Source organism: Impatiens glandulifera, chromosome 5 (genome assembly GCF_907164915.1).
Source record: "Impatiens glandulifera chromosome 5, dImpGla2.1, whole genome shotgun sequence".
Taxonomy (NCBI): domain Eukaryota; kingdom Viridiplantae; phylum Streptophyta; class Magnoliopsida; order Ericales; family Balsaminaceae; genus Impatiens; species Impatiens glandulifera.
The window spans coordinates 3,723,221-3,795,309 of record NC_061866.1 but is presented as its reverse complement, the minus strand read 5'-3'; the positions used below and the strand labels follow the sequence as shown (position 1 = coordinate 3,795,309).

Below are 72,089 nucleotides of genomic sequence, written 5' to 3'. Positions count from 1 at the left end.
TTTCAAGATTATGATCAGAAAACAAATGATCAGTTGATCTATGGAAATGAGAACAGTCAAATGGATTACAGCAGTCTGGAGGAGATTAAGCAGCTTATTAGCACAAATTCATGTAACAATAACATGAATTTCTTTGTTGATGAAATCAAGGCAGAGGAAAAATTCATGTACTAATAATTATTCAAATTCCGACAATCTATCATCTGTTTTCTATTTTCTTGTTGTTCTTTTATTATTTGGACAGTAGTATTTCGTAAATAAATGACTTTCCCTATTTAGTGCATTTCCTTTTGGAAAGTTGTGTTATAGTTTCAAGCTGCATCATTCAGAAATAAATGCCAACAAATATACAATAATAATTAGTCATCTTCTTTCAAGCCAAATACATGCACCAATTATTTCTTTATCTTTCATATTATTAAAATTTTACAATAATAAAACATTTTTTTTATTATTTCTTCTTAGTCAACTCAAATATCATATTAGGCCATGTGGGATAACCAATTCAAGTTATGCTAAAATTGAATAGATAGGTTCGGACATAAAGAAGTGTGTGCTTAAATTAGGTTTGGTTTTGAGGTATACTAGTAGGGTTATATAATGATTTTAAGAAAAATAATAGTGAAGATTTTAGTATTTTTTATTTATGTTTTGAATGATATGTTTGATGAGGGTATGTTTTATTTTTAAAAAAATGGATTTTTTTTTTATTAATCTCTTAACCCTAAAAGATCACTTTAGGTTTCATGGAGCTCAATGAGTGATGCCTAAGTTTTCGGTACTTGTTGAAAAATTTGGATTGAAACAATAGATATGACGGACATGGATCGTTGAGTACTATCTCTATTTTTTGGTGAATAATCTAGATGAAAATAAATCATCGTACTTTCAGATAATGACTATATTTGTCTGATGCGTATCATTCATAACGTCATTATTATAACGTTTTCTGATTCGTTCGGAAAAGTTCGTGAATTTGTAGAATTGGTTATAAAAATCATCATTATTTGTGCACGTTAATTTTGGGGGCAGATCTGCTGTCTCACAAGTCGTGTCAATGTATGTACTACACTTCAAAATTGTGAAAAATTACCTAAATTTTGAAGTGTAATACATATAATGTCACTGCTTGTGGGACAGGAGATCGACTCCGGTTAATCTTTTGATATATATGACATACCATATTTATTTTACTTCTTTGATTGTTTTTTATGATTAATTAAATTATTTAAAAAAAAACCAATGTAAACCAGTTAGTTGTGACATAACTTGTCACAAATTTAACATATCAAATGAAGTAATAAAAAAAAACATAACAAAATGAATGAATATTAAATTAAAACCAAACAAGGTCCTAATACTTGAAATTTGATATTTCTAGGGTTTCTCAAATGATTAAAATAGTGACTAAAGTCAAGCCCGGCCAAAGTGGGAGAATCTTGGATTTTTGTGGGTCTGCCAAAGATTTGAATGTTAAATCTTAAATCTCATGAGTCTCATTAAACAAATGAAATGATTCTGAAATTTTAGTGTATTATTTTATTTCATATTTATTTATATGGGTTAACTAAGGAATCAACATCTTAAATAGATCATCAATTAATAAAAAAGATATTGTTGGCATACAATTGGAGGATTTACAATAATATAATCCTTCTGTCATTGTCATGTTGGCTCTAATTGATATTGACACGCAAATTAAAGAGAACATAACATTATTGATTGAAACTTATACTATTTTTTTAATCATGCATTTGTCTGTAGTTCTTAGTCAAATACAGTATTAATTGTTTTTTTTTGACACCTTGTATTAAAATTTGTACATTGAATCAAATAATAATATATGAATAATAAAGGACATAAAAAAAAAAGTCTTAAGACCCGAAAATAAATGGCAAGTAAGGATTCAAATAAATAATAGACTCAATAATGATATGATTATACATCTCTACCTACGTAGGTTGATGAGAAGCTCACTTGAAACCAACAATAAATAATAAATTTAACCGGTAGTTTAAGTGGTAGTTTAAGTGGTAGTTTAAGTGACAAGAGTGACGTTTAAGAAATCAAATATCACGAAATTGATTCTCACTTAAAATCTCTTAAGTTGAATTGGGATAATGACTATATATATATATATATATATAGATCACGCTAGCCCGAGAGATAATTGGTAATAAGTTATATATATTTTTTCTTAAAAACTATTAAAATCTCATAAAAAGAATATCTTATTTGAATTAATAATTAATACTCCTTTGTTCAATACCAATGGACTTGTAATTTTAATGGAAAAAAGTTTCATTAAAAATTCAAAAGGATGGCAATAAGAATGAATAAACATAGTCCCAAATGTAGTAAACAATCAATACTAGAGTGACACGACCGAATTCATTCATCTATAATATCGAAAGATCAACAAGATCGCAAAGGATACAAAGCTATACACTATAGTAATTTTGAAATCATTTGTAATACAAATAGACCTGGATCGATTCCTTACTGCTCATGTGATAGTTTTTAGTAAAATTCACCAATTGTCATCCTTGGTGAGATTTATCCCATCGCTCTATGTTGCATGTTGATCCTATTTCGATAAGCGATTAGACAAGAAACGTCAATTTAGCCCTCTTGAATTTTTTTTTTAAATAGCATTGTTTATCTAACTTTGGTTCATTATCATTTATCAAGAAAAAAAATATTAGATAAGAAAACCCCACTAGGGGAGTACAAAGATTTGAAAAGAAGTGCACATGTTTTCATTACATAAGAAAGCAAAGTGACAGAGAATCCTAGTGGCATGGGGAAGTTGTCCAATGTATTATTAATTATAACTATATCATATTATATAATCCGATTGATGTGTTATTTTCCATAGCTATTATTATCGACAAATTATTTATAAATAGTATATACATTTCAAACTCCTTGTATATGGATGACCCACTTTTCCCACCAAAAACAAACATGGCCGGCATGATATTTAGATGTTTTTTTTTGTAGACTCATTGCATCACATTGAAATACAAATAAACTTATATAGAAAATTCATATATATTGCAAGTTGGGAAAAAGAAACCGGGACAAAAACATGGACCCAAACAATGACACGAAGTATCTCATTTGGTGAAGCTTCTAATTGGGTTTTTGCGATCTTTACAAATTACTTGCATCAATCGCGATCAATCTCGGGAATTTATTCCATCTTAAATAATTTGGCGAGAGAGTTCAAACAAGGAACGGACATGAGACGACATGACCAATTGAGATGAAGATAGGTCTAGTGCAATTGAGGTTTTAACATATGGTTTGGCTGGATTCATAATAATATGATTATAATAGACTAATGTTGTTGTCTTGCCAGCTATATCTCTATAAACAAACAAAGAAAAGTATTTGAATTTTATGTTAAAATAAATAAAAAGTATTGAAAGTGTTGAAAAAAAGTTAACCCTCAACAAACAAAAATTCTGATTTAAATTTGATTAAAAAATTAATATATATAATAAATTCAAAAGTTTAATCTAAATATAATAGACTAATTAAATATTTATTTGTGCGCGATTCAACAATGATCTAAACAAATATCTCTCAATGTCTAATTAACAGGCATTACTATATTAATTATTTTCAAATACTTATATAATTAAATTTAATATTAAGATAAAATAATGATTCATCCTTAATAATATATAGTTAATTACATTATTATAATTGAACAATTTGAAATTAAAATGTTCAAATAAATAATAAATAAAATATAATAACCAACTCATATATATGCTCATGGTCATGGGTTCATAGGTTAAAGTCTTCATCCATATCATTTACAAAATCAAAATCTAATAACAAAAAAATATTAATAATATATTATTTATAAAAAAAATATATAGAGAGAGCTAATTAGGTTATTCTAAGAATGCCTAACATATGGTTATTCAGCCCCAATTCATTCTTATCAATTTTGACCAAAGAATCTCATACTCTGCTAGCGCTAACAAGAGGTAGCCTCAGTCTTAGATTTAAGTCTGGGGACGGTAAATTTTACACTGATTAAGTGTGTTTGCGACTTATATGTTTAACCCACAGAGATTAGTCGCACTTCAAAAGTGAAGCGGAATCCAGCGTTCTAAAAAAATCGTTAACAAAACTATATATTTTTTTAACATAAATGAAGTATTATTAAAATAAATTAAATGAAATAAAATATTATATTATATTATATACTTACATAAAGATAAAAGCAAAAATGTCCTTAATTTTTCTTATTTAAAAGTTGTGGAAAGCTTACCATCTTTTCCTCTATATAACTAACAAAGAAAACAAGTAAAATAAAATGTCTTACCATATTCTTGTATGCCAACTATTGAAAACATGTATTTTTGTCATATTTTTATTTTATTAATATATATTGTTTAAATAGTATTAGTTCCAAGTCTAATCTATAACATAAAAATAAGAGATAATAATATTAACCTGAAAACTTTTACTTGAAATAGTAGTCTTACTAGACATTTCCAATCACACTTGATCCATTTCTAAAGTGAACACCTTTTAATTTAAACTTCCTCAAGTGATATATCATGTGATCGATTTTACATACTTTTTTATGTTAATCTCATTTACAACATTTTCAAGGCACATACATGTATCCACCCCCAAAGTGTTTGTTCATGAAATTTCCTTATTTCATCATTCTAAAATTTGTCTCGAAAAATGAAATATTTTAATAAGAAAATATTTGATATAAATGCATTAAGTCCACATCACAATAAACCAAGTCTTAAGTCTAATTTTGCACATTCTATCAATGTCTTTTCTTTGAATAATTCAAAGTAGACATAAATGTGTATCAATTAATGTCTATCAATTTAAGATTGAGATATAAAATTTTGATAATTTAATAAATAAATAAAAAATAAATTGAACTGAACTGAACTTAAACCTAGCTAATAAACCTTATACTTATATAGATCATTATCGGACTAGAGTTGCTAATCATCATGATAAATGAATTGAATGAATTATTTAAATAGTTTTATCCGTACAAAAACTAAGCCAAGATTTTTAATTTAATTTTACATAGAAAGTCAAGCCGCCTATTAATTGTTTGGTGGTGTTCAAAGAAAAAAGGAGATGTGTGGATAAGGTCATAATCTCTCTCTATTAATCTTCTTATTTTGGATAAAATTACCATATTTGAAAATTATATATAATATTATATATTTTTCCAGTTGTCAAACAAATAATTTTCAACCTAGTGCTGGACTTTTTTAACCTTCTAAAAGGTATAAAGTCTAATTCATATTTGTTAACATGACCACTAGCATTTTTGAATTGTAGTGTTGTATGATGTAATTTTTTTAAAAAAAAATTACATTATTTTGTATTGATTCATATTATAGTAAAGATCAAATATATTAGAAAAAAAATATATAAATTAATATTTATATAAAAATATATCTAAAAAGATTACGGAAACTGAACATACAGTTTTGTGATATAAAGATTATAGCAAAAAAAAAAACAAATTTGTTAGAGAATTTTGAAAATAGTCAAATCAAATCAATAAAAATGATCGTTAGTTAGTGATATGAATTATGATGAAAGAAATGATACAAGATTGAACACTATCATGAAACCCAAAAAAGAATTTGAAGAATTAAGTTGACTAGTTATTTTGTGAATCTCAATTTAAAACATTGAACATGAATAAATTAAGTTGTTTCTATTTTTTTTATTGGTCCTTTAGTTTAATTTTTCATATTAACTTATGACACATTTTATCAATAACTTATACATAAAATATTCTGATTTGATTTGAAAGCATAAATATATATAAAGTATTTTAAATAACAAGAGTAGTTCTTATATTAGAAGCTAAATGTTACGGGTTATCACCTAGAACTAGAATTAGAACGTTTAAATGAAAGTAAAAGTTAAAACTGTTTTCGCATATATATATATATATATATATATATATAACTTTTATAAATCATAAAATATATATATATATAACTTTTATAAATCATAAAATAAAAAATAATTATTTATTTTCTTCTTCATAAATTTGTAAGTTTTAACTCATATATCTTTGTGGACTTAAAAAGCCCAATAAGATTCTGCACTTTGATGCCCACTATGCTGCTGGGCATTCATTATATCCACAGTCCATGTAACTGAATTGTATTGAATTTGCTTTGATTAATAAAAACAAAGTTATAATTTTGCAAATAGATGAAAGTTGTGTATGAAAATTTTGATTAATTTGTTTTCGTATCATTTATAATGTTATTATTGTGTTGTTTTTTTTAAATTCATTCAAAAAAATGAATGAATTCATTTATAAAGATTATAGCAACAAAAAAAACAAATTTGTTAGAGAATTTTGAAAATAGTCAAATAAATAAAAATAATCGTTAGTGATACGAATTATGATGAAAGAAATGATACAAGATTGAACACGATCATGAAACTCAAAAAAGAATTTGAAGAATCAAGTTGCCTTTAGTTGTTTTGAAAATTTCAATTTAAAACATGGAGCATGAATAACTTAAGTTGTTTCTATTTTTTTTTATTGTTCCTTTTAATTTTTCATATTAACTTATGACACATTTTATCAATAACTCATACTTAAAATATTGTGATTTGATTTGAATGTTTCAACAAGCAAAATATATATAAAGTATTTTAAATAACAAGAGTAGTTCTTATATTAGAAACTAAATGTTACGGTTATCACCTAGAACTAGAACTAGAACTTTTGAATGAAAGTGAAAGTTAGAACTATTTTCGCACCTATAACTTTTATAAATCATAAAAAAAAAAAAAAAAAAAAAAAAAAACCACTTTAGTCAATATAAAGAGAGGTAGTAGTACAACAACAACAAAAAATTATTTATTTTCTTCTTCATATATTTGTAAGTTTGAACTCATATATCTTTGTGTGACTTGAAAAGCCCAATAAGATTAAGATTCTGCACTTTGATGCCCACTATGCTGCTGGGCATTCATTATATCCACAGTCCATGTAACTGAATTGTATTTAATTTGCTTTGATTAATAAAACCAAAGTTATAATTTTGCAAATAGATGAAAGCTGTGTATGAAAAATGGATTAATTTCTTATAAAAGCTGTGTACGAAAAAATTGATTAATCTCTTATATTTGTATGATTTATAATGTTATTATTGTATTGTTTTTGTAAATTTATTCAAAAAATAGATGAATTCAGTCGGAGAGTTAAATCACCCAATTAGATAATATGTTGAGAGTAATATGATTTTGTTTTTTTTCTTATTTCCATTTGTGTGATTTTTATTTTTTATGTTTTCTCATATTATTATTGTATTGTTGTCAACTACTCTAGTCATTTCCCTTATATATTAATCATATTTAAAAAAACAAAATCATAATGATTAGATACAAAAACTTCCATCTATCAAGGTTTTGCAAACATATGCTTAAATGACAATCTATCCACAACTGGTATATAAATTTAATCATTTTTTCACAATTATATATACATTTTTTAAGATGGCTTGGGTCATGAGTTTGGCACTCTTCCAAATAATTAACTTTATCAAATGACTTCTATATTCAGGAAAAAAATATATAATAATCACAACTTCCTGGGAGCCTGATGTTCAGGATAACAAAGAAAACTTAATATTTAACAAAAAAAAACCTAGAAAGTTTAAGCTTTTATATAGATTATTATATCACAATATTTAAACACATTTCAATTGGAAATTTTTAAAAATTGTGACGTTATGATTTATACTACATATACTTAATTTGCTTAAATATGTCTTTTATTTAATATAACTTCACATTACTAAAATCTATAAAATTTTATTTTCATCACATATTTAATATCATAAGATAAATATGTTGTTTGTTTAAGGAATTATAATATATATAACAATTCACTATAACACATTTCCATCACATATTTACAAACCACATTGATTTTCATCTTATTTTAATTCACAAGAAAATGTGTTTTTCAGTTTATTTATACTACATAGAGTTAATGTGTCAAACAATTTGTCTATCTCAAGAAAATTATATGAAAAGAAACCTTGAAAATATTGAAATCAAAATTGACAAAGCTTATGGTTAACGTAGCTATATGCACTTAGAAGTAATTTGTCGAGGATTATTTGAAAACTTTTACTCAAATTTCATTATATTTATTTGATTATCAAATATTTTTTTAATTCATCAACTAAAATATTAAAAGAGATTATAGTAATTCAACCAAATTAAAACTCAAATAACTTAATAAGAAATAATGATCAATTTTATGGTTATCATATAAAATACTTTCAATTATTGTACTATTTAAGATTTATTCGACAATGGGTATTCGGGAGACATTGACATTACAAAAGTAGTATCCCTTTCTTGAATGAATGATGATAGAATGTCCTCATTCTCTTGTATACATATTGCATGTGAGTGAAAGAATAGAATGAATTATTTTAGTTTAGTTTGTAAATTTCTTGATATTAAAATTTTTGGATTAGATTATAACGTAAACTTCGTATGTTAAAGTGGTATCGCACTAAATTAAAAAAAGGTATTATTTGAAATTTCTGTCGCAATCAATTTCACATGAAAACAAGAGGATCATGATGAATAGCAATGCGTGCAGGCCTTGGTGACCCCATTAGAGCCCTTAGTGCCCTTATGTCTCTCCTTTTGAATTTATCTGATCATGATCACTTATGAACTTATTCCCTTTTTTATTTAATCAAAATATTTTTCAAACAAATATTAAAATTAGATTATTTCAAAATAACCTTGTCCACATCAAACAATCCCTTTTATTTGTGGTGTGATAAACATATTGGTGTTTGTTTTGTTCAATAATTCAGGTGTATGCCCATCATAATTCATATATTATTATTACTATTACTATTTCACTTCAAATATTTTATATATGCATAATATATAAGAACTATAAAAAAAACAAGATAAAACCTTTTTTTTTTTTTGAAGAAAGTAAGGATAATAAGAATGGATTGCAATTTTAAAAGCCGCCCCAACAATAACAGGGATCCAACTTATTTGCCTGATAATTATTTAATATTCTATATATGTATAACATATAATATTTATTTATTTTATTTTTATATGATTAAAATTTATTTTCGGGATAGACTATCTTGATCTCGTTGTCATTATTCTCTATTTATATCGGAACTAAAAAAAATATATTTAGTGAAAAAAATAATCAATGTTATTTTCCATCACGCTATTAGTATGTCATGTCATCTTCGGTGAAAGCAATCAGAAAACTCATTAACTTTTTTGAAAAATTTTGAGCTCGGTAATTCAAAGAGAAAGAGAGGTTACAAGCGAATAAAGCAGCATCATTGTGGAATAGTTGATATTAAATTTGATGTTATGTTTGTTCTGATAAACATTATTTTATAATTTTTTTTAATATTGTTCCCAATTAATCTCGTTTTGTTTTCCATGTTTTTTAATAATTTAAATACTATTATTTTTGTAATGTCTTTGTTTCGAAAATCTTAGAATTAGTCAAATATGTCAGAAGATTTATCTTGGATATCAGAATAATAAATACAAATAAGAAATTTTTTATTTATTTATTTTTCCTTCTTGTAAGTCAAATTATTGTTTCAGCAAAAAAGAGGGTCAAATTATTGTTAGGTAAAGTAGGCCATGGTTAAGGCACATGCATGCATATAGGCCCACCAGGCTTGTCTTTTCTTTTATTTTGTTCTTTTTAAATTGTTTTTATTCATGAGTAGATTTGATGTCATCTTGCTCTAGTTTGATAATGATTTTTTTCTTTTTACTTTTTAATAATAAATTTATCACTTAATTTATTAATTAAAATAATTTATATACTTTTATTTTAATTTTATAAAAAATATATTATAATAATTTAACCAATTAAATATCCAATAACATATTTTTTCATCAAAACATTTTTTTTTATTTTAAAAATCCAATAAAAATATCAAATAACTCAACATCAAATAAGCTTTAAATTCCTTTTTTTTAATTACCAAACATTCTTTCATGAAGATTCGACTAGAGTATATTTGAGGGAGTTGGAGACTTAATCATGATAAAAATAAATATTAGGGAGTATTAACTTAATATAAGAAAAAATTATAAAGGTTTATTTTAAAAACCACTATACTAAGTACTAATATAATATATGTTTTAAAAGATTAGGATATATAAAGTTTTAATAGGTAATATGCATATTTTTACTAGGTTGAAGTCTTGTACAACTCTACATAAATTTGCTTCTAATTGAGACCTATATAACTTTTATTTTTTATGAAAAATTTAACACATTTGTAATTTAGTTTAATTAGTTACTTATCTTTTTTTTTATAAGCTTAACCATATGTATAGATGAATGAAACTTGAAATAAACATAATTTTTGTAAGTTGTCCTATAATTGTCCCAATTTTTAAGCTTTTTATTATTTTTTGATAGGAATAAAGTAGCTTGGAAGTTCAAAATATTTGAAAAAAAATTAACTCTTTATATTTATATTGGATGGTTTTGTGTTTTAGAATCAGTACCTTATTGACTTTATTGTATTGACTTTATTGCTTCTCAGTAGACATTGACTGTATTTGTAGAAATTGACTGTATTCGTGAAGTTGTTTCTAGATCTCTACTTTATAAAAACAATATGATTTTAGGTGTCATTATTCTTACTTCAGCATGAATACGTTTGCACTTGTACTCGATATGGGAAGCGAAATCAGTTGATGAAGGGTTATACAATGGTGGTCCTTATGAACTAATTGTTCTACATTTCTTACTTGGTTTATCTTGTTACATGGGTCGTGAGAACTTATTTTCCCTTTTGGGTATGCGACCTTTGATTGTTTATGCAAGCGTTATCCAAAATGATTTGAGCGTTATCCAAAATGATTTGAGTATAAAGTGTCTGTAAGTGGCTTTTTAAGTCTCCCGTCAAATCCGCTCAACCTTGACAAACGGTGGAAACTACTAAGTTGGAGTACGGTAGGTGTAGAGGAAATTTTTGGTGGAGTGGTAAAATGCTTAAAGATCGAAAAGAATATCAACTACGAAAGCACTCTGTTAGAAGCCAACACTAACCTCGAGAGGCTAAAGTTAGGAGAGCGAACGAGAATAGATACCTAAGTGACTAATAACTTAGTGTTAGAGGACAAAAAATCATGTCATCAAGGTTGTGAATTCAATGAACCAATTAAAAAATATAAGAAAAATGAAAAAAGAAAAGAAAAAAAGAAAAGGGCATGGACCCAAAAGGAGAAAATTAGGGTTCAGGGGAATGGGTAGCAAAATGATCACAAATGGAGACCGATTCCCCACTATGGTCATGGAAGAAAAATAATCATAATGCCAAAATGATATCACGAACCAACCAACATATAGACCATCAATTACAAGTGCATACTTATTTGGGGACATAATGCCCCTTTTTGTCATTTTGCTTCTATCAAGGTCATCCATCATCACCCAAACAAACTTTTTTTCTTTTCCTTTTTATGTTTACCACCGATTTTTTAAAGTATTTGTTTATTTCTCCATAATTGATATGAAAAGTATTTTTTTTTTTTTTTATAAATAACTCTACATATAAATTAAGTTACACTTATAATTATCACAAGTTAAATTAGATATATCATTAAAAAATAAACAAGAAGCTTTCAAGCATTCAAAAATAACTAAAAATATTGAGATCAAAACCATGAAAGCTATAATGAAGAAGAAGAGTTTTTTTTTTTTTTTTTTAAATCTAACTCAATATAAATAGTAGTTTTTTTAGACATTTTGTTTTGCTGTAATGGTAAACTCTTACTTTATTTAGAGAGGTTTTTTTTAATGGAAATTGGACAATATTTGTTTTCACTAATTTTGAACTATTATATGGGTTATGCACTACAAATTATTATTTTGTTTAGTTTATGATTCAAATAACTATATAAGTTCGATTGTGTAAAAATTAAACAAGATACCATCAAATTTACATAAAACAATTACAAAAACTTTGTGAAATAAAAGTTATATAAGAAATAACTCAATGGAAATACAAAGTATCTCCTAAATTACCCTTAAAATTCAGATGAGCATGAAAAATCGGGTATACACGACTTACATAACTTTTACGATAATTCCTAATATAGTGGGAACCTGACAAATCAATAATGTTTCGAATAATCATTAGTTTAAACTTTGAAGCATAAAAAGAAACTAGAAACACAGAGACATCGATCAACATATTATAAAAAAGATTGAGATTGAAAAATCTACTCTATGACTTTCAATGTAAATTTCTTGAGTCAATTTTAACCCTTCTATCTTGCTCCTATAATTTATTCACCTACATTCGGTGGTCAAACATTCTTTTGACCTTGTCACTCCATAACAAAATTACATAATTGATTTATGTTACATATGCCTATTGGTCAATTGCTATTATTTTATTTTATTTGTTCTTTTGCTAAGAATTATTTTATATAGTCGTGTAGCAAATACATGCAGATTCATTGATCTTATTTAATTGTCCAATCCTTTTCTTTTGTTTTTCTTTTTCTCACCGTCAACATAAGGGAGAGAGGAGTTAATTAATTTTATGTGAAGAGATTGATATTTTGACTTGTATACAAATTTTCTTATTAAAAACCAGTCTTACTCGATAATATCATTTGAAAATTGAGAAATTTTCATTCATTATTCCACAAATACCCAAAAAAAAAAAGGAATTATAGAAGGAAAGACTTGAAATTAATTAGTCCAAAGAGTTGAGCTTTACATTATGTTGGGACTTCTATACAAATGGAATAATTGTTGTTATTTCCTCTTTGTTCATAATTAAATAATCAATAGAAGTAAACTAAATAATAATAAATAAATAAAAGCACACGGAGACACATCAATTTTAACTTAGAAAATTTAACAAAGATATAAAAAATCAAGAGACCTATAGGCCTCTCAAAAAAATTCACTATTGTGAGTTACACAAATTCACTAATATAAAGTCTTCACCTTTAATGGTGAATTACAAGAACAATGACAAGAAAAGATCTATATGAAATGGAATACTCAAACGAGTATATAAGAGAAGTCCAAACAAATATTTAGACTAGTTAGATCGTAAAGAACTCTATGAGGATTCACCACATGTGATTGAGTTGAAACTAATACCGTTCGATTGCTCGATCATCTCGTCGAAACTCTGAATATTTAACCATTACTTTTGTTTATTTCTCTCTATGTGTGGTTTCTTGTATCTAACTATAAACTATTGGTGCATATTATATAGTATATAATAACATATTATAAATTATTAATCCAAGCACAATGAGTCGGTCACCCCATAACCCATCACATGAGCTTGATGCAACAAACTCCCCTTCCAGATCATTTGGTGGGCTCTAACAAGCCCGCTCTTCGCCGCAAACTTCAAGCCTCTCTTTTGACAAAGGTTTGGTCATCATATCGAATTTATTCTCACTAGAATGAAATTTTTCTAAATTCAATTGTTTCGTCTTGAGCACATTTCAAATCTAGTGCTACCCCACTTCAATATGCTTGGATCTCAAATGGAATATGGAGTTTTTGTAGAGATGAATAACGTTTTGACTATCACTATACATATGTACATTTTTTGTTGCAGACCCAAATCTTCTAAGAATTTTCTCATCCACAACGCTTCCTTACAACCCTCACTGATTGTGATATACGTTGCTTTTATAGTAGATATATCAACACACTTCTGCAACTTAGACTACTAAGAGACAACTCCTCCTACGAAGGTCATCAGAAATTCTGAAACGAACTTTCTAGAATCAATGTCACCACTCATATTCGAGTTTGTGTATCCAACTATAATAGACTCATCACTACCAAAATATAATCACACTTTGAAGTGCCTTTCAAAGACCTTGGTATCCACTTGATTGCTTCCTAGTTCTCTTTTCCCGGATTTAAGAGAATCTACTTACAACGTCAACTGCATGAGTGATGTCCGAACTGGTGCAGACCATAGCATACATCAAGCTCCCAACTACAGATGCGTATGTAACTTTGCTCATCCTCTCTTCTTCTTTTTCACTTGTCGGACATTTTTTTATAGAATGTTTGAAGTAACCCGCAAGTGGAGAGTTGACTATTTTCTCTTTACTTATATTTAATCGTTCAAGAACATTCTCGATGTAGCTTTCTTGAGATATCTACAACTGTCACGCGAGATATTCATTCCAATAATCTTCTTCGCAAACCCTAAGTCTTTCATTGCAAAAGACTTTCTCAACTTTGTTTTTAGTTTGTCAATCTTGACAACATCACGACCAATGATCAACACGTTATCGACATAGAACAATAGAATGATGAAGACGTTATCGAAGTACTTTTTAATAAACACACAATGATATGATGTAGTCTTACTATATTCGTGACTAATCATGTACGAGTCAAATTTCTTGTACCACTGCCTCAAAGCTTGCTTGAGTCCGTACAAGATCTTTTTCAATTTGCACACAAGTTGTTTTATGTCTCTTATTTTGAATCCCTCGGTTGTTTCATATAAATCTATTCTTCTAATTTACCATGAAGAAAAGCAGTTATCACGTTAAGTTGTACGTGTGGTTATCATGTAAGGATTTTATCTCTTCTTGCATGATTTTCAACCATTTGTTATTGTCATTAGCTCTGACTACTTTTTGTTAAGTTTATGACTCTCCTCCATCTATGAGCAATAAATACTCATTGGAAGGATATCTATCAGAGGATTAATTATCCATATTAGATCTTCTTAAAGGTTATTTAACTGGCGTTAGTGTAGTTTCTTCCTAAATGTGTTTAACTAGCTCGTCGTCGTTAACATCATCATTGTCGCCTTCCTAAGTGTCTCCACCATGATCAAAACTCAAGGTAGGTGGTGTTGCATCCAAACTAACAAGAATTTCTCTAGATAAACTAGCTTCTTCAACATAGTCACTATCACATGTAACTTGGTTTTCAAAAACACATCTCTTCTTCTCACGATATTCTTTGTCAACATGAAGACACATGGTTTTTCATTACCGTTAAACTTCAATCATTCATCTTTTGGGATATGAACGAACCCCTACAACCAAAGACTCTCAAAATTTGCAAAATACATGTTTTCCTGTCCAAACTCTATTCGAAACGTAATTGTTCATTGTTGTTGTAGGAAAATGTATTATCAAGTCAACTACGGTTCTCTCTATCTTCCCAGGCTTGGGTAACTTCGAATGAGACAACATACACCACACTCTTTCTTTAATCGTTCAGTTCATTCTTTAAACCACAACATTGCATTGAACTGTCTTAAAGGTGTTTCCTCTAATATGATCGTGATCTCTATAATATCGTTCAAATGGACTCTTGTATTCACCTACTTTGTCTAACTTCACGCGTCACAATTTCCTGCTTATATCTCTCTCAACTTTAACATATAAATCTTTAAAGATCGTTAGCACATGATCTTTAGTTTTCAGAACATAAAACTAAACTTTTCTAGAGCGATCATCAATAAATGTTACAAATTCATATGCTCCACCAAAAATAATTCTTGCATATAACAAACATCAGTATGAATCAAATCAAGAATATTTGATTTTATATACAGGAGGAGTGTATGAAATCGCAGAAATCCAACAAAATAAACATCACATATTTTAAGAGATGTACCTTATAAATCGGGAATAAATTGTTTTCTAGCGAGAGCTTGAAGTCCCTTCTCACTGACGTAGCTGAGTCTCTTGTGTCACAAATCAATATTCACATCTTTTTAGATTAAATTAATCTCTCCCTTGTAAAATTTGGCTTGCATTACATACAACGTGTTCATCTTTGTTCCTCTAGTCATCACAAGAGAATAAATCTTTGGTGAGCTTCCACTTAACTTCACCAAAATAATTACGGAAACCCACATCGTCGAGTTTTCCTGTAGAAATTAAGTTGAGGCGAATGTCTAGAACGTGCCTCACATCTCTGAGTATCAATATATAACCGACGATAGTCTCTAACAAATATCATTGATACCCATTATCTTTGATGATTTGTCGTTACCCATTCGAAAATTGTTAAATCTCCTCTCGGATATGTAGAAAAAAATCATCATGAGAAGTAACGTGAAAAGAAGCACCGTAATCAATTACCTAGTCACTATCTTGACTTATGAGATTAATGGAACTATCCTCGCACACGATGGTGGTGTTGCCCTTCACTCATTTGTCATTCATTTTGCTCTCGTTTCCATATTCGACATTCTCTCTTCATGTGATTTGATCTTCCTTTGTTCGATCCATTCATTTCCTTTATGTCATGTGGAGATCTGTTTTTGCTCATTCCACACGACTCTGAATTTTCACCTATTATGGCTTTTGATGCTGATTCACATTTATCTCTTCTTCTAGCCTCTTCGTTGAAAAAAATATCTTTAACCATGTTCATGGTTAGAATACCATTTGTCGTTGAATTGCTCAATGAAATCACCAACTTTTTCCAGTTGTCCGGTAACGAGTTGAGAAGTAGTAGAGCTTGTAGTTCATCATCAAAAGCCATATCCATCAATGTCATATGATTCACCAAGCCAATAAACTTGCTAGTGTGCTCTATCGTACTCACAATGTGTTTGTATTTTAAGTTCATGAGTCATCGAATTATCATCACCTTGTTCCTAGAATAACCCTTCTCGAACATCGATTCTAACTTCTTCGAAATAGCATGTGCATCATTTTCTTTTACAATGTGGTAGAAAATATTTTGGTCAACTCAATGCATGATCGTAGCAGTTGCTTTCCACTTCAAAAATTTACAATCTTCATCACTCATCGTGTTTGTCTTTTTCATGCTTTGTAAATGCCTACATAAATCTCTACAAATTAGCAAGTCAAGCATTTTGCGTTTCCAGACCGAAAAAGTTGTTCGAGGTTAGTTTAATCATCCCGATCGAATTTTGCTCCTCCATTGGGTACACAAGAAATTTGGTTTGCCCAACCAAATGCTTTGATATCATTTGTTGGGGAAAATATCTTCTATAACAACTACGAAATATTGTTACTTTCCTCTTTGTATGCCACAATGAGATAATCAAGAACTCAATCAAATAGCAAAAAATAAAATCAAGCACACAAAGACACATCAATTTTAATGTAGAAAATTTAACAAAGATAAAAATCACGGGATCCATATAGAGTTCTTAAAAACATTCACTATATTGTAGTAATGTATACTAAGTCTTCTATAGCACTTAGAGGTTCACTAATACAAAGTATTCACCCTTAATGATGGATTACAAGAACAATGACAAGAAAATATCTCACCGAAATGGAATACTCAAATAAATATCTGAGAGAAGTCCAAATAAAGATCTATACTAGTTATATTGTAAAGAATTATGCGAGGATTCACCATCTGTGATTCGAGCCAAAACTCACATTGTTTGAATGTTCGATCGTCTCACCGATACTCTGAATATATAACCCTTATTTTTATTTATTTCTCTTTATGTGTGGTTTCTTGTATCTGACTAAAAACTATTATTGCTTGGTCATCCCAACAATCATCACATGAGGTGAACCCAACACTTTTTAGTACATGCATCTCTATAATCTATTTATCATTTTTTCTCTATAGAGTTTATCTAATTCTTTTAAACTTTAATTTTGTTTTATGGTTAAATTGTTTCGGTTTGGTTTTAGTTATGCTGTTTGTATGTGATTGAAATATTTATCTGTTTCAATGATTTTATTTGTTTGAGGATCTTGCACAACACAATCATTACTGGAAAAAGTTATGTTAAAACTTAGATCACACAGTTGTCCAACAAAAAAAAGATTTAACGACAGTTTTGGAACAAACAATGTATCAGGTAAGGACAATATAGAACTTCGAGCGATATTAATAGTTTGAACATTCAAAGTAGTATTATCAACAATATGAACAACCTACAGAATAATAGGCTTTCTAGTGGATGTGAGAAAAGAGGATTTAGAAGTCATATGATTATAACATTTTGAATCAAAAAATCATGAGGTAGAAGTATCTGGTGTGGTAGATAACATTGGAGAAGATAAGATTGGAGAAAATGTAGTACCATGATTTGATTGAAGTTTTTGTAAAAGTGATTGAAAGTTTTTAAGAAAATTTGGGGAAATTGTTCTCTAATGAAGTACATGTGACAGCCGCAACGGTATATAATGCAAATTTGGAAATAAAGTTGAATCAATGTGAACATCAATATTCAGAAATAAATACACAAACCCTAAACGGCCATAAAACCTAGAATACCATGTTAGAAAAAAAAAAGTGAATAATATTGTGTATCTATATTTAATATAATAGAGGTATTTATATTTGAACTACATTAACAGTATAAAAGAAAATATAATAAATATATTACAAAATTTAATATAATAATATATTAATACATTAACCATTCTAACAAAAATGGTTTCTTATATAAACTTGAATTCAGATCTAGGAAGTGTTTCTAATTAAATATACAGGGTGGTTTTCATTTCATTTTTATGTGCTTTTTTTGTTTTTTGTAAGGTAAAGTCATTTCATAAAGTATGCCATCGCAAAAACCGCTAGGGGATATGTTAAGATAAATGTGGACAAAACAATTTGTAAAATTGAACATTGGTCAGTTGTTGGTTTGGTGGTTAGAGATCATGATATTGTATCGATAAGATATCATTGTTCTATCATGTTGATTGTTGATCCTATTGTGTGTGGGGTGGGAAACAAAAGGCATTTTATGGGCTATGATGCAATCAATCGAATTGTGGGTGGTCTTTTGAGTTAAATTGTGAAGATTTTGTTTTATGACTCCTACAAATGAAAATACTGTGAAAATTTCAAAAGATTTGTCATTATATGCAAAAGAATATAAATATGTTTGTTTTGATAAAATAAATTAACACTCTTGCATTACCAAATTTATTTTTTTAAATCATTTACAACTTTTCACTCGACAATAGGTATCACAAAAAGAGATCATGTTAAATTGTGAGTAGATATCACATGTGTCGAAAAATGGATGAGACATCTAAACACATTTTCCTTCATTAATTGCACTTATGTTAACCTATTTTGAGTATAATGGAGTATTTTGGGCATTGAAAGTGACAAATATTGATTTTGAATAATTTGTTATGTTGTTTACTTGAAAATAAAAAATAAATAAAGCCAATAAGAGTTGACCAAATAAAAATCATCAAAATTCACTCTCGTAGAGGTTTAAATTGACAACATTGTTACATCAATTGAGTGAATCGTGGATTTGTTAGATGAGATTATACGAAATAACGTATTTGATTATTATTCAATCTTCTATTTCAATCAAATTGTTCCTATTTTGCATGAAAGTCTTATGTCATCAGTTGGGGAGTATTTCACCCTATTTTTTCTTTGATGTTATTTTATTATAAATAATCTTATTCAAGTTTGTGGCATCATTTTCTTCTCTAACATGGATATGTATGTTTATGTTAAGAAGTTTTAATAATAAATAACATGCATAGACAACTTATCGCCGTCAATCCTATAATCATGCAACCTACGATTGTAAACATGGTATCGACTTTGTGTCTTCTATCATACAAATATCGAAGAATATTCATCAAGACAAGCCGAAATATACCATATTTCCCATAAGAATATCCAGTTGTCCATCTGCCACCATATTTGAATCAAGAATTATTGCTTACTTACTTTGCTTTAAAGATGAGCTGTCACCACCACTTTGGTGCGCAAAGGAATATATACCCACTAAAGAAGCATGCATGCATACATGCACTATCTACTATCTTATGATTCAATCAATCATATTGGCATGTTTCTTCAATAATTCAAGTTTACATTAATGTAGTGTTGTTTTAAATCAATTTTTTTAAAGAGGAAAAACTTCATCTTAAAAGTTTAAGGCTATATTCAATATTCAAAGATATATCAATCATGATTGTATATCATTTATCAAAGTTAATTATAGATTTGAGATTTTCATAACCACTTAAATCAATAACAAATCCAAAACATGTAAAACTGAAATCCACAACAACAAAAAAATCAAAATTTGATCCATTTATGATTCAACTAACATATCTTCAAATCTCGAATAAATCAAACAAAATAACATAAATAATGTTTGTGACAGAGTAATACAAGATATATAAATAATAGTCTGATGATAAACTCAATTGATTTTCTTGGTGGGCAACAAGTCTTCCGAAATTAGAAAATTGGCCATGACCGACTAAGTCGCCCAAGTAAATATAGCCATTCACAAGGTTTACAACCTACAATTTCATATGGCGAAAAACGAATTTACTCTAAACTTCGATCATGCTTCATGAAATCAATCATTTCAATGACTTGAACCACTAAGCGATATAAAATGAAATTATAGAAACAAAAATGACGAATTTCTTGGAACCTACAAAGGTTATTATAAATTGTGAAAGATGATTAAAAATATCATAATCAATATAGTATCTCTCTTAAACAATCAAAAAGTTAAACACAATAAAATAATTAGATAAATTTCCCACTAAAACTGCCTTAATCAGTTTCTAGAACAACAAAACAATATTATATTTAATTAAGTTGCCGCAATGCTCTCATAATGGAATTTAATAGACAAAATGAAGATTACCCAAATGAGATGGAATGTTTATTAATTATAATAACATTTGTTTTATGTTAAAAAAAATTGTGAGATTGGGGATGTTGTCTAATATTATTAGCCATGTTGAAGTAGATGAGTTCGGATGAAGACGTGTCATTATAACTAACTATGTTCATTTTAACCTCTAAAATTAATATCTTTTTGCATGAAAGATTAGTTTGATTTATTTTATTAGTTATGCTCAACATTGTGATCATTTTTTTTTAAAATTTATTTACTCAAAAATATCAAGTTTTAAATAAATTTCATTTAATTAAAAAAAATTAATTTAAATATAACAAACAAAATACTTAAAATCAAAAAGGAAATCAAACAAAATTAAAGATCGCTCAAATTCAAGTGCAAAAATTAAGATAAAAAACCATGACAACCATGAATTTAATTCAAGAAGCCATATTTTGAGATAACCCGAGTTAAATATTCTTAGTGTTTATAATTAATAACCCTACGACTTTTCCACTTAATAACTTAATTGGAAATAGAAAACATTGAGGCTTTAATTATAAAAACTAGCTTTACTTTCATAGGTTATAAAGGGAGGAGGGATCATAGTGTTAGTGGTGATAGGGACATGTTATTATTCATGTGATTTAATAGGTTTAGAAGGGAAATTAGAATATTAATAAATTTAACTAATGACTCTAAATGTAAATTCCATGATGAAGCTAGTAAACCTAATTAATCAAGACAAATAGAAAGTTTTGTAGCCAACCGACCCAGCAAAAAGGGCACATATATTGATGTTATGTGCCCTCAAACCATAACCCTAAAGTTCCCATCTATATTAGAGATTTATTGCATTATCCTAGATAGCATCAATAATCAATTCAATGCAATCAAGTACCACTTCTTGATCACTATACATATTATTCAAAATATAATTACTATTTTATTTTCATAGTTCCAATATAACATATATCACTTCATTTTTCTTTTCTTTTTGTTTGTAGTGTTAAGAGTCAAATTTCATTCAAAAACAAATCAATGAAAGTAGGGTTCATTACCAAGCATTCAATACTAATTAGATCAATCCACAAAATAAAAGGATCTAAACACCAACAATCAAAAGTATACAAATCTGAACCGAATGCCCATGCTATCATGTAAAGGCATTGGGATAACTCCAAGATGAAATATGTAGGTTCACGAAGAAAAAGAAGTTTTTGAGACAAAAACATCATATCGTTTTGGAAGAAAAATTCCAAAATTCTTTGTAGCAAAAAATTTACCTCTAGATTTGTCAACCGATAATGGGGATGATCTTGCAAAGGAAAACTGAATCTACAATAGTGTTGATAAATGGGAAAATCCAATGTGAAACATGAGAGTTACTTGTAGCTAGGAGTATCTCTGGTTGGCAACCAAACTTAAATAACTTAAATTGTTAAAGAATAATCAACTGATCTAGATATTTGATATTTACACCTCATATAAAGAAATTATTGCGCCCAAGAGGATTAATCCAAATCCATTTAAAGACAAAATCATACTCTGACCATGAAGTTATAAAGTATCGTTGAGATAGAAGGATGAGTATGGAGAAATAAGTTGAGTAATAACAGGTTAAAAGGTTAAATATATATCTAAGCATGTTTCACGTTCATGTTAAATAAGTTTGCATTTTAGTGAGACATTTGAATTCTATAATTATTCGATGTGATATTATGATCTTAATATGTTTCATTAGAGTTATCCCACCTAATATAGATTTGATATGATGTTATGATCTTAATTTGTATAAGATCAGTATTTATTGAGCTCATAATTCTTCAAGAAAAACGATTAAATCTCTGATCGACACCATTGACTTTCCGTAACGAATATCAGAAAGTGTTATAATATTAATATGTTGGAATTATTTTCAATATTTGGGTACATATATTATTTAATAATTGTATATTAGTTGTTATCATAATAAAGATTAAAGCCCAAATAAAGTGATCTATTAAAGTATAAAGGTTATGGGTTTATTTAGACATCTATAATAAATATGGGGACATATTTGTGTAGAAGCAGAAATATCATTCATTATTTCGTTGATGGGCCGAATAATAAATGGGTATATTAGGGCTAGGTCCCCAACCCATATAGATAGCCTACCAATTTGTTTCTCTCATCGAACAATAAGGTTTATGTTCATTTCTCAAGAACACTAAAGAAGAAGGCTATCGATATAGGGTTGGAAGACTTAAACCCCACCCACATCTGACATTTCGATCCAGGTCCAGATCCAGAACAAGAAGATCCACATTCAGATTCAGGTCCAGATTCAAGATCAAGAAAAAGAGAATAACGAAGAACGACTTAATGAACCGTTCTGCATTCAAGATCCAGGTACGTTTCCGCAATTACAGTTTATCTCGATTTATCGACATAGAGTATACAGATTATAGACTTAAGGATTAAAGATTTAGACTAAAGATTCTAACATAATAACCTTATGAATGATACGCATCAGACGAATACGATCATCGACGATTTCTCTTCAACAAGATATAGTCCATTAGAAAATAATGGGGATGGTAACCCAATTATGAAGGTTTGTTATATAAATCGTCTCAATCAAAACTTTCTAGTAACTATTTAAAGGCTTATGTATCATCTATTAAATCTTAGTAATACTCCACAAAAGACTTTAGATACTAGTCATTTGTCGAAAATATAAAAGTAAGTGAGTTGTCGATTTCACCTCCTCGTAACACATACGACAACGATTACCACAATACAACATATTTTATGCACATATATCCGGTAAGAATGTCAAAGTGAATAACGTTTCATCCAAATAACGAGATTTTTGGATGAAATCTTTCTCTCAAAACTTCTCCCAACAAAAAAAATATATGAATGTTCTTAGCAAATAAATTGTAACAATGTCCCCACTTGAATACTATCCATGTTTTGTCAACGCATAACATTTTTTTCAGACGGGGACACTTGATTGTATCCTACCAAAAGTAAACTCTATTATGTGAATAACTCTCTTTAATATTTAATTTGCTTGTATATTTAATTTGGCTAGCGAAACCACTAGATCAAAGATCAAATATGTCATCGACTGTGACATTTTTACATATAGCAATGAAAGAAAACTCAAGATACGTCGTAGCTAGGCTTTTGGCACTACACCAAGTGTCATCCCATAAACTGATCGAAAGTTCGTCCTCGCAATGAATTGGACTACTCGAAGTATTCTTTCACATAGAATAAATTTTGTTCGAATGTTATATCCCACTTAAGACATTTTGATGAATCAACTAAAACAATATAATATTAATTTTTGTACCATATTTTGTGTAGATAATATAAATCTTAACATAGATGTTATAAAAATTAAAAATAATTAATAAATGAAGATTCCAATATTTGAAAATAAACACAATGTGGGTGAGATTAGTTAGTTAAAGTATGAATATAATAATCTAAGAGCAACTTTAATCACAAGAAAGACAATGGGATGGCATAATGAGGCTCCACTTCCACTCCACTATTAATGGATTTTTTAACTTTTAAAAAGCGCTTGATATGCATTTGAGTGTTTGTCATACTAATCCCTGTACTATTAATATTTGTTTAATCAAACCCTCCCTTTTACGTTGGAAGTCAGAAATGGGAATGAAATTATATGACTAGACACACCCTTTAATAACAACCATGATTACCTCACATAACATTAAATAATAGGTCTAAAATGATAATTTAAATAATAGTAATAATAATAATGTAAAACTACATTATTCCATTCAGACTTTATCAAACTCTCTTTTAATTTTATTCTAATAATTATTAGACTCTAAGTTCATTGACAACTTATTACTGATATTTTTGACTAACTTAAATTATAATAATTTTAAACTATTATGATAATTCGTAGTAATTTAGGTAATTTATGTCCTTTTTAAGAAATTAAATAACACGAATTTGTTTCACTAGCAAAATATCGTAAATTTAAAAGAGGGTCATGAAAGTTGAAAGGGGATTTGCCTCCTTAAATTAAAAAAAAAAAAAATTATCTTGTTTTATGTCACATTTTTGTACTTTAATTATTATTTTTATTCTTGAGACTTTATTAATTCACCTCATCTTTTATTTTATATTGAACAATTTGTTGTTTTATTTTAAATGTATTGATTTTTTTTCATATAAAAAAAACTTGAGATTCATTAGGTAAGGGTAGACCACCAACTCCCTTGATATATTTCTACCAAATATATATATATATATATATATATATATATATATATATATATATATATATATATGATAAATAATACTTTGTATCCCAAATGTAGATGACCCTATTATATATTGGACAATTTTACTAATCAGTATATTTTACAACTTTTATTTTTTGAGTGTTGATCGGAATTTGATATTATTATTACTACCTATATCATTAACATATTCTCTTCTCTATCTAGCTAGTATCATTCACTAATTTTAGATGTTGATACATTTATAATTATTTTAATATTAGAATTATAATAAAGGTAATAAGTTAATTGAACATTTAGTTTATATGGATTAGTTTAGGTGGAGTATTATTCAACAAAAAAATCATATTAAACAAATTTTAATAAAATACAACTCTAGAGAAATATAGTTACCATGGGATGTTTCTAAATTACTATTTTTGTTAATGATTATTTTGGTTGATGGTGTTTGTTTTGGTCTTCTTCTTTTTCACAAGAACTCTAGGGTTTTGATTTTTATTAAAATATTTTTATTAGTGTGTTTAAATTTTGCATAATAATATATAAACAAGTGAATTAAAGGCTAATAATGTAATGTCACAAACGCGTTTACAATATTCATAGTATATCCTTGTATATAAGTAAACTACTATTGTAACATTATTATCAATCCCATTGGAACCAACCAAGAAGAAAATAGTGGTCGGGTCATCGAACACTCGTTTAGCTAAACCGTTTAGCTAAACCATAGAGTAAAAAGTTATGTTTGTAAGCTCATAAGTATTCATGTAAAAAAATGTGGGTCAAGGCTTTTCTTAAACTAAACATCTTTCTTTGACAATTGGATCTTATAGATATAAACTGATCTGAAGTTATTTTTTAAAATTGTCCATTCAAAGTTTGTGTTTGCATTTATTTTCCCAAAAAAACTCATAATCGATAGTGTGCTAATCAAGTTGTTTCACAATTTATGGCATATAATTAATATGTAGCTGTTTAATTTTGACTTATATTTAGGTCAGCAGCAAACTTATATTAAATTTAGAGTTTTGACTTAATTGCTCATATGTTTACAACTTGGTAGAATTATTTAACATGCAATCTTCACCTCTTTTATAAAAGTCAATACATGACACATTATTATTTTAACCAAATTATATTTATAATAAATTATTATTATTATTTAAACAATAAACAGAGAAAGAACCCAACTACTATGGACAACACTACTATGCATAACACGAGAATAAAAAGAAAGAAAAAAACAAAGAACCCAAACTTGAAAGTAGCAAAACAAAACAAAAATAGTGAATTATCGAGCCAGTGTTTCTCCAATAAAGCAATTAGATTCCGGTGAGTCCACCGCATCTCTTGTGAATATCGGCCAAAGTCATGATAATGTTATTATGAATGATTCTCAGTTAAATATAATTTTTAAATTTCTTTAACTCATTTTCAACCAAATAAGAGAGATGATAATAATAGTGAGTAACCCAATGTTTTAGATTTGTCAATTTAGACACCGAACAAGTTAAAGAGATGTTTCACATGCAAAATGAATGTTGAACTCCGAAAACCTTTTAAGTTGTATTTAATAAATTAAAGTTAAAACGTTTTAAGTTAAAGTAAAAATTTATAAGAATTATTTAGTTTTCACCTACAATAAATAATTGTATTATAATTGAAATTGGAAGAAATAATCTTAATTTTATTGTGTTTAAGTATTTAAACGTGGAATTAAAATTAAAATTTAGATGGAAGACATAAGTATTTTTATATGTTTGATTTCTGACAAAATTAGTTCTTAAATATTTTCGGTTAGTTATAAATTTATAATATCTTTTATAATAAATGAATTTTAACTAGAAATAAGAAAAGAGTTATAATATCTTCAATACATCCAGTGGCATGAGCCGTAAATAATTAGAACTTGGAGTGCACACTTTCATTATTTTTGCTGTTTTCTATACACATTTTGAAAATCAATTCAATCAATCAACTATTTAGTCAAGTTTTTCCACTAACATCAAAAAAAATAGTGAAAAGTGAGGTAATATATAATACTATATTTATATATTATTGTAAAATATTAATTAAGTAACAAATAAGCTTAATTAAGTGTTTTCTAGGTGAATTGAAATAAACTAAAATAAAAGAAAGAAATAACTTTATAGAAAATGAAGATTACTTTCTCTTTAAGCTAAAAACAAATGCTATGTCTCCCTTTTTCTTTCTTTACTAGCTCCGAACCTTGTGCACAACTTAACCAGAAAAAGAAAAAAATTAATTAAAATAAAATAAACACTTGGGTTCAATTAATTAAGATTAATTTAATAAAAGTATGCGCAATATAGAGACATTAACGGCCTACACAAAATTAATCTTCCACCCAATTCAAGACTTATTTCAACTTAATTTCCCTTTTTCTTTTAGAGCTTGTTTGATCTAGCTTATTTTTAGGGTTTTTAACTAGATTTTATCAAAAAGAAATTATGTTTAAAAAAATTAGGGTTTTTAACTAGCTTATTTGAAGGTTTTGAATGATGAGATATGAGGGTTTTGGATCAAAAACCCTAATTAACCTTAATCAAATGAGCTCTAAATAGGAAGTCATTATTATTATGTTTTGATTAAAATATATGTAATATATTAAGCCCACTATCTTTAAATAATAATTAGTAGCAGATAATAATGATTTGAGCGGTTATAACTTACTGTAAAGATTCAAGTTTTATAATTAAACACAGTACTTTATTTATTAGAAGAATAATTTAGAAAAAATAAATAAATTATTTATTTGAAATCGCATGTGCTTGTGCAGACTTCAGCTTGCTATAGTATAAACTGTGGAGAAGTTTTCCACTTCGGATCTGTTTTATATCATGTTTGGTTTGGATTATTTAAATTTTTTGATAAAAAATCTTAGGCTGGTTAAACATAATTTCACGCACTCTACTCTTATAGAGACGGATCTAAGATTTAGAGTTAGAGTGAGCTTAAAAAAAATTAAGTTAAACTTTAAAAAAATTAACGATTTTTTTTATATAAAACTAATAAATAAAAGTAAGTTTTATCATTTTTCTGATAATTAAATAAACAAATAATGAATTATATTGAAAATTTTAAGAAATTAAGGAATTATGTTACATTTTTACTATAATATTTTTTTATTTTTTCATGATAGATTTTATGCTCTTTCCTTTATCACTTAATTCATTAATTAAAATACTAAAATACTTTATAAACTTAAGTTTATTTAAATAAACATTTACCTAACAAACTCTTAGACCTAATTCGATATAAATTATTTAAATAACTTAAACATCATATTAATCTCTTTTTTTATCATTCAATACATTATCAAAAATACTAAAATATTTTAAATTATTAATTTTATTTTTTTATTATATATTAAAACTCTCTAAATCTTTTATTAAAAATATATTTATCTTAAAATCATCTCAAATTATTTAAATGACCGAGTTATTTAAATAACTCGAATCTGAACAAGGCCTTAAAGGATATTAATATGTATTTTTTTATCGAAAATATTTTAGTTAATAAATTGAGTAGGTAATTGACAATAAAATGAATGAAATGATAATTTTTTAGAGAAAAACTTAACCAAACAAGACCTAAGGCCTCTCTCAAGTCAAAAACCCAATCTCAAGTTTTCTCACCTTGTCGGACAGAACACCCTTAAAACTCTCTCTTCTTCATCTGTCATTTTCATTGTTCTTGCGTGCTTTCCACAGACAAACAAAGAATCACACTGTCTACTAAAGAAGATCAATTGGGTCTGTTTGGTAATTTCGCATGAACTGAGAAAAGCTATGCCACAAGATTCTCAGGAGAAGATAAACACAGTTGAGCAATGGAAATGGTCTGAAATCCAAGGCCTTGAGCTTCTTTCAAAACCCAATAATAATAATAATATTAGTTCCCCTGCAAAAATGGAAACAACTTCAAATCCTAAGAAACAAGACGAATCTCTTCCTTCAATAAGTTTCTTTCAGCTTTTCAGATTTGCAGATGGATTGGATTATGTTCTAATGGCTATAGGTACAATTGGAGCAATTATTCATGGCAGTTCACTTCCTCTGTTTCTCCGATTCTTTGCCGATCTTGTTAATTCATTTGGGTCTAATTCAAACAACATGGATAAAATGACCCAAGAAGTCATCAAGGTAATTCAACTTTTTTAAATTTCTTCAAGAAGTTTTTTTTGAAAAATTGATTGTTTATCATATTGGCAGTATGCATTTTACTTTCTTATCGTTGGAGCTGCAATATGGGCATCTTCATGGGCGGGTGAGTTTTACTTTTTTAGCATTCATATCATACATATCTAATACATGAATCAGAAATGGGAACATTTTAATTTTGTTGCAGAGATATCTTGTTGGATGTGGACTGGAGAAAGACAATCAACAAAGATGAGAATCAAGTTTCTTGAATCAGCACTTAACCAAGACATTCAATATTTCGACACTGAAGTTCGAACTTCCGACGTTGTTTTCGCCATCAACACTGATTCTGTTCATGTTCAAGACGCCATTAGCGAGAAGGTAGTAAAATCACAAAATTGCAAAAACAAAACAACAAGAATTCGAAAAAAAAAGATACTAAATTTGGAAAATTATGCAGTTGGGTAACTTTCTACACTACATGGCAACCTTTGTATCTGGATTTGTGGTCGGATTCACAGCAGTTTGGCAGTTGGCTTTGGTTACAATAGCAGTTGTTCCTCTAATAGCTGTGATCGGAGGTATTCACGCCGCCACTTTGGCTAAACTTTCCGGCAAGGCACAGAATGCTCTTTCTGAAGCAGGAAATATTGCAGACCAGGTAAGTAAAGAGAACATATTTGGTCAATTAATAATTCTAATTTGGGTTTTTCTTGAAAAGATGGAATCTTGATTTGTAGGCAATTGTACAAATTCGGACAGTTTTGGCATTTGTGGGTGAATCAAGAGCTTTGCAAGGGTATTCAGCTTCTTTAAAAATTGCTCAAAGGTTGGGTTATAAGAGTGGTTTTTCAAAGGGTCTAGGATTGGGAGCTACTTATTTCACTGTGTTCTGCTGCTACGCACTTCTTCTTTGGTATGGTGGGTACTTGATCAGACACCGTTATACCAACGGTGGACTTGCTTTAGCCACCATGTTTGCTGTCATGATCGGAGGATTGTAAGTACTCATTTACTAACCATTAACATTTTCGGATATTCAGCAATCGACATGTAAACCTTGTCCATTTTGAAATTTGAAGGGCTCTTGGTCAGTCAGTACCAAGTATAGGTGCATTTGCAAAGGCTAAGGCTGCTGCGACCAAAATTTATCGAATAATCGATCACAAGCCAACTGTCAACAAAAATAACGAGTCGGGTCTTGAATTAGAGACTGTAACAGGGCAGCTTGAGCTGAAAAGTGTTGATTTTGCGTACCCATCAAGGCCGGAAGTTCAGATTCTTAGCAAATTTTCCTTAACAGTTCCATCTGGAAAGACCATTGCTTTGGTTGGAAGCAGTGGATCTGGCAAAAGCACAGTTGTCTCCCTCATTGAGAGATTCTATGATCCTTTATCAGGTTTCTTTCTTTTCTTTTCTTTTCTTTTCTTTTTAGACTTAAAAAAGATTTTATCATTGCCATTTGAATTATGACATGATCATTTATGTAAATGTAATATTGTGCAGGTGAAGTTCTTCTTGATGGGCATGATATAAAGACACTAAAGCTTAGATGGCTAAGACAGCAGATTGGTTTGGTTAGCCAAGAGCCTGCTCTGTTTGCCACCACCATTAGAGAAAACATAATCCTTGGCCAGCCAGATGCAACCTTAGTCGAGATCGAGGAAGCTGCTCGTGTGGCAAATGCCCATTCGTTCATCGCCAAGCTCCCCGATGGCTATGACACACAGGTTAGTTAGTTAGTTAGTTAGCCACCTTTTCTTTTCTTTATCAAATATTGGTTCTATTTTAACATACAATTTGTAGGTTGGGGAAAGAGGATTGCAACTATCAGGTGGGCAAAAGCAAAGAATTGCTATAGCTAGGGCGATGCTTAAGAACCCGTCAATCTTGCTTTTAGATGAGGCTACGAGTGCACTCGATTCCGAGTCGGAAAAGCTGGTCCAAGAAGCTCTAGATCGTTTCATGATCGGTAGGACAACCCTTGTTATTGCTCATCGCCTCTCCACCATTCGAAAAGCGGACCTTGTGGCAGTAATTCAGCAGGGAAGTGTATCGGAAATCGGAGCACACGATGATCTCATTGCCAAAGGAGACGACAGCGTGTATGGGAAACTCATTCGCATGCAAGAAGCTGCTCACGAAACTGCCATTAGTAACGCCAGAAAGAGCAGCGCCAGGTTTGTTTTTTCTTCAAATACTGTTAGAATTTTGTTCGAGTTTTATTTCTTTAAGGTTTGATTCTACTATTTTTCAGGCCTTCTAGTGCGAGGAATTCCGTGAGCTCTCCTATAATAACACGAAACTCGTCGTATGGAAGATCGCCTTACTCTCGCAGGTTATCAGACTTCTCCACATCGGATTTCAGTCTTTCATTGGAGGCTGCTTATCCAAACTTCCGCCACGAAAAACTTGCATTCAAGGAGCAAGCGAGTTCCTTCTTGCGTCTCGCGAAAATGAACTCCCCCGAATGGCCTTACGCGTTAATCGGTTCGATAGGCTCAGTTGTTTGCGGCTCTCTAAGTGCTTTCTTCGCGTATGTCCTCAGCGCGGTCCTCAGCGTCTATTACAATCCAGACCATGCTTATATGATCAAGCAAATCGGAAAATATTGCTATCTTCTCATCGGGCTATCCTCGGCCGCTCTTATATTCAATACGCTACAACATTTCTTCTGGGATGTCGTCGGGGAGAATTTGACGAAAAGGGTGAGGGAGAAATTATTGGCGTCGGTTTTGAAGAACGAAATTGCATGGTTCGATCAAGAGGAGAACGAGAGCTCGAGAATCGCGGCTCGTTTGGCTCTCGACGCTAACAACGTTAGGTCCGCGATTGGTGATCGGATTTCAGTGATCATGCAGAACTCGGCGCTCATGTTGGTTGCATGCACGGCTGGTTTTGTTTTGCAATGGCGACTTGCTCTCGTGCTCGTAGCCGTCTTCCCTGTTGTAGTGGCTGCCACCGTTCTCCAGGTATTTTGTCATAATATCAATCTCAATATCAATATCGTCAATTTTTACGTATAAATTGTTACAGAAAATGTTCATGACGGGTTTCTCGGGCGACTTGGAAGCTGCACACGCTAAAGCAACGCAGCTAGCCGGAGAGGCGGTGTCCAACATGAGAACTGTGGCGGCATTCAATTCGGAGTTGAAAATTGTTAATCTTTTTCGCGATAACCTTAAGGGTCCTCTAAGACGATGTTTTTGGAAGGGACAAATAGCGGGAAGCGGATACGGAATTGCTCAATTCTCGTTATATGCTTCCTACGCTTTAGGCCTATGGTACGCTTCATGGCTCGTGAAGAACGGGATCTCCGACTTCTCGAAAACCATCCGAGTCTTCATGGTCCTCATGGTTTCCGCAAATGGAGCCGCGGAAACACTCACATTGGCCCCGGATTTCATCAAAGGCGGACGAGCAATGAAATCAGTTTTCAATCTTCTCGACCGCAAATCCGAAATCGACCCAGACGATCCGGACACGGTCCCCGTCCCGGATTCTCTCCGCGGAGAAGTCGAGTTTAAACACGTCGACTTCTCCTATCCATCTAGACCCGACATGCAAATCTTTCGAGACTTATCCCTCCGGGCCCGTGCAGGCAAGACGTTAGCCCTCGTGGGCCCCAGCGGCTGCGGGAAGAGCTCGGTCATTGCTCTCGTGCAACGCTTCTACGAGCCGTCCTCCGGTCGAGTCATGATTGACGGAAAAGACATCCGAAAGTACAATCTCAAGTCACTTAGGCAACACATTGCAATAGTCCCCCAAGAACCGTGCCTTTTCGCTACAACCATATTCGAAAACATAGCCTACGGGAGAGAATCCGCAACCGAGGCTGAAGTCATCGAAGCCTCGACCTTAGCTAACGCCCACAAGTTCATCTCGTCGCTCCCCGACGGGTACAAGACATTCGTCGGGGAAAGAGGAGTTCAACTATCTGGAGGTCAGAAACAGAGGATAGCCGTTGCCAGAGCTTTCGTAAGGAAAGCGGAAATATTGCTTCTGGACGAGGCAACAAGTGCACTGGACGCAGAGTCTGAGAGATGTGTACATGATGCATTAGAAAAAGCTGCTTCTGGGAAAACCACGATCGTGGTTGCTCATAGGCTATCGACGATCAGAAACGCGCATGTGATTGCGGTTATAGACGATGGAAAGGTAGCCGAGCAAGGGTCTCATTCTCAATTGTTGAAGAACTATCCGGATGGGGTATATGCCCGAATGATACAATTGCAGAGGTTTACACAAGGGCAGGCTGTTACCATGGCTACCGGTTCGAGCTCATCGTCGCAGCAGCAGCAGCAGCCGAGGGAAGAAGGGGAGCAATGAAAGGGGACAATCATGGCTCAATTCAAATATTTTTTTGGGGGGGAATTTTAACAGAATATGTTATGGGTTTAGTAGTATAATGATGTATGATTGATTTAAGTTTGCTGTTTTTACTTACTATGAAAAAACTAAAGAATTTTTTTTGAACATGGCACAAGGTTGTGATGAAATGAAACAGAGTTCAAACATGTTTTTTCTTTTGTCTGTGGCATTTAATCAATCATGTGATAGACTTGTAGAATTCATGAAGATATGTCATGGTCATTAAAGAAAATTATCAAGTTAAGGGTTTGTGCTGGGAAGATGGTTCGGATTCAATTTGGTGATGGTAAAGGTACTTATTTCTGACATGATCCGTGGTTTGAAGGAAAACATATTTTCACGATGAAGGAATTCGAGAGGGTTCGAATTAGAAGGGACTGCCAAATTGGTATGGTGCGAGATGTTAAGGATGGGGAATGGAATGATCTTCTGATGCGAATTTCAGAAGGTATGAAGTACCTTGAGGAGATTAGTAGATTAAATCTTAATGATCATGTTAATACTCACAAGTAGATGGTTGGAGGTAGATAATAAGTTCAATTCTAGTTTGGCTTAGCGTTCGTGATCATGGCAAGAATGTTGGGTGATCTCATTTGGTTTGGTCTCCCAAAGTTAATCTAAGGCATCATATTATCTTATCTTATGACATGTTTTAAAAAAAAGGCTGTCATTTGCTTCTGAAACGATAACCCACATCCTTGGAGAATGTTCATTTGTTGTCGTGCACAAAATTGGAACATGTTTGAGGACTAGCATAATCCTCTTCTTTGGAAGCTTTCTAAAGACTTGTTATAATATTGTTGCTTGCTGTGTGTAATTGACTGTCTTTTATGTTTTTTTATTTGAAAATACTGAGCATGTCTAGATTGATTTAAAACTCTGTATTGTTTTCTTTACTTTGAATTTTGTAATAAAATGAAACTAAGTCAGATATCCGATAATATAACTAAACTAAAATATATATCAAAAATATTTTCGGTTTTCACAAGTCACAATCAAATCCAAACAAGATTCAGAGGGTAATTCCAAATAGGCCAATTATAACTAAACCAACCCTAGGTGGCATGATCTATGATCTTCAACTTAATAAATTATCAAAGCTTTACTGAAATTATGTAGAAACTCAGTTTAACATATACTAAATTACAATAAGAAGAAATGAAAATTTGAAATATCTTAAACATAGACAAGAGTTGAACAAAAATACTAGTATAATAAATTATCCCCTGCTGCTGCTAATCAACTTGATCCCAATGAAACATAAGATCAGCAAAACTCATATCACTACGACATTAGTTTGGGACCATTATCAGGCATACCCATCCCAGCAGCAAGATCAGCATCTAATTGCGTGTGCGGTTTAGGACCCAACATCATCTTCACACTATAACAACAACGAAAATTACAATCAAGATACCACAATAATAACAAACAACACCTATCCCTACTTTTTCAAGAACCAATATTGATTTGCTACTTGAAACCGCAGATTCCTCAATTGAAACATCAAATACTAAGAAGGGTAAAAAAACAATGTATTATGACTTTGGAAACCATGTTTCAACATTTCTTAACAAAAACAAATCCAATAAACCAAGAATCTTTTATCTGTATGAACAAGGGTAGAGAGAAAAGGGGGTACCGTTTTTTGTGCCACTTTGTTTTGAAATGATCATCTCTCACAGAGATATTTGCGAAATACCGGCTGCAATAATCAAAACCAAAATATTAAGAATGATAACATTATTAACACAGACAATGACCAAAGATATCCTAATGCAACTAATTTACTTATAAGACAGTTCTTAAAACCTTAATGAATGGTCATCAAGATTCACTCTTTATATGCACCTCTTAATAAGTATTCAATTCTTAATTCTCACTTGAGAATCCAACTTTCAATCTCTAAGAAAGTTCAAAGCAAACCCTCTAATCTATAACACCCCTTTCACTATTCTGAAAAGTAAACTCTAAAGACAACCTTCTTTAACTGTCAAAACATGTCAATTTATACCATTGGTACGTATTCAACTCTTAATTCTCACTTGAGAATCAAACTTTCAATCCCTCATATAAATTGGAAGCAAACCCTCTAATCTATAACCCCTTTTCACTATTCTGGATAGTAAAGGAAAACTCTATGTAACCAACAAGCAGATTGGGCGGGTAATGGGATTTGTATACATAAGAATCTACAAAAAAGATATAAAAGGATAAGATTTAGATATATTACTCGCAGTGTGGGCAGTAATACTGTCCCATTCCAGGAAGATCTTCATCAATTGGCAAGGCAGGCTTCTCCGAATCTGGTTTTTTAAGATGATCGTAGACAGCATCGTCGCCCTTCAGTTCGAACTTGGTTCGACGAGCGCTCTTGTGAGAGAATCTTCTCTTCTTCACTTTCCTGTGCGGACATTTACCTCCCATTGCTTATTTTCTGTGGAGAAATCGCTTGAAGGATTACGGAGATACGTAGGAATTGAGCAGAGATAAGATGAAACCCTAGTTTAGATGTTGAAGACAAGATATATGGTTTTAGGGTTATGTATTCTCTCTTGTGTTTTGGGCTAGCCCAAATAAATACTTTTTTGGGTCTAAGCCTGTATTTTAAAACTGAATTTAGATAATATATTATACACTTTTTATGGATAATATATCTAAAAACAAACCTTTTTTTAATTTATTAACTATTTTCATTTAAAAGCAATTCAAAATAAACCCAATATTTATTTATTTATTAATAAAATTAATCATTTAATCTTATTTTTAATATTATTGTAGAGCATTAATTATTTTATATTATTAGGTTCTCTAATTTGTAGAGATATAGGAATTAAAGGTAGGGTGTGTATTAAGGATGATAATTTGAAACTATCTCGTGTAACCGAATCGAACTGTCCCGTTTGAAGTGGTTTTTTCCTGATTTGACCAAGAGTTAATCGGGGATCGGGATCGGGGATGGTATTTGTGTCCCCGACTTGACCCATCCCGATCTGGCCCCGAACAAAATATTATAAACACAATTAAATATATAATCACTAATATATATTTATTCATTATATTTTATAAGAGTTTTAAGTTTATTTCTTTATAATAATATAAATTTCAATATATTATATTATATATTATCTTTAAAAAATTGTTTATATAATTTTATTAAATAATTTTTTTTATAGAAAATATAATATAAATGTACTCTGCGGGATTCCTCGAAATCGAGTAGGACGGAGATGGTATTAAAATAAAATCCCCGAAATAAAACGGGGCGGGATAGTAAATGTATTTCCCGCTCGAACCGCCTCATTGTTATCTCTAGTGGACAAATTGGAGTACGTTTGAAGTTTTTAAAAATTATGAATTAAATAAAAGAGTAATTCACTAGCAATACTGGCCGATCAGTTAGGCAATAGTCTAGGGCCTCCCCTTGGGGCATCTTGCACACAAAAACAAATTAAAACTTCAAACCTAAATTTATTAGATAATATTATAATATTTAACTTGATTAAATTATTTATATTATATATAATATAAAATTATTATATATTTTCAAAATAACATAAAATATAACTAGTTAAATAAAATAACGATAATATTTTATTTTATAGTTAAATAAAATAAAGATAATATTTTATTTTATTTTTGCCTATCACTTTCCAAACTTTGAGAACAAACAAATTTGACAACATGTGACATGCAAATTGGTATTCTACTAGTTCATACCCTTGGATGCCCCTCTTTAGAGATAGTTTTGACATTGTGGGAAATGAAACAAAAGACATTATGTACAAGATAATTAAGCTTATATAATATTCAAGAAAAGTGATAAAATTCAAAATAAAAACTAGTAAATTTTGATAGTTGTATTATATATATTCTAAATTATATTTTCCATACATGATAAACATTTTTGTGGTTATGAAAAAGACTTTTTATTAAAATAGAAAAAATGGTGTTAATTTCACTTTGCCTCTTGGGTTTTGGGCTAAGCCCAAATAATATCAATTTCTGGGTTAGGGAACTGAATTTTATAGATATATATATATAGATATCTCAAAACAAACCTTCTTAAAATTTATTAAATATTTTCATTTTAAAATTGATTCAAAATAAACCCAATATTTATTTATTTTTTGATAAAATTAATCATTCAATCTTTTTTTTAATATTCATATAGAGCATTATTTATTTCCTCTTTATTATTAGAGGTTTTTTAACTTCTATGATGAATGTATTATAGAAACTGTTATGGATATACTAACAGATAAATTAACCAATAAAAGAGTATTTGCCAAGAACATTATTTAATTTTTGTGTTTTATCAAGGGATTTCACAAAAATTCATAAATTTTTTAAAAAAAAATTAACAGTTTTTAGTTGTTTATTAACGAAAAAATCCTTACTTTTTTTCTACATAAACTATTTTAAATAATTAAATAAAGAACAATTTTGATTTTTAATAATTAAAAAAGAGTGATTACATGAATTAATTGATGGTTGAAAATTTGAAATAATTGTTAAGATTTAGATAAAAAATTCTTTAAAAAACCCAAAAATCTAGTTCAACAAATGAGTGTAACAAATGAGTGTCGGAGAATAAAATTATTAATCTTATACAATATAAAAAAAATCAAAATTTAAAATTTAAAATAAAAATTAAAAATTTTGGATAAATGATCAGACTTCTTATTAAAATAGAATAAAAGGATGTCAAATTCACTTTGCCCTTTGTTTCTTACATTTACTGTTGCCTTGTTTATTTCATTTATCTGTTGTTAATGTATTTATTTTTAGTTTTCTTTTAATTTTATTTTTGGACATTTTTATAAATATTTGATAATTTTTTAAATGTTTTTCTTTAATAAAACAAGATTTATTTAAAGTAAAATATTATAAAACATTACAAGGACTATAACATTTTACTCAACTTCTTTTTAAGTTAAGTTTTGTTACAAATTTTAGTATGAAATGACAACTAATAAAGTTTTTTATCACATATTTTCTTGCTTTATTTAAAATAAAAATTAATTTTATCAATAGTAAACTAAATTGTTTTAATTTAAAACATTGTATTACTTTTTTTTTTAATTTATAATCGAGCACGAACTCAAAAGTCATTATCCACTTCAATTTAAGACATTTTAAATTAGAATCAAATTTGATCTATGATCTCTTAAACACCAACTCTTACCACTTAAATTACCAAATATGTTATAAAAAATATATTACTTAGAAAAGAATTGCAATATTCTCATATTGTGTTATTGCCATGAACTTTATCACTTCTTATTTTTTTTTGGCTATTGAAGTCGGAAAATAAAAACAAGAATAATAAAACAGTTAAATGAAAAGGTAGCATAAAAAATTGTAAGAAGTAATGTAGACACCCACACAAAGGTGGTTAGGACGACCCCATTTACAAAGAAGATGTATCGGTTGAATGAAACGCATTTGTAGATAAAAACTAGCTAGTCAAATCATTTGAAATATGTTACTATGGATGGATAAATTCATTGTGACTCTTAATAACGTTTCCTTGCTCTTTGATATTCGTGAATAGCTGATAATTCAATGAACGTGTGAATGAGACACAAAAATGACTTTACTTAGGGTAAACTTAATCCTAGATGAATGGTCAATGTTTTAACTAGTCTCATTAGCAAAGTTTATGTAGGTCACTTTCGACATTAATGATTGAACTATGCGAATTGTGCTTAACTAACTTTCAAATTAAATTATTTTAATTTGACATTTCATTCATAACGACGTAATTGTCACTTTGTATATGTGGATCTTTATTACCCACATGTTTAAACAAAACATAGAAATATGAATTTTCAAACCTATATTTATTGTTTGTAGAAAAAAGAAAAGAAAAATATATTTGTTGTGAAAAGTATTTTAAATTAGTTGTTGGTTATTGTCTCTCTATTTGGGGCTATTTATTTTCATGTGACATGTTTCATTGGACTAGTATGCCATTTGTGGTCCTCAATTTTTACAAACAAATTTGAGATTGATCAATTTATTATAAAACATTCCAATAAAAAACATTTAAGTAAATAAACTCTAAAGACAGAAAAAATGCCTATTCAAACTATAAATTTTGTAAAATACTTCAAATCATAACTCCAGGTTATTCGATTCAATTATTTAAATAACTTAATTTAATCAAATATTATTAATTCTCCCTCTTATTCTTATTCTTTTTTATTCTTATTCTTTTGTATCACTTAATTTATTAATTAAATTACTAAAATACTATATATTTTAAAATATTAATTTTTATTCTATTACTATATATTAATATCTTTTAAATACTTTTATCAAAAAAAAATTATCTTCTCAAAATCATCATTAATCATAACATTTAAATTAACTCATGTTATTTAAAACACAAGCTATTATTCTCAAGACGATTACCTCATTTTAAGTTCATCAAGAATAATCAAAACAAAATCGTTTGAGAACAGATTTTTCAATCATTATTATTTTGATCATTTAAGGTAAACAAATCTATTTTTTTTAATGCCACATAAAACAAGGCCTAGCTAGGTCAAATTTAAACTAATAATCAATTAATTACAATATAATATTGTGGTATTAAACTATTAATAAGTTAGTTTAATTGTTTATATAAATTAATTAAGGAAGGCAGAAAGCACGAAGTAACATATGTGTAGACAGAGTTGTGACTTGTGACATTGTGGGAGATGAAATAAAAGACATTATGTACAAGATAATTAATTAAGCTTATATAATATTCAAGAAAAGTGGTAAAATTCAAAATAAAAACTAGTAAATTTGGATAGTTGTATTATGTATATTCTAAATTATATTTTCCATACATGATAAACATTTTTGTGGTTATGAAAAAGACTTCTTATTAAAATAGAATAAAATGGTGTTAATTTCACTTTGCCTCTTGGATTTTGGGCTAAGCCCAAATAATATCAATTTTTGGGCCAGGCCTGTATTTAAAACTTAATTTATAAACAATTTATAGATAAAATATCTCAAAACAAACCTTCTTAAAATATATTAAATATTTTCATTTAAAAGTGATTCAAAATAAACTCAATATTTTTTTTATATAACTAATCATTCAATATATTTTTTTTAAATATTCATATAGAGCATTATTTATTTCCTCTTTATTATTAGAGGTTTTTTAACTTATAAGATTAATGTAGTATATAAACTATAAAGAATATTAATCGATAAAAGTAACCAATAAAAGAGTATTGGTTGAAAACTGTTTTTTTATTTTTATTTTATCAGAGTTTTTCCCAAGAAAAAAGTCATATTTTTTAAGTCATATTTTTTTTTAAAATAAATAACTTTTAGTTGTTTATTAACGAAAATATCCTTATATTTTCTCTACATAAATTAATTTTAAATAATTAAATAAATGGAAATTTTGATTTTTAATAAATAAAAAGAGTGATTAGAGGGATGAAAAGACGGTCAAAGTAATTGTTAAGATTTAAATAAAAATCCTATAAAAAATCTAAAAAACAAACAAGGCCCTAGTTCAGACCCTAAAATGCCCTTTAATATTGTGGGAGACATAAGGGAGAATAAAATTATTAATCTAATATAATATAAAAAAAATAATTAAAAAAATATAGTAAATTTGGATAATGGTATTGTGGATTTTATTAGACTTCTTATTAAAATAGAATAAAAGGATGTCAAATTCACTTTGCCCTTTGTTTCTTACATTTATTGTTGCCTTTTTATTTCATTTATCTGTCATTCACATATTTATTTTTTATTTTATTTTTTTTGACATTTTTTATAAACATTTGATCATTTTTTAAATGTTTTTCTTTAAAAAAAATATATTTAAAGTAAAATATTATAAAACATTGCAAAGACTATAACAATTTACATCTTTTTAAGTTAAGTTATGTTACAAATTTTAGTGTGAGATGACAACTAATAAAACTAGTAATTTTTTGCAAATACTTCTATCAAAATTTTCTTGCAAATGAGTTATAAAACTATCTGCATATTGAAGATTTTATTTTTTTAAATGAGAAACTGAATTTTTTATTTGAAAAATATGTAGTTAAATCACAGTTTTTTTGTGATATAATGGAAGATAACTTGTTATTTTGTCACAATCTCTAAATAAATTACTAACTCAATTACAAATCTAAAAAAATACAATTTTTTATTTTTTATATTGTTTTTTTTTCAATCATAATTTACATTGTCTGTTTAGCATAAATATTATTTTTTGAATTATGATCCAAATTATAACATATTTTTTTGCTTTATTTAAAAAAAACAATATTATACATAGTAAACTAAATTATTTTAATTTAAAACAATGTATTACTTTTTTTTTTAATTTAGGATATAGCACGAACCCAATATTTATTCCCACTTCAATTTAAAACATTTTAAATTAGAATCAAATTGATCAATGATCTCTTAGATACCAACTTTTACCACTTGAGTTACCTAATAGGTTATAAAAATATATTACTTAGAAAAGAATTTTAATATTCTCATATTCTCATTGCCATGAACTTTGTCGCTTCTTATTTTTGTTGGCTAATGAAGTTAGAAAATAAAAACAAGAATAAAAAAACAGTTAAGTGAAATGGTAGCATAAAAAATGTAAGATTTAATGTAGACACACAAAAATGTTAAGACGACCATGTACAAAGAAGATGTATCGGTTGAATGAAAATCCTTTGTAGATAAAAACTAGTTATTCAAAATCATTTGAAGTATGTTACTAGGGATAAATTAATTGTGACTAAATAGTGTTTCCATCGCTCCAGTTGATAATTCAATGCATGTGTGAATAAGACACAAAAATGGCTTTACTTAGGGTGAACTTAATCCAAAATAAATGGTCAATGCTTCAACTAACAAGTCTCGTTAGCAAAGATTATGTAGGTCACTTTCGACATTAATGATTGAACCATGAAAATTAATTTTTGTTCATTTGAATTTAATTCATAATGATGTAATTGTCACTTTGTATATGTGTAACTTTATTACCCACATGTTACAATTAAACAAAACAAAGAAATATGATTTTTCAAATAGATATTTATTGTTGGTAGAAAAAAGAAAAGAAAAATATATTTATTGTGAATAGCATTTTAAATAAATCTCTCTATTCGGGGCTATTTATTTCCATGTGACATGTTTCATTGGACTTAGTCGGCCATTTGTGGTCCTCAACTTTTGACAAACAAATTTGAGATTGATCAGTTTATTATAAACCACTCTAGTAAAGATATTTTAAATAAATAAACTCTGCTTAATCAACGTTATTTAAATAAAACAACTTAATCAAAAATTATTTCACTCTATCTTACTTATTATATCATTCAACTTAATAATAAAACACTAAGATTAGCTTATATTTTAAATTATTTATTTTATTTTATTTTATCATTATATATTAATACTTTTTAAATCTTTTATCAATAAAATATATTCACCAATTCAATCATTATTTTTTAAATAACTCAATTTATTTATAAAAAAATTGATTCATGATTACCTCATTTTAATTTCATCAAGATTAATCAAAACAAAATCGTGTAAGACAACCGATTTTTTCAATTATTATTATTTAAGGTAATTAAACAAATCTATTTTTTTTTCATTTTAAAAGCAAGATATTGTTTGAATATACCACATAAAACAAGGCCTAGCTAGGTCAAATTAAAACTAATAATCAATTAATGACAATATAATATTGTGGTATTAAACTATTAATAAGTTAGTTTAATTGTTTACCATAAATTAATTAAGGAAGGCAGAAAGCACGAAGTAACATATATTGTGTAGACAAATAAAAGGTTTTGATTTGACCCTTCAACTTTATTGGTCAAACTCATGTGCCTCTTTTTTTTTTCGATTCCTTTAGTAAATGTGTTTTGACTTTTCTTCAAAGAGATAGAGAAGAGTTGCAGGCCAAATACAATACTTATTCTTTATAGCCAAGTTACAAAATTTTCTTTATAGGCCATTTTTGGATTAGGTTATTTAAATAACCGAGTTATTTGAATGATCGGTAGGTCTATATATATATAATAAGGTCTATATTATAATAAGGTTTTTAATTTAAACAAAATCTTATCCTATTTTGAAATAACACTTTAATTTATCATTTCTAAATAAATTTAGTTGGATTCATAAAACATGAAAAATTAGAAAATATTGGTATTTAAATAAGTTTGTAGAATAACTCAAGAAGAAAAAATTATTTTAAAAAAAATCTGATTTAATTTGTTTAAAGTTGTGATCTCAATTTTATTTCATCTTGATTATGGACACAAAACAAAAGAACAAATAGATGAAAAATTAAAAAATAATTATGACAATAGAATTTGTTAACATAATTTTATGGTTTGATAAGATCATTGGTCTAAAAAATTAAACCAACAATTATTGGTCAAATAAACTATACACTGAATTGATCAAAGTTGTTAACAATTATAAAAACTGGTTTGAACAATTCACGACACGGTCTAATCAACTTCTCTCGGTTTTGTATATTTGCTTATAACAATTTTGATCGATTATTCTTCTATACAAGAAAAATATATTCTCATTAAAAAAATAGTTTAATTAAAAATTAAAGATAATTAATTACATTCAATTTGACAGACAAATTATAAAAATAAAAGTTAAAAGATATATGTTCTCAATGTATTGTGTTAATTAAGGTCAAGATTAGAACAACTTTTTTTTTTTCTTCTTTTTGATTTAACTAGTACATATATCAGCTGTCAATTTAGTTTTTAATTTCATGTCTGGAAATTGGAAACAAGAAATAAAAAGATAACTAACTTGTTTTTTTGGACATAAAACCACTTTAAAAACACAGTATTCAATTGAAAAGATAAATATGAATTAAGGTCAAATATGGCATCTTGACTTATCCAAAAAAAAATAAAAATGGAAGAAAATAAAAATTGTGATTCTTATCTATCCTTTCTATTGTCAAATGATGTCATCCATTACGAAAAAAGTGTACGATGGGAAAGACTTTAACTTTTTTTTTTTTTTAATTAGAACTGGTTTAATTCAATTTTGATACAATGTTAGGTTAATGATTAAATAATTTTATAGACCTTTTAATATTATAAATTGAATTTAGAATTAATATATATATATATATTTATTTAGTTTATAAAGTTAACATATAAAACTGATATTTTATTTTTTTAATTTGAGAGATATTTGGTTATAATAATTGTATCGAACTAATATTTTAATAATATAAATAATATATATTATATTATTTTTATTATATTATTATTTTCAAAGTATTAATTAAATTACAATTTTATAGTTTATAAAGACATAAAAATTGAATTACAATGGAACGATAATTCTAATGAAATGAAATTAAAATATAAAATTTAATTTCAATAATCTAAACATAACTATAGAGTTTGTTTGATGTTGAGTTATTTAAAATTAAAAAAAAAAAATTAATGAAAAATAAGTTATTTAATTAGTTTAATTATTATAATATATTTTATTATTTAAAATTTTAATTAAATAAAATTATTTTAATATTTTATTTAAAAAATCAAAAAAATTATTAATTAAAAATAAATAAAATGTGATAGGGTTTAAAAAATCGACATCAACTGTATGATATAGGAAATATTAAGGACAAAATAGTTAGTTACAAAAAAAAAAGAAGGAGAAAGTTAATAATATGATTGTATGACTCATAAATATAATTAGCTAGATTGTCTTAATTTATTTCCAAAATAACAAACCAAGTCCTAAGTTTAAGTTGGAAATTAGGAATAAGATGTCGGTTATAATCTTTTTGTTCTTTGATATTTCTTTAGGGAATCATTTTTGTATCATTAGCTTAATTAATTAATAATGATAAGTTTTGACATCTTTAATAAATGTTGACTTCTTATCATAATATTGTGAGACTTCTTGTGCATGTTTTAGCTTTTCTTGTGTTTTATTTGGATTTAAAAGTATATATATAGTTATTTGAATATATATTAGTGGGATGTATATAATGCCATAAAAGTTTCATTTAATATAAAAATTATTTCCTTCATCATGATATTATTTGATTTAACTTGTATTATTAGTTTGGCATAAAAAAATATTTTAGGATTGTAATTTATATTGTTTTGTTAGATGTTTTTTTTCTTTTCAAAAACAACTAATGAATATTTTTTAATCATAAAATATGATAGTAAAAATTGTAAATTGATAATGATTGAAAATGCAAAAGTTGTATTATTCTTTTATATTTTAGTTCGTTTTATAAACAAATTTAGATAGATTTTTGTCTCATTAACTTCAATCATAATTATCACAAATCTAAGACCAAAGTTTAAGTTAGAATACACATTTAATTAGATGTCTAATATCCCTAACAACGATGAAATAGTCTATGCTAAAAAAAATGTGCATTAAATTTTTTATAATTTCATGAAAGACTTGTATCTGGTATAAGTATATGAATAATATTTTTAATGTGATTAATTTAATTTTCGCACTCAAATTATTTTAAATAAGAAGAAATATTTTTTTTTTATAAATGATTGTGGGATAATTTTAGATGAAAAAATTTAATAAATTTCAAAAGAAAAATAATCTTGAGGAATATATCAAACTAAAAGAATGACACCAAAAATTGTATAATTTCATGAGTAGGGGTGTTCAACCAGTATATTAATTGGTTTTGGTTAAATTCGATTTTACTCTTTATTTTATAAACTGGTTAACCGATTGATATTAATATCGATTTTACTGAATTTGTTTCTACCGATTCTGATCGGTTTCCGGTTTAACCGGAAACCGATAATTAATTTTTTTTTTTATAGAATTTCATTATATTTTTATTATAATTATAATTTTACATTATTATAATATTATAAAATGAAACTATTTGAACTTATTTTTAATTTATATTTTTTAAAACAATAATATACAAATTATAATTTAAAATTAATTAATATATATAAATTATTAATTATTATAATATATCTAATATTTAAATATATATATATATATCTAATATAAATTATAAAATATAATTAAATTATTACAGGTGGTTTAACATATAGAAAAATAATTCGAACGGTTTAACCGATAAAAGAAGAGTTAACAGGAAACGCTAAAACGGATTAACCGATAAATCGGTAAAATGAAACCGATAAGTTGTAAATTCAGTTTAGATATCAATTTCCCTTTTTCGACTGGGTGAAACAAATCAATAAATTTTCAAAAACATTGTTCTAAGAAAATAATCTTTATGATTAACCAAACGAGGAGTCAGATTATTATAATGATGACACCTCTACTAAATAAAATAATAAATTGAAACTATAATATAAAAATCAACCATATTTTTATTTATATAATTTAGATTAAAAGATTTAAAAGTCATTTTCAATGAGAAACGTGGGTAATGTTATTTTATTATTACTCTATTGAATTTCAAGTTATTTGTATTACCCATCCTGCCTCATATATAATATGACTGGACTAACCCTTGCATACTTTGGAAAGTCATTTGTTAATTATAGGAGAGTAAAATATAAGGAGGGCAATTCTGAGATTTCAACTGGTCAAACGGCCAACATAATATGACTTATTTTTTCAGGAGTGACAACCGTTCAAGGTCTCATCAGGCGGCAACTATTATAATAATAATAATAATATATTTTCTACCGATAGTACTATCGTCATCAATCGTCATCCATTCCATATGTACTTTATTTTGGATTAAGATTTCCATATAATATATTTTATTTGCTATTATTTTTTTTTATAAAATATATATATTTATTAATTTTATAATATGTGGATGGTTCAAATTGGGATAAAATTTGAATAATATTTTTTCAAAATTTAATATTTGGTTTATCTTATTATTTATCTAACATTTATAATAAAATAAATAAAATATCAATTTACTAATTTAATTACAAATTTCAGATAATTTAAAGATTTTAGTATCAAATTTTAAATAATGAGTAATTAACTATTTTAGTTCGCTAATTAGATAATTAAATTATTGACATTTATATATTATTTGTTTATTTATAAATGCTAAGTAGATAATAAATTGACGGCATTTAAAATTTAAAAATAAAAACTAATTTTATATATTTTTTCTTAATACTAAATTATTTGCGTGATTGAACTAAAAATTTGCATGAGTCAACTATAATTTAAAAAAAAATACTAAATTATTTAATTAGTTTCATAACCAATATATAAAACAAAATAGCTTGTAAATAGTTTCATTTGAGAACAAATAATTATGTTTTTTTTAATACATCAGAAGTTTCTTAACATTATTACAGAAGATTTTTAATACATCAGATATTTTGTTTTATTTTCCTAATAATAAATACATTTGAAAGCAACATGTATAATTATGACCTTATAACCAAAAGATATAACAAAAGAAAATGAAAATAAAGAATAAAAAATAAAAAAGAAGAAGATAAGAGAGAGTGAGAAGATTGGTCTGAAATTTCCAACCTCCTTGAAAAATCAGTATAAATCCCCAATCAAAGTTCTCTTCTTCGAATATACCACCAAAGAATATTCTCTCTCTAAACTACTATTGTATAACTCCAAATTATTAACAAACACAAATCAGACATGGGCGAGGTTTGTCCCAAATCATCTTCCCCATACAAATCATATATATTCCTTACAATCAAAATCATTAATTTTATTTTCCTTCTTTTAATGTTTTTTCAGAAGGTCGGAAAGACAGAGGATTCAAAACCAGCTCCCGCCGGCGACAAGAAGGATGCTCCGGCAGCCACTTCCGTCGTCCTGAAGCTAGACCTCCATTGCGAAGGCTGCGCCAAGAAAGTCAAACGAACCATTTCCAAGAATTTCAAAGGTATTTTGATTTCTAATTTCTAATCCTACCCAAGAATCAAAATCCTTAATTTCACAGAAATCAAGTTTTTTTTTTATTGTTCTTAAATTAAAATGTAAACTGATTATTTAACGGTAATAAGTACAGGCGTCGAGGAGATTAAGGCTGACGTTACAAACAATAAGTTGACCGTTACCGGCAAAGTGGACCCCACCAAGCTCCGACAGACCTTAGAGGAGAAGCTTCACAAGAAGGTCGAACTCATTTCTCCTCTCCAACAAAAGGACACCGGTTCAGATAAAAAACCCGCCGACAAAAAACCGGACGAAAAAAAACCCGAAGAGAAAAAACCCGATGAAAAAAAAACTGAAGAGAAGAAGAAGCCTGAAGAGAATCCCAAAGAGGTATAATATAGATGATAAAAAATGTATAATTAATTAATTAAATAGAGATTAATTATAATTAATATTTTTGTTTTGGTGTGGGCAGGTAACAGTTGTTTTGAAGATGAAGTTGCATTGTGAAGGTTGCATTCACAAAATAAAGAGAGTTATAAAGAAATATTCTGGTAACACATTATTACAAACATTATTTAATCTTCATATTCAAATCACCCAATAATATTCTCAATAATAATGATTTTTCTAATTGTTTAACAGGAGTAAAATCAGTCAATTTTGAAGCAGATAAAGATTTAATAAAAGTGGCTGGAATTATGGACATAAAAGCGCTAGTTCCATACCTAACCGAGAAGTTTAAGCGAACAGTCGAAATTGTTCCGCCCAAAAAAGAATCAACGGGAGAAGTTGTCCCGCCCAAAAAAGATTCAACCGGCGACGAAAAGAAAGTAGAAAAGGTGGACGAAACGAAAGCTGTTAAGGTCGAGGAGGCTAAGGGTGTTGAAGTGAATAAAATGGAACATTACGGTTTTCCTTATTCTACTCATTATACAGTTCCTTCAATGCCTCCTAACCAAGGATTCGTTGATCATGGTTATTATGATACATCATCTTTTAGTAATGGATATTCTTATCCGACTCATGGATATGATCAATATCCTAACCAGATGCATCAAATGCAGTATTTTCATCCAACGAATATGGATAATACGTCGCAAATGTTTAGCGATGAAAACCCTAATGCGAGTTGCTCGATCATGTAAAATGGTATGTTTGTTTTCTTGGGTATTGACAAGATGAGACCAGTTTGAGAGATTTGCTAAAATTGTAAATAGACGAAACTACAAATGTTAAACTATAATAATTTTCATAGGAAAATTAAGAAGATATATATAGGATTTTTATAATTGCATTCATAATTAATTCGTTGTAATGTCCGTTACATTATTTATAATTAATAATATGGTTGGATTGTTTGATTAAAGTTTTATTTCTTTGATTTGTTTAATTAATTGTTTTTAATTTGCCATTCTCCTAATTAATTATTTTTTTGGCTGTGCATTTATCTTTTTATTTTATTTTATTTATTAATGGTTCTAAATTGTCATACAATTTTGATGCATTAATAGACCTTTCACACTGGAATTCGAGACTCGATTATATAAATAAATATATATTATATAGGTCTATTTTTGGAACCATTTTTATATTGGATTGATTTAAAAAATAATTTTTTATATAATTGAAAAAATCTATACAAATTTTTATTTTATTTTATAAAAATACAGTTGTTGGTCATTACAATTTAAAATAATATTATCATTTTAATTAACATATTTATATATTATAATATTCTAAGAATATATATTGTTTTTCTTTTTACATTTTTTTTTAATTACGATCAAAGTTGAGAATGACTAGTCAACATTGTTTTAGAAGGAACGTTGAATGAATTATGAGCCAAATTTTGTAAACAAAATTTTTAATTTATTTGAAAATACATGGAATCTTCTAACAAGTTAATTTGTGATATAATCTGTGGAAATACCAGGGTTTATGGGATCATAATTAAATGCTCAATTCGAGATCTTTAAGATGATAGTTGCATGATATATATGGTTAATTATCCTATCTGAAATTGTTATTTAGAGTTTACCCTTTACTTTAATGGAGTAAACAATTAAATATATAATAATGAAAATGGTTATAACTTGTTTATTAAGGTATGAAAATTATTATGATATTTGTCAAAGGTAGTAGTTTTCCATTTCAGCTTGTTCCCACGTGCATATATATATATATATATATATATACATACATACAGGAATTATGATTCAATCTTCTCGTTAATTTGTTTGACTAATACGAATTTCTTTTTTATATAATTTAGTCTCTAAGTTTTTAAATGGCCATTAAGTGCTTCAAATAGTTAATTAAATTAATAATTATTTACTTAAAACATGAAAAATACTTAAACTATAGGTATATATGATTATCAATAATAATAAAAAAAAACTTTTAGTTTAAAAGATTCATTATCTAGCCGACATGAAAAATAAATCTTGATTAAAAAATTTAATATACATAAACTATTTTAAAAAAAAAATAAAAATAACATAAATTGCGGGCTTTAATTTCATTGAAATAAAAACGTAACGTTAGAGGGTTGTATACTTGTAACATTACTATTATTCAATGAGTGATGCCCGAAACTCTCGATAGCTATTGTTGCGACAAATATGAAGGGACTGAATCGCTGAGTTAATATTTTAGTGGAGTTAGAAAAAGATAGTTGTACTTTTAATCGAGGTACTTTTAGTGATTGCGTAGCCCCGAGAATTGGAGTGCTGGTGACCTAAGTGAATAAAATAAAATTATTTTTATTTTTTAATTCATTAGTTATCACTGGTGAAAAAGTGGTCAAAACCGAGAGTTAAAACTCTCGGTTTTGACCATATAACTCTCGGTAAAGAGACCTTACCGAAGGTTTTAGTAACTCTCGCCATCCCTCGGTAATGACTCTCTTGGGATTTCCACAAAGAGAAAAACCGAGAGTTATATGAAAACTTTCGGATTTTTCTCTTTTGGAAAAACCGAGGGTTTTACAAAGAACTTTCGGTTTTTCTCTTTTTGAAAAACCCGAGGGTTGTACAAATAACTTTCGGTTTTTCTCTGTATGGAAAAACCGAGGGTTTTGCAAACAACTTTCGGTTTTTCTCATTGTGGAAAAACCGAGAGTTTTCATATAACTTTCGGTTTTTCTCTGTGTGGAAAAACCGAGGGTTTTACAAAGAACTTTCGGTTTTTCTCTTTGTGGAAAAACCGAGGGTTTTACAAATAACTTTCGGTTTTTCTCTGTGTGGAAAAACCGAGGGTTTTGCAAACAACTTTCGGGTTTTCTCTTTGTGGAAAAACCGAGAGATATTACAAAACTTTCGGTTTTCCCTTATATGAAAATCGAGAGTTTTCTAATAACTCTCGGTTTTCTCTTCGGTTAAAAACCGAGAGTTTTCCACAAAGAGAAAACCCGAGAGATTTCATTTTTAATTTCGGTTTTTTCATGTAAATTTTTAAAAATGTGCGGATTATTTTGTTCGCAACCAAAACCTGTTCAGCCACCAAACCAATATATCAATGATAAAAGAAATGCAACATACATTAAACGATCACATTAATTGATCATGAACATTACAAAATTCGACACCAAACTAATATTCCGAACAATCTGTTCTAAATTCAACCACTAATGAAAAATGTTTTGAATCGAAACAACCTTAGCTTGTGGGGGGAGGAGGTGGTCCTTGCCTCATATACAATTCTATTCTCTCCATTCTTGCGTTCATCTCTGACTTCTCCCTCTCCATTCTTTCCACAATTTCTTCATTTTTCGCTTTCATTTCATCCATTTTGCGCCTTCTTTCTTCATCCCTCTTCTCCAGTTCCTCCAGCTTGAGCTTCATCATTTGATTCTCTTCTAACAATCGCTCATTGTTTCGCTGTGAACTGTTTCCACTACGACGATCCTCACGAAAGTGTGTGGGCCGGACGCCTGATCCCATTCCGAAGACGACCCCGTGTTTTTGTTGTCCGAACACCCTCTCCGTCAATTCAAAATCAGATATTCCCGGTTCGTTACTAACAACCTCCTCCATCTCAGCCTGCACAATTCAAATAAAATATCATTTATATAATAAAAAAACTAGGCATATTCAATTCACTTACAATTTTCTCTTGCACGTGTTCGTCCGGGACGGGTGTTGGGTTTTCTTGTGTCGGTTTTGGTGTACGGGTCCTCTTGAATACTTCAATTACAGACGGTGGCCGTCCCATTTCAATCGCCTGTTGAAATAAATGATTTATATAATTAATAACAATCTTTATATTAAGTTATTACAAATAATGTACTTACCAACCCGTCTTCAATTTGTGCAAACGGTCTACTTCCCGTTCGATGCGGGAATTTCAGATTCTTCCAATTCTTCATATTTGTAGTACTGTGTCTCTGTATTTGAAATAACAAATGAAGTTAGATTAATTAATATCAACTCTTATTTGAATTATGAAACCGTACCTTAAACGTTTCTGTGAAGAAATGGTTGCGACACACAAACTCCCAATCATCTCGATCGTAGTCCGGTGGAGGATTAGCCAGTACCGCCGCCTCGTCTCCTTTGTGGACGCGGATATAATTTTTGTTCAAATCCGACCGCCATCTATCCCATATCTGATTGGCATGTCCCAACCCCGTCGTTCGAAAAGACTCAATGTCACCATTAGTCGCTTCGAACGGATCCTGAAAAAAATAACATCCAAATGTGAAAAATAATTATTTAATGACGTAATGTATAATCAAGTAATAATTATTAACCTTGATAGCAGTCCACAGTGAATCCAATTGGTCTGCACTTAAAGCCTTCCACTTGAGAAGACGGTGTGAGACGGCTGCGGGGTCCCGGATAATCGACCCCACATGTCTAGACCACCGTGTCCTTCCCACGTCTGTACCGCCTGGCCTCCCATCCTTCTCTCTAAACGTTAGAGGGATCCTCGTCCCCGCTAGCCTCTTAGACAACGCTATATTCTTGTTCTTCCCCCGTCTCTTGCGGGCAGAAGATTCTTCAAAATTATCTAAATCTTAATTAAATATGTCAATCAATTGAAACACTAACTAATTTGTAAACGAAATACCTGTCGATGATGGGTCGGGAGTGGTCCCGTGCTCCTCCTCGTCATCCTGCTCCTCGATAGGCTCCTCAAGACCCTCGTCTTCAGCCTCATCGCTAGGCAGGTTATCAGCGAATGTGCTCTCTATAAACTCCGCGAGGTCATCATCGTCTTCAGTCTCGTATGTTCGGGGAGGCGCAGTAGCTATCGGGACCACAGGAATCGGTGGTTGGTCTCTAGAAGACGATCCTCGTCGCTTTAACGACTCAGATTGGGCAAGTAGGTTTTGGTAACTCTTATCCAATTTCTTGGGTGTCTTCCTCATACTCTTCCAAGTTGTTTTAGGACCTTCAGACATTCTTAATTCACACCATTAATAAAAATGAGTGAATAATTGAAATAAAGTAGTAATAAAAATGAATGTAAAGTTAAAAACATAATTAAATCTACCTAATTAATTAATCTCAACTATATGTTTGTAAACCGCGGTTTTATTTTTGTCACAATCTTCCAACCGGGTCGGGCTGACATATCAGGGGCGTAGAATACTTGTTTTGCTTGACTCGCCAATATATACGGGTCTTGACTTTGGGTTTTCAAAATTCGGTTTACATTTACACTTACGAAGCCATATTTATCCACTTTCACTCCTAGTTCCCCCGAGTATGTATCAAACCACTTACACTTGAATAAAACAACTCGTTTGTGAGAATAGTATTGTAATTCGATTATATCCGTCAAAACTCCGTAGTATGACATAGTTTCAGATCCGTTGTACCCCTCAACAACCACCCCACTATTTTGAGTTGTCAAACCTTCGTCGTGTTTTTCTGTACAGAATTTGAATCCGTTTACTTTACACCAAACATACATAGACGAGTACATACTTGGACCTTCTCCTAAGATCTTGAGGTCTCTTGATATGTCGTTAATTTCTGCTAAATGGGCGACCTATATATGTATCCGAAATGTAGTTGTTAATATGAATAAGAAGAGTTAGGATATATGGTTTGTAATTTACTCACTCGATGCTTGAAATATGCGGCAAACGTTTCTCCACTGGACTCGTTGTTATAATCTCTGCAAATAGATCGAATGCTAATTAGTAACACTCTTTAATGCTAATTAGTAACAGCAACATTGAATCTTACGTGTAAAAAGGTTCTGCTTCGGGACAATTTTTCAAAATGTAAGAATGAGCTGTCACTCGATCGATATAATCCAAGTTGTATACTTTTCCGTTGGATAGGTCTTCCAATGATGCAAATATTGAAATCCCCGAGATTTCAGGTTGTGCATTTTCTTGATCTTGTTCCTCCATATACCTGGCACATAAACTAATACTTTCGTTAACAAGATAGCTCTCGCTTATAGAGGCTTCGGGGTGGTTATTATTCCGCAAATATCTTTTCATTGTACCCATGTAATGTTCAAAGGGATACATCCATCGATACTGAACAGGTCCTCCAAGCAAAGCCTCAAATGACAAGTGAACCGGGAGATGCATCATGATGTCGAAGATTGACGGCGGAAAAATCATTTCAAATTTGCAAAGTGTCAATGTAATATCCATGTACAATTGTTCCAGGTCCTCTTCAATCAACTCTTTGAAGCACAACAACCGAAAGAAACGAGACAAATTTACTAACGCATCATACACATACTCTGGAAGCAATTCACGAGTTGCTAAAGGAATTAGATATTCCAACAAAATGTGACAATCATGACTCTTTAATCCCGAAAGCTTTTTCTCTTCCAAATTTACACAACCCCCGATATTTGAGCAAAACTCATCAGGCAACTTAAGATCTTTCAAGAAGTTACAAAGACGTATTTTATTATCGGATGTCAAAGTGAAAGGCGCTTCTGGATAATGAACAACTCCTTCATCATTTATAGGATGTAACCATGATTTTATGCCTAAGAGTTCTAAGTCTTTACGCGCTTTAGGACCATCCTTAGTCTTCTCTTTCACATTCATTATTGTTCCCAACACGCTATCACAGATATTTTTCTCAATATGCATCACATCCAAATTATGTCTCAATAATAGCGATTTCCAATAAGGTAGACGGAAGAAAATGCTAAGTTTGTTCCAATTGTCTCCCCGCGTTTCATGATATATCTTTGTTCTCTTGCTCATATCCGCACTAAGAATAATGTCTTCTAGGTCTCGTGTTTGCTCATAACTTTCTTGCCCCGTTAACAATCTAGGGGGATCCCTATAATCCGACCATCAAACGACTCTTTATCCTTTCTGTATTTGTGCTTCGGTGGAAGGAAACGTCTATGACCCAAGTAACATTGTTTGGAACCATGAACCAATCGAAGGGATACCGTGTCGTTGTTACAACAAGGACAAGCAAATTTACCTTTCGTACTCCAGCCTGATAAATTCGCGTATGCGGGAAAGTCGTTAATGGTCCACAACAACGCCGCTCGCATGTTAAAGTATTGCGAGGTGTGTGCATCAAACGTTTTCACACCTGTTTGCCACAGTTCATGCAACTCTTCGATCAATGGCTGGAGAAATATGTCAATTGCATCTCCTGGACTCTTTGGACCCGGAATTAACATAGATAAGATGAAATTGCTAGAATCCATACAAGTCGTGGGTGACACATTATAAGGAACGAGAATAACCGGCCAAACACTGTATGATTTTTTCCCATTTGCAAATGGCTGAAACCCATCGCTTGATAAACCCAGTCTTACGTTTCGAGATTCTGAAGCAAAATCTGTATAATTTTCATCAAACGTCTTCCATGTTAAGGAATCAACGGGATGTCTCAACGTATCACTATCAACTCTTCCTTCTTTATGCCATCTCATCATTGGAGCCGTTTTTGAGGACATGTATAGTCTTTGCAGTCTTGGTATTAAAGGGAAATATCTCAACACCTTTTTTGGAATGAATTTCCCGTTTTGCTTCTCCCGAACTGTCCCACTTGTTTGGTCGACTTTCCATCTTAAAAGACCGCAAACTCTGCAAGAATCTTCATTTATGTCGTCCTTCCAAAATAGCATACAGTTGTTCTTACATGCGTCTATCTTGTCATATTTTAGCCCGATATCAGTAATGAATTTTTTACTTTCGTAGTATGAGTTTGGCAATTGAGCGTCAATCGGTAATATGTAGTCTTTAAGCAGACGCAACAACATATCGAACGAAGAATTCGTCCATTGACATACATTTTTTATGTGAAGTAGTTTCAGTAGTGCCGATGATTTCGTTATTCGAGCACCTTCATACAATGGCCGTTTGCAATCATCAAGCAATTTATAAAATCTATGCGCATCTTCGACTGGTTCATCGTTATCCGGGACGTCATTAACATTGGGGAACATATCATTTATAAATTCGTGCTTATAACGTTTTTCGTTGACCTCTTCATTAACTGTATTATTCATCTCCGGTCTCGCATCGTTGAATTCCGGCACGGCATCCTCCGACTGATCATCGTCATCATCATCATCATCATCGAAGTCATCGGCATCTTCATCGACATCGTCATTCACCACTTGAGTAGTACGTCTTTTTTCTCCATGAAAATACCAATACTGATAATGCACATTTATTCCATAAACAATGAGGTGAGTCTTCACTTCGTCTATTTCCATAAACGGCGTGTTCAAGCATTTCACGTAGGGACATTTCACGGTTTGTCGGGATGTATTCCTAACAGCATACTCGAGGAATTTGTCAACGCCTTCCTCGTAATCTGGATGATCTCGACGTAAGGTCATCCAGCTTTTATCGGGTACTTCCATATTTCTAATAAAATGGAACACAACCCTCATTATTATTTACTTATATTTCACTAAATTAATTAGGCTTACATAATGCTAACATAATTTATATCTAATCTATCATTATCCAACCAATAATCAATTTCATCTAACATTATCGAAGCCCAATTCAACCTAAACAAACAATATTTCATTCATATACATTTCAACAATATCTAACATTATCCAAGCCAAATTTCACCTAAACAAACATTAATATGTCATTCATATACATTTCAAACCTAATCTAACATTATTCAAGCCAAATTCCACCTAAACAAACAATATTTCATCCTAACCATTTCAAATCTAATCTAACCTAATTTAACCAATCTAGCACGGCAGTCTTCAATCTTGCCTAATTCAAATAACCAATCATCATTAATCTAACCCATTTTTTAAACTAATCAAACCTAGTCAAACACTATTTCAATCATATATAATTCAAATAATTCAATTCATACCTAAAATCAAATATAATCCTAACAACATAAAAATCCTTAAAAACTGACCTTTTTCAGTAGTTGTGGCGGCGACGGTGGAGGAGGCAGCTGAAGGTGGAATAACCTCGGCGATCTTCAAGAGACAGACGGTCCTAATCCAAAATCAGACAAAATCAAACCATATTATCTAACTTAAATTTGACATAAATCCAAACAAAATATAATCTAACAAACCTAATCTAACAAATCAATATAAAAACCAATTAACCAAACCAAAATCAAACATAAATCAAACCAAAATCAAACCTCAATCAAACGAAAATCAAACCAATCTAAACTAAATCAAACAAAAATCAAACCATAATCCTAAATTAAACAGATTCTAACATAAATCAACTTTAATCCAACAATTCCAAACCAAATCTAACATATATAACATCAATCTAATACTTCAGTAAATCTATCATTCAAACAGATTCAATTAGATTCAATAATAACATTAATAATTCCTAAATCTAACAAATCCTAAAAACTAACCCTAAAATCTAAGGTATATAACACTAATATATATAAATAAACCTCAAATCCAATAACTGACCTTCAATTGTCGGCGGAGGCACGGCTGAGGCGCGGCTGAAAGCGGCGGAGGCGTGGCCGCAGAACTTCAATAGGAGCCGCGGCAGATCTTCAACCGGAGAGGCGGAGAGACGTCTTCGCGGCTTCAACAGGGGCGGCGTCTTGGCGGCGTTGTCTTCTACGGGCGGCGTCGTCTTCTTCAACAGGAGGGAGCGGCGTCGATCGGATCTGTTGGCGGCGCTGGAGAAGAGGAGCGGCTGGAGAGGGAGAAAGCGGAGAAGAAACGGGGAAAAGAGAAAGAGAGGGTTTTTTTTTAATTAAATAAATGGTTACCGAGAGTTATAGCAAAACTCTCGGTTTTTGATTATAATAAAAACCGAGAGTTATATCAAAACTCTCGGTTTTTTATTATAATCAAAAACCGAGAGTTTTCATATAACTCTCGGTTTTTAATGTTCAAATTCCGAGAGTTTTAATATAACTCTCGGTTTTTAATGTTTAAATACATTTTTACAATTAAATTTAAATACACAAAAACGAGAGGCTTTGGTAAATCTTTCGTTTTTTATGCATATTTCCGAAAGTTATATATTTAACTTTCGGAATTAGCACTTGACAAATTGTTAAATTCTTTGGTTTTTCACCTTCTAATGACCTATAACAATATTAATTTACCACATTTGATGTCTTTAAAATATTGCACAATCCATATGATCAAACATTACCTACATTCATAAGATAATCAAACATGAACATTCATATAGACTTCTCTATAATAATCAAACACAATCATAAATATTTGAACATGAAACACAATATTAATTTTTAAAATAGAACACGAAAATGATTATATTAGTTAGAAGTTAAGATTAGTGGGTTAAAAACAAAATAATTGAACAAACTAGGTAGTGTTAAAACCGAAAGTTATAAAATTAACTTTCGGTTTTGATGTGTATTTGCGAAGGTTTTAAATATATCTCTCGGTCTTTTTTGGGAATTGTTAAAACCGAAGGTTTATTTGAAAACCTTCGGTTTTTACCCTTCCCCATACTTAGAAAAAAATCTGATTTTTTTAATGTATGGTCAAAACCGAAGGTTTATTTGAAAACCTTCGGTTTTTACACTTCCGATTTTTTTAATGTAAGGACAAAACCGAAGGTTTATTTGAAAACCTTCGGTTTTTACCCTTCCCCATACTTAGAAAAAAATCTGATTTTTTTAATGTATGGTCAAAACCGAAGGTTTATTTGAAAACCTTCGGTTTTTACCCTTCCCCATACTTAGAAAAAAATCTGATTTTTTTAATGTATGGTCAAAACCGAAGGTTTATTTGAAAACCTTCGGTTTTTACCCTTCCCCATACTTAGAAAAAAATCTGATTTTTTTAATGTATGGTCAAAACCGAAGGTTTATTTGAAAACCTTCGGTTTTTACCCTTCCCCATACTTAGAAAAAAATCTGATTTTTTTAATGTAAGGTCAAAACCGAAGGTTTATTTGAAAACCTTCGGTTTTTACCCTTCCCCATACTTAGAAAAAAATATGATTTTTTTAATGTAAGGTCAAAACCGAAGGTTTATTTGAAAACCTTCGGTTTTTACCCTTCCCCATACTTAGAAAAAAATCTGATTTTTTTAATGTATGGTCAAAACCGAAGGCTTATTTGAAAACCTTCGGTTTTTACCTCAATATTTTAAAAAAAAATTGGTCAAAACCGAAGGTTTTCAAATAAACCCTCGGTTTTGGCGATGTGGTTTTTTTTTAAAAAAAGGTGAAAAGTCAACAAAACATAATTATTTAAAACATATTAAACCAAACCAAACAAACATAATAACAATAATTCATAAATATTAAAACATAACGCATAAAATTAAATATTAATTGTCATAAACCCATAATAAATCCATAATAAATCTACAAATTAATTATTAGATGGGGTGGAAGGAGGGGGTGGTTGATTCAGTCGACTCCTCAACAAGACAAGTTCCTGTTCGAGATTCTCTAATCTCTGAGACATTTCGGCCCGGTCCGCTTTGATTTCACTGAGCAAACGACCTCTTTCGGCATCCCTTAATCGGATTTGTTCCATTTCCAGCGTCATCTTTATGACCTCTTCCTCACGTGCCGCAATTTCTGATTGTGTTATCAGATTCTGGTAACACGGATGCAGTTTCTCCGGTGTTTGCCGAAGTCTCTTCCATGTCGAATCACCCATATCCTAAATGCATTTCAGATATATATATGTATATATATATTAATCAAACAAAATAACGTAAACTAACATAAATCTAGATCTATAATATATATATATATATATATATATAAACTTAAGAAATCTAAATCTTACAATAAACAAATCAAAAAAACCAAATCAAACAAATTACCTGAAGAGAGGAGAAGAACCCGCGGCTTGGAGGAGGCAGGCGGCGGCGGCGGAAGAGAGAGAAAGGAGAAATGAGTGGAATGAAAAAGAGAAGGGTTAGGGTTTGTATTTATAGAGGTTTATGCCGAAGGTTTCAATAAAACTTTCGGTTTTGATATTATTCAAAACCGATGGTTTATTAAAGACCCTTCGGAAAAAACCATAACCAAATTTATAATGAGCAAAACCGAAGGTTCTTTGTAAAACTTTCGGAAATGAAATTTTCAAAAAAGGCAAAACCGAAGGTTCTTTGAATAACCTTCGCAATTAAAAAACCCGGGATTTCAAAACCGAAGGTTTTTACAAAAACCTTCGCAATTAACCCACATCCAACACTTAGAATTTTTTTGAGTTTTTTGGGAGGGTAAAAACCGAAAGTTCTTTGTAGAACTTTCGGTAATAATTAATAAACCCGAAGGTTTTACACCCCTCTCAGAATCTATTTTTAATCCCGAAGGATTTGTTCCTCTCGGGAGTATTTAGGAGAGGTTTACAAAACCTTCGGGAAAAACCGTCGGTAAAGGTCCTTTTTTTACTAGTGTATATTTTATTAAATAAATATAATATGTTTGTCTTGATTTAAACTTAACTTAATTAATTAAATTTTATGTTATATATATATATATATATATATATATATATATAGACCTAGAAATTAAACATATTAGAGTTTTTATTTATTATTTATCTGATGGGTGCATTTGGGAGGGGCCGGGTGACCCTAGCTAGGGTCTTGACGGACGTCTTGCTGGCCTTATTCTAGGGCTGACTCTCTCCAAGATTTTTGTGCATGTTAATCGATCGGTTGATATTCATGGTCTTCTATCTCTATTCTCTTTTAATTAATTGTCTTTTAATACTTTAATATTTCTTATTTATATTTTGTTTTGATGTGATTCAACTATTCTCATTTTATAATATTTAAAATAAAAATAAAAATGTTATTATGTAAACAAGATTGACCACTTACATATCCATCTTCAATCCCCCGGCCTTTCTGTTAATCAAAAGTTGTATCTTCTTATTACAATTTACATTAAATATTAAATAGATGTTAGGTACATTTTTTTTAAAAAATAAATAAATTTATTTATTATATTTATCTTAAAAAAATTGATGTACCAACCACTTATGTATGTGACATGTCCTAATCAACGTCTTTCTTTTAACATCTACATACTCTTGAATTCATTATATTTATAAAGGTTGCGGCAAGAGCCCATTAAAATTTGCTCACTTTTAATTGATAAGATTTAATTAGTTAAATAATATAAATTAACAACAATAAATAGTTGATAATAAAAAAAATAAAAATAAAATCAATTAGCAACAAAATAAAAATGGTAAAGTAATGTTGGATTAATGCAAGTTTATTGATTATGCATATGAAGTTTTTATATTTAATTAAAACTATTATTATTTTTAAATGATTAACATAAAAGAGATTAATGTATTGAAAAAAACAATTAATTACGTTTAATTGTCAGGTTATTAAAAAATTGTTATTTATTTCTTTGTCATCGGTTAATATGTTATCTTCAATGTGATTGTGGTGATATTGTGACAAAACTATTAGAAATTGGAAGAAATATGGGTATGGTTAAATAGTTTTTCAATTCACGGTGTTTTATAACACATATCTTAAAGAAAAATAATTAAATACTTAAGTCTAGAACACAGTTTTACCATAAGTTTTAATCAAAGTAATAACAGTGTAACATTAATAAAATAAAGAAAAGAAAAGAAAAGAAAAGAGAAGAGAGTATTAAATAAAAACAATAAATGAATATCAAAATTATTAAAACCATTGTTGCATTAATAAAATAAAATAAAATAAAATAAATGCCTAACTATACACATGAATGGATGAACGTATCCTCATTTAATTTTATACATAGAGAGGTGCATTACTTAATTATAATTTATTATTATTATTAAAATTCATAACATATGATGGATTTTTTTAGATGAAATCTATATATATATAATGATGCTTAATTTTTAAAGTGTCCGGATTGCCGGGTCGAGAGCTGTGGTTAATTTGGATACTTGGGTCGGATTGTGGGTTGATCCGCCTTTAAATTTAAAACGGTTAAAAATAAAATTAAAAATGCTAGAGGTGTATTTCAAACTTGCAACCTAACAAAACAAGTACAACTCTTTAACCAACTAGGCTACAATGACTTTATATTTTAAATTCAACACCAAATTTGATAAACGCGGGACGTTTTAATATTAATATAAGTTCAACTTTTTAACTAATTAATCTATATATATATAATGATTCTTAATTTTTAAAGTGTCCGGATTGCCGGGTCGAGAGCTGTGGTTAATTTGGATACTTGGGTCGGATTGTGGGTTGACCCGTTTTTAAATTTAAAACGGTTAAAAATAAAATTAAAAATGCTAGTAGTATGTTTTGAAATTGCAACCTAACAAAAAAAGTACAACTCTTTAACCAACTAGGCTACAAAGACTTTATATTTTAAATTCAACATCAAATTTGATAAACGCGGGACGTTTTAATATTAATATAAGTTCAACTTTTTAACTAACTAATCTATATATATATATATATATATAATGATGCTTAATTTTTAAAGTGTCCGGATTGCCGGGTCGAGAGTTGTGGTTAATTTGGATACTTGGGTCGGATTGTGGGTTGACCCGTTTTTAAATTTAAAACGGTTAAAAATAAAATTAAAAATGCTAAAGGTATGTTTCGAACTTGCAACCTAACAAAACAAGTACAACTCTTTAACCAACTAGGCTACAAAGACTTTATATTTTAAATTCAACACCAAATTTGATAAACGCGAGACGTTTTAATATTAATATAAGTTCAACTTTTTAACTAACTAATCTATATATATATAATGATGCTTAATTTTTAAAGTGTCCGGATTGCCGGGTCGAGAGCTGTTGTTAATTTGGATACTTGGGTCGGATTGTGGGTTGACCCGTTTTTAAATTTAAAACGGTTAAAAATAAAATTAAAAATGCTAGAGGTATGTTTCGAACTTGCAACCTAACAAAACAAGTACAACTTTTTAACCAACTAAGCTATAAAGACTTTATATTTTAAATTCAACATCAAATTTGATAAACGCGGGACGTTTTAATATTAATATAAGTTCAACTTTTTAACTAACTAATCTATATATATATAATGATGCTTAATTTTTAAAGTGTCCGGATTGCCGGGTCGAGAGCTGTGGTTAATTTGGATACTTGGGTCGGATTGTGGGTTGACCCGTTTTTAAATTTAAAACGGTTAAAAATAAAATTAAAAATGCTAGAGGTATGTTTTGAACTTGCAACCTAACAAAACAAGTACAACTCTTTAACCAACTAGGCTACAAAGACTTTATGTTTTAAATTCAACACCAAATTTGATAAACGCGGGACGTTTTAATATTAATATAAGTTCAACTTTTTAACTAACTAATCTATATATATATATAATGATGCTTAATTTTTAAAGTGTCCGGATTGCCGGGTCGAGAGCTGTGGTTAATTTGGATACTTGGGTCGGATTGTGGGTTGACCCGTTTTTAAATTTAAAACGGTTAAAAATAAAATTAAAAATGCTAGAGGTATGTTTCGAACTTGCAACCTAACAAAACAAGTACAACTCTTTAACCAACTAGGCTACAAAGACTTTATATTTTAAATTCAACACCAAATTTGATAAACGCGGGACGTTTTAATATTAATATAAGTTCAACTTTTTAACTAATTAATCTATATATATATAATGATTCTTAATTTTTAAAGTGTCCGGATTGCCGGGTCGAGAGCTGTGGTTAATTTGGATACTTGGGTCGGATTGTGGGTTGACCCGTTTTTAAATTTAAAACGGTTAAAAATAAAATTAAAAATGCTAGTAGTATGTTTTGAAATTGCAACCTAACAAAAAAAGTACAACTCTTTAACCAACTAGGCTACAAAGACTTTATATTTTAAATTCAACATCAAATTTGATAAACGCGGGACGTTTTAATATTAATATAAGTTCAACTTTTTAACTAACTAATCTATATATATATATATATATATATATATAATGATGCTTAATTTTTAAAGTGTCCGGATTGCCGGGTCGAGAGTTGTGGTTAATTTGGATACTTGGGTCGGATTGTGGGTTGACCCGTTTTTAAATTTAAAACGGTTAAAAATAAAATTAAAAATGCTAGAGGTATGTTTCGAACTTGCAACCTAACAAAACAAGTACAACTCTTTAACCAACTAGGTTACAAAGACTTTATATTTTAAATTCAACACCAAATTTGATAAACGCGGGACGTTTTAATATTAATATAAGTTCAACTTTTTAACTAACTAATCTATATATATATAATGATGCTTAATTTTTAAAGTGTCCGGATTGCCGGGTCGAGAGCTGTGGTTAATTTGGATACTTGGGTCGGATTGTGGGTTGACCCGTTTTTAAATTTAAAACGGTTAAAAATAAAATTAAAAATGCTAGAGGTATGTTTCGAACTTGCAACCTAACAAAACAAGTACAACTTTTTAACCAACTAAGCTATAAAGACTTTATATTTTAAATTCAACACCAAATTTGATAAACGCGGGACGTTTTAATATTAATATAAGTTCAACTCTTTAACTAACTAATATATAATGATGTTGAGTAAATGGATAATTGGGTCGGATTGTGGGTTGACTCACCCATAAACTTAAAACGGTTAAAAATAAAATAAAAAATGTTATCCGTAATTTTTTTTCACTGTTTTTATATTATTATTCGTGCAAATGCACGGGCTAAATAATAGTTAAAAATAGTAACATTTATAAATTGAAACATCTAATTAAAATTTATGAGTATAAAATTATTAAAAACATACTATAACATTGAAATAATTCTAAAAAGGCAACAATTCACTTTTACTGAAAAAATGAGCAGGTATAATTTTTTTTTTTTTACTGTAATGAACATTAAAAAAATACTATATATCAATTCATTTTGATTTAAATTAGAGACTAAAAATATTAGTTACAACATATGATTATCTTATTTTAATTTTTAATTCTATTCCTCTTTTTTTTTCACCTATAAATAATTTTACTTTATCTTAATTTTTTAAAGTAAACCTAGTTGTATAAATAATTTCACTTTATCTTAATTTTTTTAAGTAAACCTAGTTGTTTTCGAAGAAGGTGACAAGATAATATATAATTTAGGTATTAATTAACTTTTAAGTTTTACTTAAAATGTACACTCACAATATTAGTAATTATCAATTAATTTTTACTTAGATTAGATGATGAAAATATATTTATAGTATACTGTAGAGTTGGGTAATGAGTTGGATCAACACGAACCAACACGATATTAGTATGGAACGATACAATATAATATTAACTCACTCGGGTCGTGAGTTAGACAAAACACAAACACGAGATGATACGATCACGACACGATTATGGGCTTATACAATTGTAACACGGTCACGAGTCGATACGGACACAACACGAGTATAGACACGAGCACGAGTATACACACGAAACGACATAAACACAATTAATCATAAGACCTAAGCTACTCAACTTACGATTAACATTTTCTCTAAATCAACATTGAGTATGTAAAAGAACAATACATGGAATTGGAGGCATTAAAATCTTGCGAGCATAAGCATGAAATCATAAAAGGAAGGAATTCTTTCTCGGTATATTTCTCGGTGGCTGGAGCCTACAATCTTAGTTTGGCGGGGTATTATGGTTATTTATTATATATAAATATTATTATTTAACAGTTAACATCATTGTTCGTATTGTTTTTTTACAGACTTTATTATACGAAAATAAAGTTGGGAACTCCTCCAATAGTGTTCAACGTTATCATCGACACCGGGAGTGACGATTTATGGATTACATGTAGTCCTTGTGTCGGATGCCCTGAGTCCTCTCAATTAGGTGTAAGTGGTTCATTGTTTAGGTAATCTCTTAGACCTTTTCTTTTCTTCTTTTGATATTGTTTTTTAATGTGTAGGTTGAACTTCAACAATGTGATTATGCTAGTTCAAATTCTGGTCGTGAGTTGAACACGACACAAGCACGGTACGACACGATCACGGTACGACACGATCACGACACGATTATGATTTTATACGATCGTAACACGGTCACGAGTCGACACAGACACAACAAGAGTAAAAACATGACACGAGCACGTGTATACACACGAAATGACATACACACAGTTAATCAAATATATATAAAGAGTAAAAAGTAAAGAGTAAAGAGTAGAGGGAAAAATGCATGAAATGATGTAAAATAAGTGAATATTTATTTTATAATAAGAACTTCTTTGTCTCTAGTCTTTACCAATTTATAATCTATGACAACTGTTGTGTTCAATCTCGAGAAAGCCTTTCGACGCATAACATGGAGTTGGAGGCATTAAAATCTCGAGAGCATAAGCGTGAAATCATAAAAGGAATGAATACTATCCAGTGAATTTCTCGGTGCTGGAGCCTGATCTTAGTTTGGAAGGGTGTTATGATTAGTTATTAAATATTATGTATAAATATTATTATTTAATGTTTGTATGGTTCTTTTACAGACTTTATTGTACGAAAATAAAGTTGGGAACTCCTCCAAGAGAGTTCAACGTTATCATCAACACAGGGAGTGACGATTTATGGATTACATGTGGTCCTTGTGTCGGATGTCCTAAGTCCTCTCATTTAGGTGTAAGTGGTTTATTATTTAGGTAATCTCTTAGACTTTTTCTTTTCTTTTTTTGATATTGTTTTTTTTATGTGTAGGTTGAACTTCAACGATTCAATTGTGCTAGTTCAAATTCTGGTCGTGAGTTGGACACGACACAAGCACGACACGACACAATCACGACAAGATTGTGTGTTTATATGATCGTACACCCGTCTAAACCCTAAACCCACAAAAGGACGCCGATTCAGATAACAAACCCGCCGACTAAAAAACCGGATGAAAAAAAAAACTGAAGAGAAGAAGCCTCCGAAAGCCAAAGAGGTATTATTAATATTTAATAATATATATAGATGGCTTACAAATGTATAATTAATTAGTTAAATAGAGATTAATTTTTATTATTAATTTTTTTTTAAGAATATAGTTGTTTTGAAGATGAAGTTACATTGTAAAGGTTGTATAAACAAAATAAAGAGAGTTGTAAAGAAATATTTTGGTATCCGAATATTGAAAGAGTGAGCCAATTTTAGTTTTCTTTTGATATAGAAAGCTAGCATTACTCTGTTATCCACTTGTTATCCGAATAACCCAACTCTTTTAAACAATTTTTTTGATTTATTTGAAAAAACATGAAATCTGCTAACCCGTTAAATTGTGGAAAAGTCAGGATATATGGGATTATAATTCAACATTGGTTAATTCTATATCTAAAAATTGTTATTTAGAGTTTATCCTTTAGTTTAATAGAGTGAACAATTAAATATATGATACTAAATAAATAATGAACATGGTTACTTGTATATTTAGGTAAAAAATTGTTATGATATTTTTCAAAGGGTAGTAGTTTTTCATTTTGCTTGCGCAAATTTATATAGGAATTGTTTGACTAATATGATGTGCATAAATTTCTTTAATCGATATTTTATATAATTTAGTCTCTATGTTTTTAAATGGCCATTTAAGAGCTTCAAATAGTTAATTAAATTAACAATTATCTATTTATTTACTTATAACATGAAAAATACTAAATGATTAATTTTATGAGAGTGCACTTCAAGTGAAATCTTAACTAAGAGCTTAAAAATCTTAAGTATGATTGTTAAAAATAAAAAATAAGTTTCTAATTTAAAAGATTATCAATGTAGCTATTATGAAAAACAAATGGTGGGCTTTCATTTCATTTAAACTAAAGCATAGGAAGGAAGAATCAACATCTCATCTGTATTTCGAGTCTTTTTATAGCACGACTATATTGACTATATTGAGTAAGTGATGTTGAGTCTCCAGATATTTATTGTGAAGTTTGAATTGAAACTACAAATATGGCGGAATTAAATTGTTGAGTTAATATTTCAATGGAGTTAGAAAGATAATATGTTTTTTTTGTTAGTAGTTGTGTTTGTCCAATGCTTCCATTAATATTATATTATTATAACGTTATATAAAAAATTCATTCTGAAAAGTCTATAAACCGGTTTGAGAGCTTATTATACCTTTGGAAGATTTTCTTGCATTTTAATTCATTGGTATTCTTGATCTCCTATCTTTAATATTGTCTTTTAATCTTTTATTTTTTTTAATATCATATTTTGTTTCTATATGTTTAAAAAAAATCTATTTTATAATATTTAATGAACATTGCATCAAGAAAAAAAAGAGGTGTTATTATTTATTATGTAAACAAGATTAACCATTTGCATATCCATTTTCAATCCCAACTATGATTACAAGTTTACAATTTACATTAATTAATAGATATAAGGTACTCTCTTTTTTTTTTTTAACCAAAGCTGATTTATTATATTTATTTAAAAATTGATGTACAACTAATCAAGTCTTTCTTAATTAATTATAATTGCAAGGGTTGCGCAAGAACCCATTAAATTTGTATCACTTTCAATTTTAAAAAAAATCCACTAGCAACAAAAAAAGAAGGTAATTAATGTTGGATTAATGCAAGTTAATATTAATTATGCAGTGCAGTTTTTATATTTAATTAACACTATTATTATTTTAAATAATTAACATAAAGAAATTAATATCCTTCAATGAAAATTTACTATTAAAAAATTACATGGATTGAAAAAAATAGATATAAAAATTGGATAAGAAATTAATTACATTACTTAACTTGTGAGTTTATTAATATATATATATATATATATATATATATATATATATATATATATATATATATATATATATATTCATAAATTAATCAATAACATTCCATCCGCAAATTAAAGAAATTGAAATAAACATGGTATGGTTAAATAATTTTAATTCATTATATATATAAATGCGATTTTTTATATTCTTATAAACAGATCTTAAAGAAAAATAATTAAATACAAATTAATTCCCTGAACACAATTTTACCACAAGTTTAATAAAAGAAAAAACAGTGTAACATTAATAAAAAAAAGAATATTAAATAAAAACAATAAATGAATATCAAAATTATTAAAACCATTATTACATTAAAAAAAATCAAAATAAATGCCTAACTAGACACATGAATGAATGAATATCCTGATTTAATTTTGTTTATAGAGTTGTATTACTTAATTATAATTTCATTTTTTATTATTAAATTTGTGTCATAAAATATGAGTAAGTATAATTTTTTTTACTGAAATTGGACATTGAAATTATTAATTATAGCATATGTCATCATCTTCCATTTTTTTTAAGTAAATCCGTTAGTTAGTGTGTTTTGAGGGAGGGATAAAAGTTTGAGGTATTAATTCTCTTTTATTGAAAATAGGCACTAAAAATATAAAGTTATAACATATGGTCATCTTATTCCTCTTCCTTTTTTATTCTTTTTTTTAGTCTCACTTATTATGAATATATCAATTAACTTTTACTTAAAATGGAAACTAAAAAATATTGATAAATATCATTTCACTTCTATTTAAATTGGACATGAAAATATATTTATAGCATTTGGAATCTTACTTTTAATTTTAACACTCTTCTTCTCTCTTTTCTTCTTTTTCTCCTCTTTTTATTTTACTCTTTTTTTTTAATGCATGGCCGAAAATTTAAAGCCTATGAATTTTCAACTAAATTAATATGTTGTTCAATTTCAAATTTATATATTTCTATATAAGAGTGTAAATGGTTCACTTTGATTCGAATTATAATGTATAATTAAATAATTTGTGTCAATTTTTTAAATCTGAAAATTATATATATGACATTCTTCAACAAAATTGAATTTTATCGGTTTAAGTAAATTTAAATAGAAGATTTTTTTATACTAAAATGGGACAATTCTAATTTCAATAACCCAATTCAAAATTAACCTTTTAGTAATTATTTACATTTAAACAAATAGTAATGGAGTGTTCAATTTTGTCTTGGAACAAATTAATCATTATATTTAAGAAATCATTAACTAAATTTTAATAATAATAAGTTGATAAATAGTTTATATATAGGAGAACTAAATAATTAGATCAATTCATAAAAAAAAAAAAACGCGAGTCCATTTTGGATTGATCGGCTAAGTTACTTTTGATCACATTTAATGAGTGATCTTTGGGTCTCTAATTATTATAGATCTTTTCAAACTTTAGGAACTCATTATACCTTTAAACTATAATTTGATTTATAAAGTGACACAAAACTTCTCTCTTGAAAAGACTCCATGAATGTTGAGGATATTTAAAGAGTCTTAGCTAATTTTCATTTCTTTAATATGTCAAAAATATATATTTAAATTTCTGGTATTGTGAATTATTGGTTTATTAAATATTAACATCACTTTGTTTATTTATTTATTTTAGAATAAGACATTCTTAAAATCTATAATGTTTGTCTCTAGTCTCTACCAATTTATATCATAATACATAAATACCATAGTTTGAAATAACTAAATCTTTGGATAAGAATGCATGTATTCCGTTAGTTTGATTTATTAAAAAAAAAAATTAATTAAATCATTGAAATATGTTTCTTAATTTTAAACCATTAATTTTAGTTTTATTGTTTTATTCATTGTTAAAAACAACAGTTTTGTAAGTAGGTGATAAGAATTTTTTTAATCTTATATTAAGGAAGTGAAAATAAGTAAGAGAAGACAAAGAAAAAAAAACAAATATATATATATATATATATATATATATATATATATATATATATATATATATATATATATATATATATATATATATATATGAATGTGGTAAAATATATTATGTAAGAACTCTAAGAAATTGGAAGAAATATATGGATGATTAAATAATTTTTAATTCATTGTGCTTTTTATTATAATAAAATATGATTTTTTTTTTATTCTTAAACAAATTTTGAAGAAAAATAATAAGAAAATTTTACCGCAAATTTAAGAAAAGCAATAATAATGTAACATTACTAAAAATAAAAGAAAATGAAGGTATTAAATAAAAGCAATTTGAAAATTAATACCATTATTACATTAATAAAAAATATAAAAAACTAAAAATAAATAACTAATTACTAGACACAAGGATCTTGATGAACTTATTTATTTAGTTTTCAGCCTTTTGCTTAATTTCTTATCATAATTAAGGTTGCTATTTTATCTGATAATTAATTAATTTTCTCAACAAATTAATAGTGAATTTTAATGATTATTTTTGTAATTTTTCAACTATATCTTCCATTTTCATAATATATGTCATAAAATAGGTATTTAGTTGAAATTAAAAATAGTAACATTATTAAATTAAAACATCTAAATATCACTAACAAATAAGTATAAAATTGTTAAGAAAATAT

The 72,089-nt window shown here is 28.8% G+C and overlaps 4 protein-coding genes across 4 annotated transcripts in view; 3 read left to right on the top strand and 1 right to left on the bottom strand.

Annotated features, from left to right (window-relative positions):
* LOC124940383 (transcription factor RAX2-like) overlaps positions 1–283 on the top strand; it is a 1,082-nt gene extending 799 nt beyond the window's left edge. Inside the window, exon 3 of the mRNA XM_047480897.1 lies at positions 1–283. This exon is cut by the window's left edge and continues 361 nt beyond it. Coding sequence (XP_047336853.1) covers positions 1–174 — 174 coding nt within the window. The 3' untranslated portion in view covers positions 175–283.
* Positions 284–28,620: 28,337 nt separating this feature from the next.
* Positions 28,621–33,611, top strand: LOC124937896 (ABC transporter B family member 1). The gene is made up of 10 exons (XM_047478226.1): positions 28,621–29,094; positions 29,164–29,218; positions 29,300–29,475; positions 29,555–29,755; positions 29,835–30,094; positions 30,177–30,493; positions 30,601–30,824; positions 30,901–31,274; positions 31,352–32,066; positions 32,131–33,611. The coding sequence occupies exons 1-10, from the start codon at positions 28,741–28,743 to the stop codon at positions 33,421–33,423; spliced, it is 3,969 nt and encodes a 1,322-aa protein (XP_047334182.1). The 5' UTR covers positions 28,621–28,740; the 3' UTR covers positions 33,424–33,611.
* Positions 33,612–34,548: 937 nt separating this feature from the next.
* LOC124939796 (zinc finger protein 593) lies at positions 34,549–35,981 on the bottom strand. Its single transcript, XM_047480243.1, has 3 exons — positions 35,699–35,981; positions 35,108–35,170; positions 34,549–34,849 (listed from the first exon to the last, which is right to left on the bottom strand). The coding sequence occupies exons 1-3, from the start codon at positions 35,890–35,892 to the stop codon at positions 34,750–34,752; spliced, it is 357 nt and encodes a 118-aa protein (XP_047336199.1). The 5' UTR covers positions 35,893–35,981; the 3' UTR covers positions 34,549–34,749.
* Positions 35,982–47,997: 12,016 nt separating this feature from the next.
* Positions 47,998–49,721, top strand: LOC124938624 (heavy metal-associated isoprenylated plant protein 6-like). The gene is made up of 5 exons (XM_047479096.1): positions 47,998–48,111; positions 48,205–48,352; positions 48,479–48,735; positions 48,821–48,899; positions 48,991–49,721. Exons 1-5 carry the CDS (start codon positions 48,103–48,105, stop codon positions 49,491–49,493), a joined length of 996 nt encoding a protein of 331 aa, XP_047335052.1. The 5' UTR covers positions 47,998–48,102; the 3' UTR covers positions 49,494–49,721.
* Positions 49,722–72,089: the final 22,368 nt, after the last annotated feature.

Excerpts from the sequence above, each read along its gene's own strand:
- LOC124937896 (XM_047478226.1), top strand. The coding sequence starts at position 28,741 with ATGCCACAAGATTCTCAGGAGAAGATAAACACAGTTGAGCAATGGAAA. Across the intron at positions 29,219-29,299 it reads ATGGGCATCTTCATGGGCGG|AGATATCTTGTTGGATGTGG; the intron begins GTGAGTTTTACT and ends ATTTTGTTGCAG. Across the intron at positions 29,756-29,834 it reads CAGGAAATATTGCAGACCAG|GCAATTGTACAAATTCGGAC; the intron begins GTAAGTAAAGAG and ends CTTGATTTGTAG.
- LOC124939796 (XM_047480243.1), bottom strand. The coding sequence starts at position 35,892 with ATGGGAGGTAAATGTCCGCACAGGAAAGTGAAGAAGAGAAGATTCTCT. Across the intron at positions 35,171-35,698 it reads TATTACTGCCCACACTGCGA|CCGGTATTTCGCAAATATCT; the intron begins GTAATATATCTA and ends TGATTATTGCAG. Across the intron at positions 34,850-35,107 it reads ACAAAGTGGCACAAAAAACG|TGTGAAGATGATGTTGGGTC; the intron begins GTACCCCCTTTT and ends TTGTTGTTATAG.
- LOC124938624 (XM_047479096.1), top strand. Across the intron at positions 48,736-48,820 it reads CTGAAGAGAATCCCAAAGAG|GTAACAGTTGTTTTGAAGAT; the intron begins GTATAATATAGA and ends TGGTGTGGGCAG. Across the intron at positions 48,900-48,990 it reads AGTTATAAAGAAATATTCTG|GAGTAAAATCAGTCAATTTT; the intron begins GTAACACATTAT and ends ATTGTTTAACAG.